This window comes from Cajanus cajan, chromosome 4, assembly GCF_000230855.2.
Source record: "Cajanus cajan strain Asha chromosome 4, NIPB_CcT2T_4, whole genome shotgun sequence".
Lineage (NCBI taxonomy): Eukaryota > Viridiplantae > Streptophyta > Magnoliopsida > Fabales > Fabaceae > Cajanus > Cajanus cajan.
In genome coordinates this window covers 22515715-22586749 of record NC_138520.1, presented here as the reverse complement: position 1 = coordinate 22586749, position 71035 = coordinate 22515715, and the positions used below count along the sequence as shown (strand labels likewise).

General features: G+C 30.5%; 3 protein-coding genes across 3 annotated transcripts; all 3 read right to left on the bottom strand.

Annotated features, from left to right (window-relative positions):
* Nucleotides 1-11731: 11731 nt before the first annotated feature.
* LOC109792557 (germin-like protein subfamily 1 member 7) lies at nucleotides 11732-12792 on the bottom strand. The gene is made up of 2 exons (XM_020351980.3): nucleotides 12551-12792; nucleotides 11732-12445 (listed from the first exon to the last, which is right to left on the bottom strand). The coding sequence occupies exons 1-2, from the start codon at nucleotides 12660-12662 to the stop codon at nucleotides 11895-11897; spliced, it is 663 nt and encodes a 220-aa protein (XP_020207569.1). The 5' UTR covers nucleotides 12663-12792; the 3' UTR covers nucleotides 11732-11894.
* A 21773-nt stretch (nucleotides 12793-34565) lies between these two features.
* LOC145956759 (germin-like protein subfamily 1 member 7) lies at nucleotides 34566-45292 on the bottom strand. The gene is made up of 2 exons (XM_083072403.1): nucleotides 44562-45292; nucleotides 34566-44443 (listed from the first exon to the last, which is right to left on the bottom strand). The coding sequence occupies exons 1-2, from the start codon at nucleotides 44674-44676 to the stop codon at nucleotides 43893-43895; spliced, it is 666 nt and encodes a 221-aa protein (XP_082928529.1). The 5' UTR covers nucleotides 44677-45292; the 3' UTR covers nucleotides 34566-43892.
* A 17329-nt stretch (nucleotides 45293-62621) lies between these two features.
* LOC145949356 (germin-like protein subfamily 1 member 7) lies at nucleotides 62622-63653 on the bottom strand. The gene is made up of 2 exons (XM_083072402.1): nucleotides 63394-63653; nucleotides 62622-63288 (listed from the first exon to the last, which is right to left on the bottom strand). Exons 1-2 carry the CDS (start codon nucleotides 63503-63505, stop codon nucleotides 62738-62740), a joined length of 663 nt encoding a protein of 220 aa, XP_082928528.1. The 5' UTR covers nucleotides 63506-63653; the 3' UTR covers nucleotides 62622-62737.
* Between the last annotated feature and the right edge of the window lie 7382 nt (nucleotides 63654-71035).

Below are 71035 nucleotides of genomic sequence, written 5' to 3'. Positions count from 1 at the left end.
ATGAAAAATAATGGGTTTAATGAGGGTTATATTTGGCCTTACCAGAGGTTTTAACCTCCATTAAGTGCATTACCTGTAGTTGAACTTTCCCTTAGTAAATTGTCTATGGTTAATGTATTACCTGAAGTTTTGAACAACCCTCAAAAATTTCTAAATTTACCCGTGATTTGGTATATGGAAATGTTTTGAGGGATTGGGTTTCAATTGGAACCATCACTAATAAATATATATCTTTTGACTTTGCACTTTGCACTTTGCACTTTGCACAGCGCCTGCTGCAATTGCTTCGGGTCTTAATTTAAATATATAACATTATAGGTTTTTTATTTTATTTTATTTTATTTTTATTTTATTTTATTTATTTATTTTTATTATATATATATATAGGATTACTTTGGTTTTGTTTCTCTTAAATATCTTTCTCGTTTTAGTTCATATATATTTTTTATTCAATTTTATATAATTTTTGTTCTTATTTATGATGATACTGTTGGGATTCATCTCAAGTCCCACATCTGTATAATGAAGGAATATTGGCTAGTTTATAAAGGTGTCCACCATTTCATATAGTATGAGGCCTTTTGGGAAGGAGCCCAAAAACAAAATCGTGCGGGCCTAGCCCAAAGCGGACAATATCATACTATGGTGGAGTAACAGGTGAACTATCGGGCCCTAAAAGTGGTATCAGAGCCAACAGTTCGGCTGGGTTTGATGCGGGAAGACCCTAAGTGTTGTGCCTCGCGATGGAGAAGAGATCCCGTAGAGACTAGCCCGCAAGCGGACAATATCATACTATGGTGGAAAACTATCTGGCCCTACAGATACATACTATGGTGGAGTAACAAGTGAACTATCGGGCCCTACAGATACAATAGAAATTAAAAAGACAAGTGTGATGTTTTAAGAATAATATTGATTTAAAATAAAAATCATCCAATACCATAGATATATATTAGAAGTTTATAATTTTATAGCGGTAAAAAAAATGGTAACATCATAGTTTGTGATTTTATATGACATTACATATTATGAATTTGGGTTCTGATATTGATTTAGAATGGAGGGATATGATGACATCCAAAGGATGGATTCTCAATTCCGCTATTATTTTGCAATTGTAAAATATAGGAACATAAGTCTATGGAGATTCTATGCATTTATATATATAGAATTATTTTGGTTTACTTGCTTTTAAATGCCTTTCTTGTTTTAGGTCATATATATATATATATATATATATATAATTTCATCTTATATAATATTAATTCTTATTATGATGACATAATTTTAATTAAAATTAGTTTAAAGGACAAGTATAGTGTTTTCCATGCCCAATAATATTGATTTAAATAAAAGTTTAAAATATATTTTTATTTTCTCTAATTTTATTAACTTTATCTTTTTATCTTTATAATTTAAAATAATTTTTTAATCTTTATATCTTTTTTAATCTTTTTAAGTCTCTATACTTTAAAATAGATTTTTCAATTTCTACATTTACAGTTTTTTTAATCCATTCACTAGTACAAATATATGTTTTTTACGTCACTGTATTCTCGTTGAAAAACGAAAAATTAGACGTAAAAAAAATGCGGTGACATTTTTGAAATTATATCCAAGTTTTTTATGTCAGACATCACGAGGTTCGACGTAAAAAGTCTAATCTACGTCGGACTACAAGGAGACTTGACGTAGATTTCAAATTTTACGTCAGACCTCATGGTGTTCAACGTAAAAACCTTGTTATATCCCCTTCCCCTAATTCATTTCGTCGCACGCGCGAGGGTTTTTTAAGTGCAGAAAGTTCAAGCGACATCCATTCGTCACAGTGAACGAAGAGTTTGTACGCAACCTGAGTGTTTCCGGTCACGATGAACGATGACGACGGTGGCAGCGATTGGATTGGGTTGGAGGATACATTGTTAGGGTTTTTCTCTAGCGATTTCCGAAAATGGTGGTATGAGACTTTTGGGTGCTTTTCGGTCACGGTGAGCGACGATAACAACAATGATAAAACCCATTTTTAATTTTGAACCTATCTCTCCGATTGTATTGAAGTATTTGGGTATTTTTTGGACGTGTTCACGGATTGAGATTTTTTTTTGTCTGTCAACTATTTTACGTCGGACGTGGAGAATGTCTAACGTAATTTTACGTCGGCTAAAACACTCGACGTAAATTTACGTCTCCCGCATTGACGTCAGACTTTTTTTTGACGTAAAATGTCTCTTTTGTACTAGTGATTTAGTCCATTTTGTTAAAAAAAATTGTAATATAGTATATTTTGTGTTAATGTTTTAGAAGTCTTTAATTTTGTGAGAGTATAAAAAATGTGACTTAATAATGAGTATAATAGGTGAGAGTATGAAAAGGACACAAAATGTCGAGAGACAACATTATAAAAAAAAATAATGATAGATACTAAAAAAATTTAATAAAATTACAAACATAAAGATTAAAAATACTTATCTTAAATTACAAGAACTAAAAATAATTATAAAAGATAAATTTAAAAACTAAAAATTCTATTTAAAATTATAAGAACTAAAAAAAAATAAGTAAAAGATAAGACTAAAAAAGAATATGAACTAAATAAAATCTCCCAATATATGAGATATTTATATTAAAAAATTATAATATTATAATTATTGAAATGGTAACATCATAAGCTAAAATGAAACGAATAAAAAAAATATAGGGATCGATCTATACAGGAAAAAATAATTCAGCGAATCAAAACAAAAAAAAAACTTTATATTTCAAACATTAAAGACATTGCATCTTTAAAACTCTTAATAGTTAGATGTTCTTTATATATATATATAGTGTGTGTGTGTGTGGTTTTTTGTTTTTTTATTTGAATTTATGATTTATGTTTTTGTTAAAATAAAATTGATCATGTATTATATAGGTAATATTTATTGATTTACGTTTGACCTAGCAATTAAGTGTTTGGCTAGATTTAGAGTTTGAGCTTTATTACCGTTGATGTCTTATTCAAAGAAAAAAAAAGGAAGTACACTTTTACTTTTAATATTGACCGAGTCTTGTTGAGGACTTGCATTGTATTTGTTAATGAAATTAATTTATAGCAAAATTAGTATTTTTTTTTATAATATTCTACATGATAAATATTATATATATATATATATAATTCAATTATATAATAAAAATATATAATTTTTATAGCATTCAATATTCATAATTTTTCTTACAAGTCTCCATTACACTTATGTTAAGTTAGGACTTGAACTCTAAGAAATTATTAACCTCTGGAAAGTGCTACTGCTACCCGTTATATGCAATTGTTAGCGACGCCACTCTATATGTTATATACATGATTCAATAAGCATTATTATCCACCGCCACCGCAAAAAACAACTGCAGAAAGAGTGAAAAGACAAAACATCATTATTTCTTCACTTCACGGATTAGGATCCCTCACTCATTCAATATCTTCTCACAAATACTAAGTTCACGCGGTACAGGTATGACTTTTCCCTTTTTTTCATGCTAATTAGTAAAACTATGCAATATTTATCTTCTTCTTTTATAAGTTTATGTTTGATAAAATATTGTTTCTGGATGTAACCTTCCTTTCATAAATGATTTTCCTTATTTTTCTTTAACATAATAATTTAAAGCTTGAAGCATATGTGGTTGTAGTAAGTTATTTTAAAACTGTTTCTTATATGTTTCTACACACAATCTTGCTTCAATGTATTATTACCTCCTAGAGTTCCTCATCTTTTCTTTTCCTTCTTATTAGATGTAGTAAGTGAAAATCACCCCTTGTCATACATTTAAATATTAACCGAGAGAAAGCGTGAGTCTCTAGTACATTACAACTTTTCATTTTGCCATTCTTCATATGCATGACCTCATTTAAATTATCTCTCTCCTTACATATGACATATTAAGATAATTAGGTAATAGTAATGACTAAAATACATTTATTTTGTATATTCATTAATTCAAGATACAAATTAATAATAATTAGTATTTAATTAATTGTTTTAACAAGATTTAATATATCAACAGATTAAAAATATCTAGTTTTCACCTTTATTAGGTTAATTATTTTCGATAAAAAGGAGGAGATTAATTAGACGTGACGTATTTTTGAACTCTAAAATTATTGAGACACACATTGTGACAACGTGATAGTCTTAAGATCCTCAAAAATAATATATGATATAAATTATGTTCTTTATTTTAAGTCAAATTTTATAATCCATTAAGAAAATAATTCAAAATTATAACATCGAATAAAAATTACTTGAATATAACATTCTTGTAATCCTAGAGTTTAAAGATATAAGTTGCGACAACTTATTAATTACCTTTCCCAAATTAACCAAAATACAATTTATAAGTGTTAAAAATATTGTCATAACATTATACTAAATACTAAAAGGCATTGTAACAAATTTATTAAGAATTGATAATTTGACGCCACGAGTAAATATAATAACAATAATTACAATCAAAATTAAATGTTGACTTTGGTGTACATTTTTGTCAATTTTATATTTTAAGATGTATGAGTTGAGATAACTCAGAAATCTTAAATTAAATTAAGAAATAATTTTTTTAAAATTATTATCAAAAACTTTTTTAAAAGAACTAAGTGATTCTGATTCTCTATTTTGCATGGAAATACATCGGAGTAGGACGTCTCTCCTGTCGAGCCAAAAAAAAAACATATATACATAATATTATCTTTCCTTTTTATAATAATAATAATTTTAATATTTTATAAAATAAACACACTAGTTAAATAAAATACATTTGATTGTTATAAATATTTTATAAGTTATACATAATTTGTTTAATTAATTAAAGGTTCGTCTTAGGACAAACGTTTATAAGGTACTAATACCTTCCTTACACGTAATCGATTCCTGAACTCAACATTTGATTTTCATAGACTATTTTCTATTTTGTAGTTTTTTTAATATTTTTTTTAAATATAAACATTGATGACGACTCCATATTTATTAAAAAAAATTATTTTGTTATCCCATGGCGAATGAGGTTGCTACATATATTATAGGATAATTTTGGTTTACTTGCTATTAGATTTCATTCTTGTTTTACTTCATTTTTTTTATTTCATTTTATATAAGTTTAGATCTTATTTTGATGACATAATTAATTAAAATTGGTTAAATGACAAATAAGCTATTTTTCAAATAATACTAATTTATATAAAATCTTCCAAAATGAGAGATTTATATTAAAAAAATTATGATTTTATCATGATTGAAATGGTAACATCATAGGCTAAAATGAAACAAAGATAAAAAATATAGAGATTTGAATAGGAAAAATAATTTAGCAAATTAAAACAATAATTACTTTATATTTCAAATATTAAAAAGAGATTTAATCTTTAAAACTTGTATATCAATAAATGTATGATAGTACAATATATGATAGTACAATAGTTATTAAAAAGAGATTCTAAGGCATGCCTAGCTCGTTCGGTTTGCAAGAATCCAATTAGTTTATCGGGAAAAAAACATTAGACATTTTCATCTTCTGAAACCAATACTTTTGGTGTTATTTGACACTATATAATTTCTATATGTCTATTATGGATCTATAAACTCCCTGGGATCTATAAACTTTTTAAATTTTATTAATCAAAGAAATACGACTTTATGCAAAATAAATTTCACATGTAAAACACATCCCATATATGAAAGAAGTACACCTTTCCACATGGCAAGTTTTGATTTTATTTTAGTAGCAATAGGTAATAAAAACTATTTTTTGGGTTTAGAAAATAGGCATCCCAAGATAAAAAAAAAAAGGATTAGGTCCATAATATTGGATAGATTTTGAAGTGAGCATTTACAAAGAATCATAATATCATCAACATATAAAGTATGAGTTGGAAAACGGACCTGATTAGCACCCTCAAACCTAGAAATTTACCAAAGTTAGTCATGGTAGACAAGGCCCTACTAAGTACCTCCTCTATAATACAAAAAAGAAAAAGGGATAAAGGGTGACCCTATACCTAACACCTCTACTACAAAGGAAAAATGAGGAATGAGGAATGATCCAACCATATTAAAAAACCCGAAGGACAAAATTATAGACATCCAATAAAATGGTGTCCCAAATTAAAATTTTGAAAAAAAAAAATCTTGGAAAACCATCTAGGCTAGGGGAGCTATTGGGAGAGAGATTAAAAACAACACTTTTAACCTCCACAATAGATGGGAGAGTATAGTAAGTCTAAAGTTATCAAATTGAGTAATGGATATAGGAATGACCTTTAAAAATTTTGAACAATCAACAACATGGACATTATTAGAAAAAAGATTGATTTAAAATTATCCAAAACATGAGTATGAATATCAGTTGGATTAGATAGTATTAAATCTCCTTTCCTTAAGAAGGAAATATGATTAATAACAACTCTCAACTTAACCTTCCTATGAAAGAATATTGTATTCCTGTCACCATCAGTCAACCATTTAACTTTAGGTTTCTGTTTCCAGAAGGATTCTTCACCAAAAAAGGCAAATTCTAGACCTACCATGGCTTGTTGTTCTTGTTTTGTCAAGGTGTCAAAATAACCAAAAGTGGAAATCAATGTTTGGATATTATCTAAGGTGGAGGTTGCAGCTTTAACAGCCTCATGTATATTTCCAAAGCTATTCCTATTCCATTACTTAATGTGATATTTAACATTTTTGAGCTTTGGATTTAAAATTTGCATAAGACTACGATGAGCATCTAAATTCCAAGTATTAACAACAACATCTTTACACCCAGGATGTTGTAACCACATAGACAAAAATTTAAAAGAGTGTGCATGGGTATCACCTGGTGATTAGATCTAAGCCTAGGCAATACATGACCAAAGACATGCTGCCATTGGGAGATGAATAGGTGATTACACATGAATCTATTTTATCACTTGTCAATCCTATCCGAGCCAATTCTATTGTTATTCCAAGTAAAAAGAGGACGGGTACAAGAGTGATTTGACAATTAACAATAATCATCTTATGCAGCAAAGTCATGCATAGATGACTGATAAGGCTGACCTTGTTAGATTTATGAGATTTTCCTTTATTTAAATTTTGAATTTTGAATAAATTTTAGATAAGATATTTGTTATTGTTACAGTTTTATTTATTATATTTTATTTTCAGTTATTCAATATAATCTCATCAAGTAGAGTTGTTAGTAGATGAGATTTGTTAGGAATTTTAAATTGATTGTAAGCCTATACATAGGCATCCTCTTCTATGAATTTTAATGTTAATTTAATGATAGTTTTTCATCTTCAATTTTAATTTTAATTTATCTGCAAGATCCAATTTTTCTATATTTTCACAAAATATTTCCAACAAGTGGTATCAGAGCTTGCTTCTTACGGGCTGTGAGGAAAAAATTTATTGAGCGCTAAACACATTGAGGTTGAGTGCAAACACTAAATTGAGTGATTTATTGTTCAAACAATTTTTGGTGCAAGGATGTCTACTTCCACCAATTCACCAGCAATTCCAATGTTTAATGGTGAAAATTATCATATTTGGGCCGTCAAGATGAAATTTGTTTTAAGATCTCAAGGTTTATGGAATGTTGTAATTTCTGAAGCTGATCCACCACCATTGAGAGAAAATCCAACCATTGCACAAATCAAAGCTTATGAGGAGGAGAAGCTGAAGAAAGATAAAGCCATCACTTGCCTACATGCAGGACTTGCAGATCATATTTTTACTAAAATCATGGACTTAGAAACACCTAAACAGGTGTGGGACAAGATTCAAGATGAATTTGAAGGCAGTAGCAGAGTTAAATCTGTTAGGCTTCTCATATTGAAGAGAGAATTTGAATTGATGAAGATGAAGGATAATGAATCTGTTAAAGATTATTCTGGCAGATTAATGGATGTTGTGAACCAAATGCGACTTCTTGGTGAAACATCATTTACAGATCAAAAGGTTGTCGAAAAAATCATGGTTTCGGTACCCGAAAGATTTGAAGCCAAGATTTCTACAATTGAAGAGTCTTGTGATTTGCAAACTCTCACAATTACTGAATTGACCAGCAAGCTTCACGCACAAGAGCAAAGAGTCTCCATTAGAAGTGATGAAGCTGTTGAAGGTGCCTTTCGAGCAAAGCACAATGGAAGGAATTTTGGAAAGTCAGGAACTTTCAATAAGAATAAAGGAAAAGATGAAGGTTCTTCAAAAAAAGGAAATTTTTTGCCTTGTTTTCATTGCCAAAGAACCAACCATTCTAAAGAAGATTGTTGGTTTAAAGATAAACCACTTTTTCACTGTAATTTTTGCAATAAAAATGGTCACAGTGACAAGTATTGCAGATTAAAGAAGAATCAGCCTGAACAACAACCAGAAAAACAGGCAAATGTGATTGAAGAAAAAAATGATGATGAAGATGAATATTTATTTATGGCATCTCAAGAATTCAATTCACATGAAGTGAATACTTGGCTCATTGACAGTGGTTGCACTAGTCACATGATTAAATATTTATCATTTTTTACCTCCATTGACAAATCAATTAAGCCAAAAGTCAAGATGGGAAATGGTGAAATTGTACAAGCCAATGGAAAAGGTACAATTTCTATTGCAACCAAGAAAGGTATGATAATTGTTAAAGATGTTCTCTACATACCAAAATTGGATCAAAATGTTCTTAGTGTTGCACAAATGCTAAGGAATGGTTATGGAGTCTCTTTTAAAGAGAATTATTGTTTTATTATGGATGAACATGGTTTAGAAATTGCAAAAATTGAGATGACCAAAAACAGTTTTTATTTGAAATTTGATTTGGTTGAAGATCATGATTTTATTGCTAAAATTGATGAGAGTAATGTTTGGCATGGAAGATTTGGTCACACTTTTATGCATGATGTATTTGATATGACAAATTCCAACAAATGGTATTCAAAGACAAGAGGAGGAGTTAGATTGAATGACTATGAAGACAATGATATGGGTCAAGAAATTGATGTGCAACAACTTGATGACATGGCATTTCAAAACTCAATTTTTGGAGTTCATGAAACTAAAATTTGTGATATTCATGGCAAATCTCAAGGAGGAGTGTTAGATTTATGAGATTTTCCTTTATTTAAATTTTGAATTTTGAATAAATTTTAGATAAGATATTTGTTATTGTTACAGTTTTATTTATTATATTTTATTTTCAGTTATTCAATATAATCTCATCAAGTAGAGTTGTTAGTAGATGAGATTTGTTAGGAATTTTAAATTGATTGTAAGCCTATACATAGGCATCCTCTTCTATGAATTTTAATGTTAATTTAATGATAGTTTTTCATCTACAATTTTAATTTTAATTTATCTGCAAGATCTAATTTTTCTATATTTTCACAAAATATTTCCAACAAGAGGCCTTATATTCACTAGAACTAATGATCTCATTAAAATCTCCTACACATATCCATTCACTCGGATAGGTAGCCTAAACAGAAGCCAAATCAGACCATAGAATTCTTTGTTTTTTTTATAAACAGAGCATAATAAACAATAAAATTAGTAGTGTGCATGCCGAGAGAAACTGATAAGGTAATAAATTGATCGGTAACTGAAATGATTAAAGGGTTGGCAGATTTAGAACAAAAGCACCATATGAAACTCTTAGGTCGACTATGGTTCTCCGTAAAAAATTGAGATTAAGATTTTGCCTTAAAGAAGAAGTATCAGCAAGCGTTGCCATAGGTGCAACAAAAAGAAATCTAGTTTGAGCTTAAAGCATAAAGATTTAAGAACAATTTGTGATTCTTTGGAGGCAATGCTCCTAATATTTCATAACAATGTTTTCATGTAGATTAGTTGGATGAGACTCTTTTGGGCTATTCCTAGTAGTTCTAGGTCAGACCCTAATTGAGGCCTTTTTCCTTTTGTTGCTTTTAGAAATAATAGGCTGAAACGGAAGGTCAGCTATAGGATCAGCAGCCTACTCAAAAACAGCCAGATCTTGTTGGACATACTCATCAAATATGTCTTCAAGTGGTGGCATTCCATCTAATGAACACAAGGAGAACCTTGTGTTTTATCCAGAACCAAACTAATTGGTTGCAAATCGGCTGTAGATCCTTAGCTAGATTAGCACCTGCTGCATTTAGATGTTGAACCTAGACTAAAGCATCATCTTCTGGCTGTAGTAGATCCTGATTTACATTTGCAGAAATAGCTATTGCAGCCACTGCATATTTATTAGGATGGGTAGAATCAATATATTTAAATTCAACGGTCCTTGAAATTTGATGTAAAATATGAGTTATCGAATAGAATAAGTCTAAATAAATTTATTCTTGAAATAAATGTATTCTTCTTATAACTTTTTTGTTTTAATTTATAATTTATGAAATTGATAAAGTATTATATAGTTAATCCTTGTCAAGGACTTGCAATGTATTTATTAATCAAATTAGTTTATAATAAAATTATAATTTTTTTTACTATATTAAACATGACAAATATTTTTTATATAATTAACATTTATAATAAATTAATATTTTGAATATATAATTTTATAAAATTTAATATTATTAATTTTAAGAAGGGTTGTCAAATTTCACGTGAAAAACAAGATAAATACTATCATCGTTTATAATGAGGAGATACATATCGGCAAAATGATCAAAACCATCCACATTAGCTAGGGTGGATCAATGACATAGATACCAAAAATGAAGGGAGCTTTGTTGAAGACACCAAAAAGTAGTTTAATTCAAATCCTAAAAAGGAGGCTCCGACCAACAAGGGTCATTAGGAAAATGAAATATAGACTTTGGGGACTATCGTAAAGTTGGGAGATAGAGGACATAAGGAGTTCTTTGATCAATAATTTACAAAGGCTCTAGATCAAACTTTTGGAAAGACCATAGAGGTGTCAAGATGTGATCAATCAAATTCGACTATGAATTAGTTAAATTTGGGTGAATTGAGTACTAGCCCTACAAACGCCTTGGAAGAAATTGAGTAGGGACCGAAACTCAAGAAATTGAGAATTCGTAGTTGGAGGATTGGCTGAATAGGGATGACCTTTGGTTTTGGTTTTGGTTTTGAAGATAGATGCTTTCGACTTGATATAAACTTGATTACATATTTTTATTTATAACATAGCATTAAATCTTGTTCAATTTTTCATGTTGTCTGTTTTTTAGGAAATCATAATATTAGTACGAAGTATCTACTATCAGAAGTGATGATTAATCTCGGTCAGAGATTATGACCATTCATAAAGTATTCTTTTTTTAATATAGTCTATTCCAAACCCAAAGTCAAGATTCGTACCCTAAACAATTTAATCAAGAGATATAAGTTGTTAACACTTGTGTCAACCAATTTTAATATTTTTCATGTTATTTTCTCATTCAATTAACTACCTTAATCGATTTTCATAAGCAACGCACAAACTCATGATCAAAATTATCAAAAATAAAAAGAAACTAATTTTTTTTATTTGAAATATTTGAAGGACTAAAAAATAAGGACTTAAGATCATAGAAGACATAGTGATTATTATTTTTTTCAAATCATGATAAGGAATCATCTTTCTACAAGACAAATTATTTGAAAAACCTTGAATCCTACCAAGCATATATCAAATTTGGCCATGGATTATTATCGCGATTTCTTTAGTAAATCAGCATAAATAAGAACTCCAACACCCTATAAAAGTTAAATTGAACAAGGAACTAAAAGAATTTCTTATGTTAAATCAATATATCGATCAATTTATTAAACAAATAGATCCAACAAAGAGGAAGAATATATCAATATAACCCGCTTATAACATATTTATTACAATGATAATTATTTGGAGATGATGAAAACACTTATCCAATCAAAATGATTGACAATCCCAAATTAGTTGTTGTTGTCATACCAAGACTGTTTTAGCAGATAATCAATTGTGTTCTTGTCGACTTGGAAAGCTTTGGTTAAAACCTCTGTAGAAATAGGTGGGTTAGCTTTAAATAAAGCATTTGCAATAGTGATAGTTCCTGGATTTTGACTGCTGAGACCAACAATGGCAACTGCATTTCCATACCCCACATTCAATTGGAAATGAATGAGACCAATTGGGAATACAAAGACATCACCCTTGTTTAGCACTTTAGTAAAGAGACGATTTCCATCTTGATTGGATGACACAAATCCAACATAGAGAGTTCCCTCAAGGACTATAAGGATTTCTGTGCCACGAGGGTGAGTGTGAGGAGGGTTTAAACCCTTTGGTGCAAAATCTATGCGAGCCAAAGATATGCCAAGTGTGTTTAGCCCTGGAAGTTGATCAACAAACACAGGAGTCACTTGTGAACCCAATGGATTGTCAGTTTTTCCAGGTTCGACGTGTTTGAAGAAATCTTCAGCTTTCACAAACTTGGGATCTTTGCAGAACTTTCCATTCACAAATACTACAAATTAACAAGAAAAAGTTTTAATTAAAAAAGCAATTATAATATGTATCATGAAATTAACAATCTGAGAATGAGTTGTGAGGAATGTTAATTCGTACATACCACCATCAGTTTCTTTTACTGCCACGCAAAAATCTTGCAGAGGACTTGGGTCATAGGCTGAGACAACGGATGTCAAAGCCAAGATGGCAACAATTAGGTAAGCAACTTTCATATTTTCCTCTTAGTCTTGAATGATTGATTGTGCTGTATATATGTAATCGCTTGTGAGAATTGAATTTTGATTCTTGTGAAGCTTGCTATTTATAATGACGAAGCATTGAATTGGTTTGCAGTTCATCTTTTCCCTGATGAATTCTTTATTTGATGAGATGAACCATTCCTTAACAACTAATGCGTACTTGATCAAAGAGTAGACTAATTAAGCAGATGTTCCGCAAGAAAAAGAAATGGCAAGTGTTTTGATATATTACCTTGACTTTGTACCCATTCCTAACATTATTTTATAACGTAAAGTTCGTACACTGAATCAAAGTTCAAATTAAGAGTTTCTATCAATTTTTTCAAACTTCTGTTGACGATGATAGTTTATAATTAAAATGTTACTTCTTATCCTAACTCATCTTCTATTGGCTTCCTATTATACTGTTGTAAGTTTAAACTTGGTCATCAAAAGTAGTTGATAGAATATGAAAATTTTTGTGTTGCTTGGTTTCTTAAAAGTTTTCGAGATATGAACAACGGAATTAACGGTTAAAATATATCCATTGACTTTAGGCAGTCTGCTGCAAATATTGCTTCAGGCCATAATTTAAATAATTCCCCGGAGCGATAACAGAAAGGAAAATGTAAATAGCCGTGTAGTACCTCTGAAATTAATTAAGACATCACATTTTATGATTTAATCCGAGTCCTACATGGAATTAATTACATGTATATTACTTATTTTTTTTATGTTTAAATTAACAAAATATTAAAAAATTAAATGCAATTGGTGATTAAAAAAACAAATTATCAAGATAAAGTCATATAGTGATACAATCTATACAATTGTATAATAAGTAAATATAACAAATAAATAAATAAATAACTAAACATAAATAAAGGATGGGAGAGCAAAACGGATCATAATATATGATCAAGAAATAATAAAAAAAATTTAAGATGAAATAAACAAAATTACATTAATAACATTTTTTTTACATGACATTGAGATCTCTAATAAATTACATTTTTTTTTTATTATTTCATGCTTGTATATTATCACTCATTGTGACATCTTTGACATTTTTCTTCTTCTTATTATTCTTTATTTGTTATATTTTCGATTTAATGCTTTTAGTTGATCACTAAAAATTAAGATTTTTAGTACTCTTTGTAAGTGCAAATTAATACTTTAAAACTTTAGCTTAATTATAAGTTTATTCCTTTTAAAATAAGATTATTTGTATTTTAATTATTTTAATTTTAGTTATTTTTGTTTTAACCCTTCTAAATTTTAATTGCTTTCATTTTAGTCCTTTTTTTTTATCTCTATAATTTTCTCATTTTTCTACTCAAGTCCCTACAATTTTTTAAAACTTTTTTCCACTAAATTTAACAGTCAATCTAATGGCAAGAAAAAAATAAAACAAAAAAAAAAATTATAGGGACGAAAGTAATTTTTTTGAAAGGACTAAAATAAAAAAAAAAATATTTTACATAGGTTAAAAAGTTATTTAAGCCAAATATTATTCCTTAAGTGGGTAATTTGCAAATCTTTAACATCTCCTCTATCGATTCTCGTATCGTATGAGATGGAAGCATTTTAATATAGATCAGGGATCATTAAGTAAGATCTAACATCCTTAACTTGCGTGATTGCTCTATTGTCATCATAATAAAGGTCTATTAAGTCTACAATGTCAAAAATGACACCAAAATAATGAACCAAAATAATGAACTTGTTGGTTTGGACAAAATCTCCTATTGTAACTAATGCAACTATATACTCAGCTTTTGTAACAATCCGAACATACTAAAATAAGAGGGATTTAGAGATTTGTATAGGTGTGAGAGTGTACATGTAAAATTAAGAATGATTTAAATAAATTAATTAGTACTACCTATATTAAAAAAATGCATATATTTTTCAATAGTTCATCACTTAAGTACTTCACAATTAAGCGTGCTTGACTTGGAATAATTTAGAGATGACAAAAATAACACGTTGAAAAGTCTTATGTTAATTTGTGAGGACAATTGTTGTTCCTAAAGGAAGTTAGACACTCAAAAAAAGCTACCCACAGAGTATTCTAATTGATGAAGGATTTTAACCAATAAGAAGTTAAGTAAAGTGTCATTGTGTGAAGTACCATGAAGTGCAATCGTTGAAACATCAAATCTTAAAAGGTGTTGCAACTTTATTAATAGAATTTTTGCAATTGTCTCTTGCTTAAACTATTTTGAGCTCATAGTTCCACCATACAAACGCAATTTATACCAAGAATATAACATTAGTGTAATCCTTTATGTAACGTAGTGGGTTTAAAAAAAATGTAGCTGATTTAGTAGCCCAGAACGGGTCGTTCCCAATCTGGAACGGGCCTTTCCAAGCTATTAAATTGAACTGAAAATCGTAGTTGAGAACGGGCCATTTTGGTTGGAGAACGGGCCGTTCTGGATGGAGAACGGGCCGTTCTGGAGGGAAGAACGGGCCGTTCTAGTTTCGGTACAGGCCGTTTTGGCCACTCCAAAATGTCTATAAATAGGGGTTGGGGGCAGTTGAGGAGAATGAGTTTTTAGAGAGAAGTTTTAGAGAGAACGACTCTGGGTCTGTGAGCTCCTTTCTCTCCCAAATTTCTCTGTATGATTCCTTTTCTCCTCTAGATCACTAACGCCTTTTGGCTTTTCTTGAAATTCAGACTAGGAAGCTTGTTTTGGGAGGATTGAAGTTCCGGGACCTAGTCATATCTATTGCGTAGCTTTCCTGGATTTTCTTTTAATGACAAGAAATACATATCTTACATAAACATTAGTAGATAGGGGAAATAATTGGAGACACTATGAAAAATAATGGGTTTAATGAGGGTTATATTTGGCCTTACCGGAGGTTTTAACCTCCATTAAGTGCATTACCTGTAGTTGGACTTTCCCTTAGTAAATTGTCTATGGTTAATGTATTACCTGAGGTTTTGAACAACCCTCAAAAATTGCTAAATTTACCCGTGATTTGGTATATGGAAATGTTTTGAGGGATTGGGTCTCAATTGGAACCATCACTAATAAATATATATCTTTTGACTTTGCACTTTGCACAGCGCCTGCTGCAATTGCTTCGGGTCTTAATTTAAATATATAACATTATAGTTTTTTTTATATTGGATTACTTTGGTTTTGTTTCCTTAAATATCTTTCTCGTTTTAGTTCATATATATTTTTTATTCAATTTTATATAATCTTTGTTTTTATTTATGATGATACAATTAACAGCAATTAAAAAGACAAGTCTGATGTTTTCAAAATAATATTGATTTAAAATAAAAATCATCCAGTATCATAGATATATATTAGAAGTTTATAATTTTATAGTGGTAAAAAAAATAGTAACATCATAGTTTGTCATTTTATATGACATTACATCTTATAAATTTGGGCGCTGATATTGATTTAGAAAGGAGGGATATGATGATATCCAAAGGATGGATTCTCAATTCCACTATTATTTTGCAATTGCAAAGTATAGGAACATAACTGTATGTAGATTCTATGCATTTATATATAGAATTATTTTGGTTTACTTGCTTTTTAATGTCTTTCTTGTTTTAGATCATATTTTTTTTATTTCATCTTATATAATATTAATTCTTATTATGATGACATAATTTTAATTAAAATTAGTTTAAATTGACAAGTATAGTTTTTTCCATGCCCAATAGTATTGATTTAAAGAAAAATTTAAAATTATTTTTATTCTCTATAATTTTATTAACTTTATCTTTTTATCTTTATAATTTAAAATAGATTTTTAATTTTTATATCTTTTTCAATCTTTTTAGTCCTTATACTTTGAAATAATTTTTTTAGTTTCTATATTTACAGTTTTTTTTTAAATTCTTTTAGTTTTTTTTGTTAATTTTTTTTTTATAATATAGTATATTTTGTGTTGATGTTTTAGAAGTTTTTAATTTTGTGAGAGTATAACAAATATATTTTAACAATATGTATCATAGGTGACAGTACCAAAGAGACACAAAGTGTCTAAAATAATGTTTTAAGAAAAATTAATGATAAATATTTAAAAAAATAATAAAATTACAAACCATAAAAATTAAAAAGACTTATCTTAAATTACAAGGATTAAATATAATTAAAAAAGGTCAGTTTAAAAATTAAAAATGTCTATTTAAAATTATAAAAGAAAAGATAAAATAAGTAAAATATAATGACTAAAAAAGTACGTGAACTTAAATAAAATCTTTCGATATGAGATATTTATACTAAAAATTTATAATATTATAATGATTGAAATGGTAACATCATAAGCTAAAATGAAACGAAAGAAGAAAAAAATAGGGGTCAGTAAAAATAATTCAGCGAATCAAAACTAAAAAACAACTTTATATTTCAAACATTAAAAAGAGATTATTAAATCTTTAAAACTCTTACATTAGTAAATATATGATAGTACAATAGTTAGATGTTTTTTTAAAATTATATATATATATATATATATGTGTGATTTTTTAATTTTAATTTATAATTTATGTTTTTGTTAAAATAAATCGATCAACTATTATATATGTAATTTTTATTGAGATACGTTTGGCTTAGTAATTAAGTGTTTGATTAGACTAATAAGAGTTAGAATTTGATCTATATTATTATCGTTGATATTTTATTTATAAAAAATAAAAATAAATAAATAAATAAAAAGATATGCTTTTACTTTGAATTTGACCAAGTTTTATTGAGGACTTGTGTCATATTTGTTAATCAAATAATTTTAGAAAAAATAGTATTTTATTTGTACAATATTGTACATAATAATTTTTTATACAATTAAATTATTTAATAAATAAACATTTTAACTATATAAATTTTATAATATTCAATATTCATAATTTTTCTTACAAACTCTTACCAGACCTAAGTTTAGACTTGAACTCTAAGGAATCATTAAACTTTAACCTGGGCCATTGTGGACTTTTTTATTGGTTTGTAGGAAGATTTTTTTTCCTTGGTTTGTAGGAAGATCATTTTTTTCCCTTCTTCTCTAGCTAATATATACAAGCAAAAGTAAAATCTAGCCTAATGTTAGGGATTTGACTAACATGACTCCAACTTTCTTGTTGAATTATGTACTATAATCCAGAAATTGAACTAGGCATGAATTTCTCCATGTTTCATTGGGATTATATTTTCTTACTTGATTGTGTAATTCCTTGTTTAGCATAAGGATCGACCCAGGGTGATTTGCAAAAGGACCGATCGAGGACCTAATCATATCTATTGTGTAGCTTTCCTGGATTTTTTTTTATGACAAGAAATACATATCTTACATAAGCATCAGAAGATAGGGGAAATAATTAGAGACACTATGAAAAATAATGGGTTTAATGAGGGTTATATTTGGCCTTACCAGAGGTTTTAACCTCCATTAAGTGCATTACCTGTAGTTGGACTTTCCCTTAGTAAATTGTCTGTGGTTAATGTATTACCTGAGGTTTTGAACAACCCTCCAAAATTGCTAAATTTACCCGTGATTTAGTAGCTCCTAATAAATATCGACAATTCACTCCAATTGGGCTACATCCAGTCAACTAAAAAAATTTATGAGATTTTCACTAATTACACCCGATTACTATTCAACAAACTCAGCCACATGCTGATACAAACCACTACTACAATCACATGTTGTTAGTAGCAAACACTCAACCACTTACTAAGATTTCTTCACTCAGCCACCTGTTATGAGGCTACACAACACCTATTGTGATTTCTTTCTACTTTCTTACACCATTGCACATTTAGTTCTGGGTAGGGAGTGTTTACAATAACAAGTTTTTTGTGTTCTTGCAAAATGCTAAGATCACTAATAACTTTATTATGATGGAGATTCCACTAAGAAATGTTTCACACTTCTTTTACTATTACAAAATTGATATATAAATATGAAGTGGAAATATCTAAAAAATCAAAGGATAAAGCTAGCAAGGATTATAGTTTGATTGCTTGTGTAATTGATTTCTCTCTTTAATCTTGCTTATTTCAAAATCAAACATTATCTTCTCTTTGTAACCACAGAAAATAGATCTGTTATGGCTTGCTTGATTTTTAAGTAGATGATGACATCCCTGTACTTTGTTTTTTTAGTCTTTGTCAACTTTTTTTATAAATAAGGTGCCTTCTAAGTTGGTCATTACTTCAAGCCTTTTAAATCAGGTCTTCAATACAAATCTTTTAAGAAGCTTGGTTTTAATTAAAGTCTTTTGATAATCAACTCAAAATGATAATCTTTTGAACAAAGTTTTCAAGACATTTCTCCTTAGAAGAAATGTTTAACTTCAATCTTTCAGATCAAAGACTTATAGGATACTTAACTTTTGTGCTTGGGACAAACAAGTATTTAGTGCTAATAGGCAATCCAACATAATTGAATTCTTATTTAAGGATGTCTTTGTAAGTTTTTTCTATTGTTCAAGAAATCATGAGCTCATATAGCATTCTAATCAAATTTGAATATTGTTGAAACACTTGAACAAACTTATTAACATACGAGTGAGAACTCTTCTTTTCTAAATTTTGAAACTAAGAATTAGTCATTATTAAAACTTTAATTTAGGCAGGATTCAATAATATCTCCCTTTTTGATAATGACAAAACTTAGATGTAAATTTTAAGAAGAGCATATACCTTTTAGTAATCTCAAAAGCTTTTCAAATTTATATTATTAAGTAATTATAGAGATTTTGAATTATTGGCCTATCGCAACTCAAAAATTTTCGATCTTGCGACCTATGATTTAGATATCCTTTTAAAAATCTCATTAATTAAGGAATGTTTGGGTACCAGACTAACCTTAATTAATGATTTTGAAAATAGGTTCATAGAGTCGCCACCAATGTTTTACTCAAAATATTGGGAAAAGAAAAGGTTTTTAAAGATCCAATAATGGCCTTGATAACCAGAATTGGGTTCGGGGGTCGATTGCGTGTAGGAAAGGTATTAAGTACCCCTACAACGCCCTTAATCGGTACCATTATGATGAAGTTAGCATAGTAAGAATTAATAATTTAAATATTTAATCCCCTTTATGAATCGTTATTTACATGCTTGAAATTTAAATTACACAGTTAATCCTAAAACGTCTACATGATTTCTTTTATTATAACAATATTTGAAATAAGGAAATAGAGAAAAGAAGAGAGAATCAACTTAAATACCTCTTAAACGAGCTTTATTGAATCTTCAAATATGGAGATCCTTAGGTGCTTTGTGGCAACCTTTCACACTACAAAATTTCCCGGCCTAGAGAATAGTGACCGAGTTGTCTATTTATAGACGTCAAAACTGACCAAAATGACCCGTTCTGGATTCGGAACGGCCCGTTCTGGGCCAGTTCATTATGGTTAAATATGAATCTGGAACAGCCCATTCCAAAATTAGAACGGCCCGTTCTGGGTTCGAATTTTACTCATAACAACCTGTTCTAGAACGACCCATTCCAAACTATGAATTTAGGCCTTTTTAGGAGCTTGGAACAGCCCGTTCCATATTAGGAACAGGTCGTTCCAAGTTGGGAACGACCCATTCCGGTTTTGGAACAGCCCGTTCTGGGCTGCTAAAACTAGCTTGTTTGGGCTTTAGGCCTTTTGATGTCGTGTCCTGTTGTTTCTATACTTGGGAGCTCCTTTTCTTTGATAATGGATGTCCATTTCATTGCTTTTATTGGTCTGGATGAAATTGGGTTTCTACAGTTGCCCCTATTTACTTGTCCTTTGGAATAACTATGTGTTGCTTTTCTAAAGCCAAGTAAAGACGTAAACATTTCGTTCGAGTCTTCTTCTCGTCTCTTTGGTGCTGGCGCTTCTGTGTTGTTTTCCTTGGATAGGTGTATTTGCTTGTATCCTCTCCCTTTAGAGCAGTTGAGTGTTGGTTATGTACTCTATTGGGTAACAAGACTAACAAAATGTACACCTGATCTTCGGTCTTCAAGTAGATGCTCCATTGTTTCTCTTGTGATAGTGCGTTCTTTTATTTGTAGCTTTTTGAAGAGGGAGTATTTTCGTAGCTCAGCTGCCCTCACAGCTTTGTTGTATACCGGATTGGGAGGTGACTACCGTCTCTCCAGACCTTTCTCTCACGATTCTATCGTATACCGGATTGGGAACTGAGTACCGTCTCTCCAGACCTTTCCCTCACGACTCTGTCCTATATGCTAGATTGGGAGGTGAGTACCGTCTCTCCAGACCTTTCCCTCATAGCTTTGTCGTATACCGGATTGGGATGTGAGTACCGTCTCTCTAGACCTTTCCCTCACGGCTTTGTCATATACCGAATTGGGAGGTGAGTACCGTCTATCCAGACCTTTCCCTCACGACTCTATCGTATACTAGATTGGGAGGTGAGTAACGTCTCTCCAGACCTTTCCCTCACGGCTTTGTCGTATACCGGATTGGGAGGTGAGTACCGTCTCTCCAGACCTTTCCTTCATGGCTCTGTCATATACCAGATTGGGAGATGAGTACCGTCTCTCTAGACCTTTCCCTCACGACTTTGTCATATACCGGATTAGGATGCAAGTACTATCTCTCCAGACCTTTTCCTCACAGCTTTGTTGTATATCGGATTGGGAGGTGAGTATCGTCTCTCCAGACCTTTCCCTCACGGCTATGTTGTATACCAGATTGGGAGGTGAGTATCGTCTCTCCAGACCTTTCCCTCATGGCTCTGTCATATACTAGATTGAGAGGTGAGTACAGTCTCTCTAGACATTTCCTTCACAGCTTTGTCGTATACCGGATTGGAAGGTGAGTATAGTCTCTCCAGACCTTTCCCTCACGGCTTTGTCGTATACCAGATTGGGAGGTGAGTACAGTCTCTCCAGACCTTTCCCTCACAGCTTTATCATATACCAGATTGGGAGGTGAGTACCAGCTCTCCAGACCTTTCCCTCACGGCTTTGTCGTATACTGGATTGGGATGTGAGTACCGTCTCTGCAGACCTTTCCCTCATTGCTTTGTCGTATACTAGATTGGGATGTGAGTACCGTCCCTCCTGACCTTTCCCTCACGGCTTTGTCGTATACCAGATTGGGATGTGAGTACCGTCTCTCCAGACCTTTGTTGTATTTGAGGAAACTGTTAGTGCCCTCGTTGATTTGCTTGATTTGTGGTAGATGTTGCCTCAAGGATGTTGGGCAGGAGGTGCTTGATGTGCCCCTGTGTTGATGAGTAGAGAAGTAGATGGCTAACATGAATTATGGTGTTGCCCCTACCATGTGAGTATTGTGATGACTGTCTTTTTTTGATGATCGAGTGTGAACTCAATCGGCCTTGTTGAAGTGTCTAAACTGATCTTTGTTATGAGGGGGTCCTGCCCCCCTTTTTTTGTGATGGATCCCCAGATTGGGGATTTTCTCTCATTCTCTATTATTTTTGTTAGCTAGGGCTATTGAGCTGCTTGCGAGTGTTTTAACCTCTATGACTCCCTCTGATCTATAGAGAGTATAACTCATGGATATATGGATGCAATGAAAATGCAATACAGGAATTATTATTTTTATTTATTCCCTTTTTTATGTAATGCCCTTCCATATGCCCCTACCTCATATGCATACGATGCAGTTTATGCTCATGTGTTTGTTCATAAACATGCAATTCAAATTTTTTTTTTGTCAGGAAATTAACATGTGCGCGTTAAGGTTAATGTTGACGATTCCTTTCTATCCATGTCGTTTGTGATTATTGCCGACATATGTTCTTTTGAATTCAAGGTTTTAGTGGCTCCTTAATTATCAGTGTGTAGTCAAACATCTCTAAACTCCGTTCGGGGACATCTCAACATTCCCTCTATGAGTATTCACTGTGCATTTTCCATGTATCTTTTTAGTACCATTTTAATGCCATAAGGGTCAAGAGAAAATAAGAAAGGGCATGTTTGTATTTTTTCAAAAGATTGTTAAAAGGGGTTTTTAGAAGAATGGTTGGCCAAGGTGGGCTTTAGTATTTATGGCTATTAAACAAAACATATTTTCTACAAGGAAGTTATCATTATGTTTTAATAGTTTTTGGAAAGTGGAGTGATGACCTAGGGTTGTGCTTTGCTTAGATGATCCCCTTGAGCCGCCTTTCCGTTTTCGACTTGGGTTGCTACTTTGACGCCTAACTTTTTCCTAGGTTACTTGAGGGGTGTTCTCTAGCGGACATTTTTTCTTTTGATCCTTACTTTTGCCTAGATTACCCCCTTTTTACTTGTGGGTTGCCCAACGGATCTTGCCCTAACTTTTACGCAGCCCCCTTAGTGGGTTTCCTACCGAGCCTTCATTTTTTGCAGCACTTGTGAGGTATGGGATGTCTTTATTTTGTCAAACTGTAGTCATGTATGGATTCATGTGATTACTTCTCTCCTACCCTTTCCATGCTATTGTCCAAATAATATTTCTATTGCAAATAAGCTTTGTTTATTTGGGGTTAGTGGATGAGGCCTAGAGTGAATATTTAGAGAGAAGAGAAATGAAAGAGTGATATGGAATTAAAAATAGTACTTCCAATTTACACTTCCCCTTTATCAAAGCTCGAAGGCCCGAGCATGCCCCGAGTTCGTGATTTGTACACGGAGAGATAGACGAAGGTTGCCCCCTAGAGAGTCATGGTTGATGATTAGTCGGACTACTTTAGGAACACATTCCCACTTACTTGAACGTCGGTGTTTTGAATTTGGAGTGAAACCCTTATGAATCCTTGCTTTCTAAAGGGAATACTTGAGCCGCCTTTCGGTTTTCAACTCAGACAAACATTTTTTATTTTTATATCCCTAACTTTTGCATAAGATGTATCCTATCGAGATTTTGATTCTTTTTTCTTTGCCTTAATTTTTCCCTAGAATGCCCCATGTGGTTTTTCATCCTAGCGGGTCCTCATCATGCAATGCATTTATTCTTCAGTTGGGTTTTGTCTTGTAATTCCCTATAAGCAAGGATTCGTCCATTCTTGATCATTCCTCCTATCCCGACAATTGTCGTTTCTGCATGCGAAAGTTTCGGTGTTTAAATCGTTGATTTGGGCGTGGGATGCCCCCAAGTACTGATAAGTGTTCCCCGATTTGATGTGTCGGGTTCGCATTTAATTACAGTAATTTCCATTATCTGGTTAACACACACAGATTAGGTTTCCCTTTTTATTCTTATTTATTATTTACAAGAAAGGCGTGATATCTATATGAAACGTAAAATAGGATGCAAAGACACTTGAGAATTTCAACGAATATCATTCTCATTGATTCTTGTTTAGAGAACATCTTTGCATACTATTATGTGTGCCTCCCATTTGTCATGAATGTATGCTAATGTACTATCCTATGAGATGCATGATTGTTTTCTACCTAAATTTTATCATTTATTTTTTTTACTAAAGGTTATGATGCATGATTTTTGCTATATATTTTTTGTTTTTTTTCCTAAACAAACTATCCTATATGATGCTTTAGAGCTACGGTATACAGAAGAGTGTTAGTTTTTTTTTATTGATATCTGTTTGTTTGTCTATAATTACTTTTTATTTGAAATGAACAAAAAGAGAACACAACAAATATAACACGTATATGCTCAAACAAATGTACACCCGCGAACAGTCACGTTCAAATCCTTGGTCTGTGGTCCCTGTAAGAAAATTGCATTGTATAGAACAGTTCTAATCTCACTAGTCTTAAGGTCCCCAAGTTGCCCCCATTATAAGGACCCAGTATCAATCTCTGTCATCGTCACCTGGTAAACTCTAAGGTCTGTCGTAGTATTTCGGGCTAGAGTAACTGGTTATCACCTTGAGTGTGACTTTCGACAAGGCTCGCAGGCTCCAAGGCCAAACTTGGGCCAGTCGTACGTCAACCACTCTCTATGTTTAATACCCTCATGGCCCCGGGTGTAGGGGGACTGTTGTGTGCAAAGGTTTGTATACAATTTTTATTCAAACAGGTGCAGAATTTAAATAGGCAAATAGATATTAAAGCCAAACAAATAAAACAAAGATAGTAAAGGGGAAAAATATTTAAATTATTATTCTTATTTTATCAACTTCATCATTTATATGGGCTTGGCCCTCTTTAAACTTTCCCAATGGAGTCACCATCTGTCGCAACCCGAAAATTTCCAATATTGCGGCCTATGGTTTAGACATCCTTTTAAAAATCTCATTAATTAAGGAATGTCCGGATACCAGTTTAATCCTTGATTAGTGGTTTTGAAAATAGGTTCATGGAGTCGCCACCAATGTTTTACTCAAAACATTGGGAAAAGAAAAGGTTTTTAAAGATCGAATAATGGCCTTGATAACCAGAATTGGGTTCGAGGATCGATTATATGAATGGAAGGTATTAAGCACCCCTACAACGTCCTTAATCGGTACCCTTATGATGAAGTTAGCATAGTAAGAATTAATAATTTAAATATTTAATCCCCTTTATGAATCGTTATTTATATGCTTGAAATTTAAATTACACGGTTAATCCTAAAACATCTACATGATTGCTTTTATTATAACAATATTTGAAATAAGGGAATAGAGAAAAGAAGAGAGAATCGACGAAAATACCTCTTAAACGAGCTCTATTGAATCTTCAAATATAGAGATCTTTTGGTGCTTTGTGGCAACCTTTCACACTACAATATGCCTCACAAATCTCAAGAAATACAATAGGAGGGAGAGAGAATTTTCGAGCTCAAAGGAGTCTTATACAAAATTTCTCGGCCTAGAGAACAGTGCCCTAGTTGTTTATTTATAGACATCAGAGTTGACCAGAATGGCTCGTTCTGGATTTAGAACGGGCCGTTCTAGGCCAGTTCGTTATGGGTAAAATATGAATCTGGAACGGCCCGTTCTAGGTTCAAATTTTACTCATAACAACCTGTTTTGGAACGGCCTGTTCTAAACTAGGGTTTTAGACTTTTTTAGGAACTTGGAATGGCCCGTTCCAGATTAGGAACAACCCATTCCAAGTTGGGAATGGCTGGGTTACTAAAACTAGTTTGTTTGGGCTTTAGGCCTTCTAATGTCATGTCCTGTTGTTTCTATACTTGGGAGCTCGTTTTCTTTGATAATGGACGTCCATTTCATTGCTTTTGTTGGTCCGAATGAAATTGGGTGTCTAGATGCCCCTCAATGGATTCATTTATCATACATTGTACAAATTTACTACCCTTAATTTGAGAATCATATATCATATAACTCCCCCTGAACACATGCATTAACTTGTCAAACATGCACACATAGTAGATATCATCTAGGTTAGAGATGCATCAAACAATAAAGCACAGTAGATATTACTCATATCAACGGTTCATTTATTCGTCATAATTTTATAAGAGATGGATAAATAATTTCCCATTCAAACAATAAAAAAAAATGAATAAGATATATGACATTCAAATCGAGCTTTAGAGAATAGAATTCTCAAATTACAACCTACAATAGAGTAGGCATCAAAATAATGTTGATGCAACAAATTGTCATATTATAGTCATCCATCAAAATATAATTTGCAATTCCTAAACTAAACTAGATTTCTAACTAGTTGTTAGAATAAAAAAAAAGGTTTTCAAATAGTCTTGGATAGAGAGGAATTCTCTAAAGATTTTGAGGAGTGATAATCCATCTCTCTAAATGGTGGTGGAGAAGTATGAGGTCGTGGAGGAACCTTAGGAATGACCTTGGGAATCAATTGAGTGGCCAACCATTCTTCTAGCAAAAGGAACAAGTTAAGGAAATCATTGTTGTTGTGCTACAATTTGGCTTGATTGGAGAAGATTAGTTGGTGTTCTTTTTCACAAGATAAACTTGCTTCTCCACGTTAGATGACCTCTTTTAAGCAGACTTGGAAAGGCCAGGTGCCTCTTTTGAAAGCTTTGAATGAGGTTCATACTAAGAAAAATTAAGTTAAGGCTCCTTATAAGAAACATAAGCATTTGAGAAGAGTAAACCACTAATAGGAATGGCAACACATTCATTAAGATGAAGCTAAAATGGACTAAATTCATCTACGACAAGAGGATGAAGTGGAGGAAAATGTATAGATGCACTAGTGGAAAAAACACTTTTAAAATCGGTCGTTTTTTACTTTTAAAATCGGTTCTGTGACCGATTTTAAAAGAGCCGATTTTGAAAACTAGCACTTTTAAAATCGGTCATGCCATGACCGATTTTAAAAGTTGTTAATTTTTTTTAAATATTTGACTTATTTTAAGAGGATCTCTGAACAAAACCTACAAATTAATAAAATACCAGACAATTCATATATTTTTAATATACCAAATTACATACAAATAACAAGAGTTGGTAAATGTCAACCATATATGTAATCAAAGTAACTTACAAATTATGTACATCCTAAACTACAAAATGAGTAAAACTATAATCATAACTCGTAGCTAGCCAATGTTTCAATGAAAAATGTAGCCCATTGCTCCCTAATGGTGTTTATATCTTCTAGCGACAATGGTGATCGATCTATAAATATCTGTTAAGAAAATTTAGAACAATTAGAAGTAACTCTTAAAACATGATAAAATGCAAACTTAAAATAAAAAATTTTAAAATTCTAAAACGTACTTCAGTCCACCCAGATACTATTTGTGAATCAACAATAGTATGCATTGCCTTCATTACATAGTATCCGCACTCATAGTTTCCTTTTTGCTTATGAGACTACAAAAAGAATATAAAAACCAATTTTAGTAGTAATGGTAATTCAAAAGAAAATACCTTAGAAAAAATATCATTACTAAAATAACTTACTTTAAGAGAGACCCAAAGCATTTTCTTCAACTTTGAACCTTTAAGCATATGGTATCCTTCCATAGCCCTAATAATAAAAGGACATCATTATTATATTTTAAAATAAAATGTAATGATAAATAAAATAAATTAGTTTTTTTAAAACAACTTACTTATCTAATAAATGTTTAAAATCTACAGGAGGAGGTTTGTGCATCGAACCAATGCATACAGATATATTGTCCATAGGACAAATAATCAGAAGTTGCCAATGAGCACTGCATTGAGAAACTATCAGTAATAAACAATACATTTTTTAACAATTTATAATCAATTATATACAAATATACTTACTTAGAAAAGTAAGGAACTAAGTAAACTTTTTTATTTGATTCAGACATCCAATTTTGGATGTAAGCTTGAATTTCTTCTGTCTTGTTCCCAATTTTTTGGATTAACTCGGGTTCCAAAAATCCATAAATGTGATCATTTCCTTTATCCACACTCAATTTATGGATAAATCTACAAGGTTAGAAATAAAGTTAGAAAAAAGCAACAAAACATAATTAAAATTAATTCAAATACTTACAATAACCACAATTGCAAAATTGATATGTTCAGCATGCAGTGCCCGTTTGTAATCTCTGATATGTCGCTCTGGCTTATATACAAGGGGACATTACTACAAAAGCCAAACACTTCAGGAGCCCAAGGGACCTGTTTGGGTCAATTGTCATCTTCCATATCTGCAACCAATCTCCATAGCTTTTTCATCGGAGTTAGATTTCTAGAATGGTTAAGCATAGCCTTTGGTGGGGCAACAACATCCTATTAAATAAAGTACACAAATAATGTTATACTACATTATAATAAAATAACACCAAGTTAAAATTAAATAGTTAAATAACTTACCTCCGTAGATATCACTTTTACTAACTTATAAGGCCATTGAAGGAAGGTATTTAGGGCTTGTTCCATCGTCTGAACCTCTTGTGTGGGCACAGGAACTCTAGCCTTTGGGTTTCTAACATCCAACACTGAAACCCTTACCATATCATTTCCCATGGTCTGATGGTGCATAACAAACCCCAACATGTGAATCCTCCCTATGCCCACAAGATCGAGTGATCCATCAACGAATAACTCACACTTATTAGATGTACCATGGTCAGTGGCAGAAGTAGAGGGATTTGTAGTTGCACATGAACCTTTTGTACTCACATGTGCAACAACTGGTTCAATTGCTGGAGTTTTCTGATGAAATTGTTGGCTAAGTGATTGCATATACTCTTGAAGTTGCCTTTGCATGTCATCTTTCAATTGCCTATTCTCATCTTGTCGTTGCCTTTGCATCTCCTCTTTCAATTGGCTTAATTTATCCTCATAAGTTACTACAACCTGAGAGACCTTCAATTCTAGCAACTGGTCCACCGACCCAGATGAATGTGAAGATGACTGTGGTCCAAAGTAAGTTTGCAAGGTATGACCTTTACCTGCTGCCCGAACTCGAAAATTTGGGCCTTTAACTTATTCCAGAACGGCCCGTTTCACTTTTGAAACGGCTCGTTCTGGGCAACGAATTGGGCCTACGGCCCAATGAAAATTGGGCTGTTACAATACTTCCCTCCTTTATGAAATTTCGTCCTCGAAATTTTTGTAATGGTAGACTCCTCGCTTCTTACTTTCTAATTATTATGCGACCTTACTACCTTAATGAGATACAACTTTATCAAAAGATATCTAAGGGCAAAACAAGTAAACTTGGCAAGTCTATCCACTAAAACACAAATAGAATCAACTTCTTAAGCATCTCAGACAAACCTACAATGAAGGCCTATCCACCCATCATCTCACTTCCACAATGGGACGTCTGAGAGCTACAAAATTCCTAAAGACTTCTAGCATACTAAACACAAGTATACAATTTCTCTACTCCTTTCTTCACCTTAGGGCACTTCACTTCCGCTGCGCTATTAAGATACATCCTCCTAAGGTCCCGATACATCTCATTAGCTCCTAAATATATATATTAAGAGTACTGTTATGTCCTTCCTCTAAAATCATCTTCCTTAATTCAAGGTTACTATGCACCCAAGTTTGTTCTTGCACCTCAAAATAATGTCGATTTCTACTCATAAATGGTTATCTATACTTCTACCAATCTTCTCCACTTGGTTATCTAAGAAAGGATCTGACTCCTAGGCTTCTCTAATCTCATCCATTAATTCACTAGTCACTTTTAACACAATCAATTCAATGCTCCTAAGGATAATCTCACACACAAAGCATAAGTCTCTAAATTCTTCAATCAAATTCAACCCTTAAATCATCATAAATGATATACTAGAGGTCATCATAATCAAGGCATCTGCCACAATATTGGTTTTACTTCTGTGATCATCTTTAAAGATTAAGCACCTAAGCGTAATTTCACTAGGTATACATATCAGATCTCTAATTTCACCAGTCCATCTACACCCAAGTCAAACTCTTATTCATCACCTTATCCTATAGTCTCATATCTTGTCACCAAAATTAATCAATTAATTATACGTCTCCAATTTCCTTCAACAATTTACTCGTTACTCAAGTATTACCTAGTTTCATACTACTCAGAGTAATCTCATAAGTCAAACTTAAGTCTTTAATTTCAGCCAAAAAGATCCATCTCTCTAATCATAAAAAAAAAATAATGTAGAGGGTTCCTACTCAAAGCATCAACCATCACATTGACTTTATGCAAATAACAACTAAGATTGAAATCCTAGTCCACAAAAATTCCAACTATCTCTTTTGTCCCATATTCAAGTCCTTCGGGTCAAACAAAATTTGAGGCTCTAATGATCACTAAATACCTCCAACTTAGAATCATATAGATAGTGTCTCCAAATCTTAGTGTAAATATCATGATTGCTTACTCAATGTCATGGGTAAGGTAATTCCTCTCATAAATTTTCAATTGCTTAGAAACATAAGTTATTACCCTTCCTCCTTGCATCTACACTACCTCCAAATTCATCTTAGAAGCATCACGGTATACCACATAAGACTTACTAAAATCCGGTAACATTATCCAATCTTTCCTTAAGAGTTTGAAACATACTCTCACATTTATTATCCCATACAAAGGCAAGTCTTTCCTAGTCAATCTAGTCAAATAGTAAGCAACCTAGAGAAGTAAGCGACGAAATGCTTTGGGGAGTTGAAAATAAGCATAGGTCCGGGGATCCTCGATATAGGTTAACCTTTTGAACTACTGTTGAATTCATCGGTAGGCAAAAGACAACTTAGTGAACTGAAACATCTTAGTAGCTAGAAGAAAAGAAAGCAAAAGCAATTCCTATAGTAGCGACGAGATAAACGAGAGCAGCCTAAACCGTGAACGGCTATCTTAAAAATTTACTCAATAAATTTCCTATAAACTATCTCAATAAAACTTCTAACCTCACAAATTGACTTTTGATATCTCCCACTTAAGCAAAACTTCTACCATAGGTAGATCTATGTTATATCCGCGCAAGAAATTACAAGGCCTAAATCTATCTTAGATATATCTTCAAAATTAACTCTAATATGATGATATCACATCTTAAGGTCAATCTCACTAAACACACAACCATTCACTAATTAATCCATAAGGTCATCCATCCTCATATCCACATACATGGATATCATATTAGAATACCTATTTAAACCTTCATATATACATCCTTCCCAATCATATATATAAATCTATCACTATTTCACACCATATAACATGTGCATGAACTTAACTTTACCACATAGCATCATAAAACCTTGAATAACCTTACAATCCACATGACAACACCTCAGAACATCATAACAAAATCATTTTTATCCTTGCATTGCCTAGTAACTCAAAAACATCATGATAGCATACATATCCCATCAATAACTGTCAAGGAAAATGATACCTAGAGAGTTACACTTGTCCAACGATCTCAATCCTATCTCAAAAGAAAGATAAAAGAATAAGTTATAACTCTTATGAAGACATGAGATTCTGAATAGATCCTCTTCTCAGCTAACAATTCAAAATCACAACAGATATATTTAACGCTTATAACTAGCCTCTAATTACCAAAACAACTATAACTGGAGTTCTAAACCTTCATTTTACCTCATTCCATTGCCATTGAAAAGATCACATCCAAGACTACAACTTCCATGAAGACCACAGAATCCAAATCTATCAATACGGTACTCCTACTAGCATAACAAAACTACAGTGAAAACATCTCCTACACTAGACAACAATAGTGCACTAACATCCCACAGAATACCTCAACCCTTCCAAACTTACTTCTTTCTACCTTAAACTCATATCCAAGCTTCCAACTACAATCCCTAAACGAAAATAATTCACCTATTCCATAAAAGACTTAGAGCTGAAATCAAATCCTCATGCAACCTAACCCCTAACAAGATTAATATGCAAGCATCAAAACTTAAGGAAATCACCAACACTTTGACCTTTCATCAAGAACACTCAAAGTTCTAATGCTCGACACATAACCTCTTGGATTCAATCATTACCACTATAACTTTCAGAAACGCCACCAATCGTAAACTCTTAATACATTCGATAAGTCAATTTTTTACCCACATCCAAGCTTCCACTAGTTCTAGTTGGTTAGCAAGATACTTCGTCTACTACCACTACTTGCACCTATGCTCGCAACACGAGCGATGCCACCCAACCACTACTTCTTACATAAGCAAGAAGTATCAAAATAATTAAGCAATCATGAGATTAAGAAAGAGCAATCAAAAATAGCATCATTAAGTTATATCATGTCTAAAAGACAAATCCTGAGAACATAATGCACATAAATAAATAACAACAACTTAATCAATCATCACATTAGCACATCAATAAGCTTCACACTCAATGCATTCCATCATTCATCTATCGAACAAGCCTAGTAGACTCACAACTCACGGCCGATTGGATCGACCTGCTCTGATACCACTAAATGTGACACCCTTACTACCCCAACACATATATTGTAATAATGAAAACTTAACAAAAACAATTTTCAATTTCGGTAAAAGGGTTCACATGAGAATCTTCAAAATTATTCTTCAATAACCACAACGATAAAAATGAAACGTGAGAGTTTACAAATGATTTTCAAAAATAATATTTACAATTCTAATTTCATATAACAATCTATGTCCTAAAGAAAATCCTCTGCCCCGATGTCACAATATCAGAGCATAACCACAACTCAACCGTTAGCATTCTAGATGTCACTCGTAGCCGGATCTTCCTCACCTAAAATATCCACAAATCTCACGGTGAGAAAAGAAAACATCTATATATATAGCACATAAGAAAACACAACATATTATCTCATTATAACTAAATATTCATAAATATTTCAACATATCGTATTTCAATCAATCATACATCGTCATCACGTCATAATTCTCAATCACACCAATCATCACAAATCTTGCACTTCACACTATGCCAAGGTCACGCTACCCATTTAACAATCTCAGGTCGAGCTCACCCTTGATATAACACTGTGCCAAGGTCACGTTATCCCTATCCCAGGGCCGTGCTCACCCTTGACATGTTAACCAAGGTCACGATACCCACGTAACAATCCAAAGCCGTGCTCACCCCTGATATAACACTGTGCCAAGGTCACGTTATCCCTATTCCAGGGCCGTGCTCACCCCTGACATGTTAACCAAGGTCACGATACTCATGTAACAATCCAGAGCCGTGTTCACCCCTGATATAACACTGTGCCAAGGTCACGTTATCCCTAACCTAGGGTCGTGCTCACCCCTGACATGTTAACCAAGGTCACGATACTCATGTAACAATCTCGGGTCGTGCTCACCCCTGGTCATAGGTGTGAAGAACCACAATCACATCTCATTCACATTCACATTCACATTCACATTCACATCCACATCCACATCCACATCCACATCCACATCTCAATTCCACAATATATACACAATCCATCCACATCTCAATTCCACAATATATACACAATCCACACAAAATGGTGATTCACATACCCCTCAAGTAATTCATCATCTAGATCATCAAATAATATAACAATAACATTCATAAACTAATATAACAAACAACAGAATTATCAATTTAATATAATTTTAACGTAAACAGTAAAATCCTCAATTGTTCCAAAACCTAACTCACAGACACTTTTCTACAATTTCGTTCTCCCTCTCAGATCACCATTCTTACAAATTATTAGCATATCTATAATCCTCAACACATACAGAATCTAATGGGATCCTCAATTTCTCAAACAGAAATAATCCAATTTTTCACAACCTAACTTACAGGAACTTTTCTATAATTTCGTTCTCTCTCCCAGAACATCATTTTTACAAGTTAAACATATATTCGTAATCCTAAATATATATAGAATCACATAAGATAATTAATTCTCCAAACATAAATAATTATAAAATTATTCATAACCCTAAAGGCTCTTCCTCTACCCAATTTCCTCATGTAACTCTACATATAAATAATCTCCTTTTCCCTCGTACCTGGATAAATAGGAACTCGGCCAGAACCTCCTTTTTTTCCTTAAACAAGGATCGGAACTAAATCTGGGACAAAACCTCATCCTGTGAGTTCCTCTTGGTCTTCAGAGAGAGGAAGAGGAACGAAAGAGAGAACAGAAGAGAAGAGAGAGTGAGAATGAGAGGTGTGTAGAAATGAGAGGATTTGAGGCCTATTTATAGGATTTTTCGCCCACCTACCACTACGGCCCGTTCCAAAATCGGAACGGCCCGTTCTAGGCCCTTCAAACCTACGCAAATTTTTGAACTGGAACGGCCCGTTCCAAAACCAGAACGGCCCGTTCCAAAACCAGAACGGCCCGTTCCCAATCCCAGCAGAACGGCCCGTTCTCCCTCCGGAACGACCCGTTCTCCAAACCAGAACGGCCCGTTCTCCCTCTGGAACGGCCCGTTCTCCAAACTTGAATGGCCCGTTCTCCCTCCAGAACGGCCCGTTCTGATTCTCAAAATTTGGGCCTTTAACTTATTCCAGAACGACCCATTTCACTTTTGAAACGGCCCATTCTGGGCAACGAATTGGGCCTACGGCCCAATGAAAATTGGGCTGTTACAGTTCACACTCAAGCTTAGAAGCTTGAAGCACAAGCTTCTCCTTAGCTTGCTTACCAAGCAAGCTAAGTGAGTAGCTTGCTCTCCAAGCCTCTAGACCATGGATGGTTAGCTAGACCTTACCATGGTTCCTAGTGAACCATGGTTAAGGCTAGCTTGTTCTCCAAGCTTCTTACTCCTATATTTTCGTTTTTCCTTCATTGTAAAACACTTTTTGAGATATTGAAAATTATTTTCTGAAGAATTGTTCAGATTTCTCTCTTCTAAAAGTCCCTAAATCTCTTTGATATTCATCCAATTCTCTTATCCCTTCACTAGAAGAGTGTGGTGAGAATTGAAGAGACTTATCTCTTCATCAAGGAGTGGCGTCTCTTGGGAGAGTTCTCCACCAAATCGTGGTGGTTCTAAGGTCTCTACCTCCATTAGAGACCTTAGCAAAGCTTAAGAAGAATCAAGGAGCCAAAGATCTAGGGAGGAACTTGAAGAGGATTCACATCAATCCGGATTCTCCAACAAGTTTTCCATCACCAATCCTATGTTTGTTGTTATTTAAAAATAAATGTATAATTTTAATATCTCTATGGGTTCCTATGGAAAATCCTAAGGGAATGCATTTGTAATTGTAAGAGACAATTATATGATAAGATGCTTATTGTATGAATTAGAGTGCTCTGTGAGTTCTTGAGAGAACCCTATGAGAAATAGGCATATTTTCAATAATTTATATTTTACCTTCTTATTGTTCTGTTGTATTCCTTATTGTATAAGATGTATAAATATGTAGTTAATTTTGCAAATAGATGATTTTTAATACGGAATAAAGTGCTTTGTGAAAATTGTGAATGAAATGTGATAATGAAATACGATGATGAAATGTGATAATGTGATATGACCATGAGAAATGATAATGTGAATATAAGACATGATGATAATGAGACATGATAATGTGATATGAGAATGCATAGAGTCTTGATTGACATGCATCATTTGCATAAATGTTTTATGGGTACGATATGGAATACACCGCCAGAGAAGGCCCTCTAGTGTAAAAGCTTTGGGGATCAATCCTTGGGGATAGCTTGGTTTATAAGTCCCAGTCTTGCCCATTGTGTGCATGGGATGTATCTTGCGCGACTTAGCTATCCTGACGAGACTCTGGTAGTATGTCCTTCTAGTGAGAGTGCGTAGAAGGTGTGACCCGACAAGTACTCCTAGACTACTCTTCGTGTATTGATAGCGGTAATATGTCATGTGATATGTTACTGGTGCCACATGCATGATAATATGTAGTTTGTGTCCATACTTATGTATTTTAATGTTATATGATAAAGTGATGTTTTATGTCTTGGATGAGTGAGAGATGATATTACTATCAATTTATCTATGTTATATCTTTTTTGTTTGTGTTTGGTTATCTAGTATATATTTCTACACTATGAGCCAGAGTGAGATGTTTCTCACTCCCTTTTTTGTGTTGTTTTTTTTTATTGTCTTACATGTGATTACTAGCATGAGGCTGAGAATGTTGGTGATGAAGTTTAGGCTTCACTGTTGAGACTTGCCCTGATAGGACATGTGACATCGGGGTATAGATAGGATAGATTAGGATGTTTTATTAAATTATTCAGCGAGACCTTATATTATTCCTTTGTAATTCTACTGAGTAAAATATTGGTTAAGTTTATGAATGTAGTACCTTCTATTTAAACATGTTTGGTATTTCAATTTTGAAATAATTATGCTATTCAATTTCTGTTATTTGTATTATGGTATGTAGGGTAGAGGGTGTCACAAACAACACACAAAATCACGAACAAGATTATCAACAATAAAAAAAAATTGATTATTTTTTATCAAAAATATTTGAAAGATTAAAAATCAAAGACTTAAGATCACAAAAGAATTAGTGATTATTATTTGTTTCAAATCATGATGATAAGGAATCATCTTTTTGCAAGACAAAAATTATTTGAAAAACCTTGAATCCTACTAAGTAGATATTGAATTTGGCCATGGAGTATTATCGTGGTTTCTTTAGTGATTATTATTTGTTTCATTAATGAAGGATTTTTTAAAGAGACAAAATTTAGCTTGATTAAACTCAATAATCATCATAAAACATTCAAATCATAGAAAATAAATACATTAGAATGATTATCATGTGTCCTGATTTGTTCATATGTTGGACAAACACATTTTGTACTATATGATGAATGAATGATTTATTTGTCTATTGGACAATAAGTTCTAATGACACATATGTTGAAATTTCACATTTCTTTATAAAGTCCAAGCAAAGGCCAACATTGGAATTAACACATGGACTACCCTCCAAATATTGAACACCTTTACAATAATCAATTAAGGATTTTAGCCCTCGACTTCACACATTACTTAATTGTTCACTTCATTAGCAGTATGGCTTAACCTTGCTCCCATACTACATAATCTAAGGATCTAGAGGATACTCAACACTCCACTTCAAGAGGAAACTTACTCAAGAAAGGTGTTTTAGCATTAGATTTTTTAGAGCATCACAACACATCCACATAATGAAATATTTTAACTTTGAAAAAATAATACTTTCTTCTCTAGTCCTAAGTATAACAATACAACTCAACAACATTCATCATGCAACATTTTAGCACAACTCAGCTTAACACAACATCTTTACTTATTCAACAAAAATTATACAATGCTCGGAAAGTTATCCAATTCATCATAAATCATCTTAACATACTTTATTTCAACTTTCTACAATAAGATTCATTAATCATAGCAACATAGTACACCATAGCATTATTATGGCTATGACGATTGGTTGTGAAACGGTCGAGAACATATACGACCATGATTAGGCCTCTAACTATGATGGTTAGGACACGATCTATGAAGCCTTGATGGGTGCCAATTCTAAGAGGGAGCTAACGTATGCCAAACTCACCAAGGAAGCTAAGATCTACTAGTAGGTTATAAACAAGCTATGCTTCACACAGTTGGATCAAAAGACAACATCTCTGAGTACCAAAAGTTTGGGTTGCTTCATTAGGTTATATGGAAACCTTTAAACTTGCCAAATTTGATTTTGCCTAATTGGTTTCATAGCATGAAACTGTTGGGATTTCAAGGTAATTTTCAAAATAAAATTTAATTAAAAGAAGAAACCATGAGTGAAAAACCTCCTTTCCATGGATCACACATTGCCTAGAATCATGCTAATGGTTAAAATTTTATCTTTGTAGCATGATTTATATCGATTTTGAAGATTCCTCTATGTGGTTGAAGGAAAAATGCCATCACTAAGCACCAAAGGGTATGGACACTCTACGAAAATCACATGAGAAACATAGAGGGCATGACTTTGGTGCTAGCCATGGGTGGATAGAGTTAGGGTTTTGTGCCTCCCACAAAAAACCCTTAGAGACCTCTTTTTGATTCTCTCTTAGAAATATGTGTATAATATGAATAATTTAACCTATCTATTTATAAAGTGTCATTGACCTAATCTACCTCACTACAAAAAATATGCAATTTAGCGACTACCAAAATCAGTCGCTAAATTGCAAAAATCAGTCGCTATTTACTTTAGCGACCGAATTAGGGACCGAATTTAATCAGTCGCTAAAACCCTGGTCGCTAAGCTATTTAGCGACTGAAAAATTTTCGGTCGCTATTTAGCGACCAAAAATTTCGGTCGCTAAATGGTTGAAATGATTGAAGTGTATGAGACCAAATTAGTGACTGAATAAATCAGTCGCTAAATCGGTCGCTAAATATTTATTTTTTATTTTATTAAATTTTATAGACGTCGCAAATTTGGTCGCTATGAACCACTCATATTTGGCCTCTTAAGGATTTTATTTCACAATACTTAAGTTTTTAGCATGTTTTGTCCTTAATTACACAATTTTTGAAAACTTCTCAGAAGGTCACCCATCCCTACATTATTCCAAGTCAAGCACGCTTAACTGTGAAGTTCTTATGAGATAAGCTACCGAAAACCAAATGCATGTTGTTAGTATAAGTAGTACAAATTAATTCATTTAAGTCATCCTCAACTATCCAATCTCATATTTATATTATTTTTGGATCCTTATCATTTTGGTATATTTGGACCGTTATAAATATATAATAATATATATAATAATTATATTACTAATAATAATAATTATATTATACTTAGTTAATCTTTATTTATATATATACTTACTTTTATAATTAACAATCTACTTATTTCTATTTAAAATTAATTTTATGATACAATTTAAATTATTTATTATAAATTTAAAAGTTTAAGTAATAATTTATATATTTTAAAATGAGAATGGTTATAATAACACTGGTATAACTTTTATACTAAGTATTACACCGCTCAATAAATTTATATTAAATGTGAATTTTGTAAATCCAACTGATAGATTGAAAGTTCATATCACTTTATATGTTTATATTAATTTTTTTTAAAATTAAACAACAACTTAAAAGTAATCAAAGTGCTCATATTTTATTTGAAATGAATATATTACGTCAATTTTGTTTTACAAGAATGAAGTATCAAATCATCTTGAATTCATATAAGATTTTGTATATATGATCTAAGAGTAAAAAACTTTCAATCTAACGGATAAATTTATAAAATTCACATTTAATATAAAGTTATTGAGCGATGTAATACTTAGTAAAAGTTACACCAATGTTATTATAACCCTTCTCTTTTAAAATATCATTTTTATAAATTAAATTTTAATATTTTAAATAAATTATTAATTAACTTAATATATTTATTTATCTTAAATCTAAGATATAAAATCAAAAAAATGTATTTATCCTTGTTTTATTTTCTAATTATCAACCATTAATAAAATACTAATTTAAAATTTAAATATAAAAATTTATTTAAAAATAACGTTATCATAAGTTAGAAATATATATTATAAATATGGATCAAAATAAATAAGAAATTTTAAAATTCATATACTCTAATTAAAAAACTGCCTAAAAATCCAATCGTAAAAAAAAACCTCTAAATATTTTTTCACATAAATAACTATTGGTATTAATTATGTAGGAGTGCATATAAATATTTTGTTTAATATAAATTAATGTCTTGCTCTTACAAAAAAAAAAGAAAATGGGATCGATACTCAACAAAAATATTATCATCACTTTTAAGCAATTTATACTTTTTTTAAGTTTTACATAGTGACCGAATAGAATTTTGTCGCTAACTTTAACTAATATTTAGGTACCAAATAGAATTCCGTTGCTAATTTTAACTAATATTTAGCAACCGAATAAAACTACATCGCTAATTGTAACTAATATTTAGCGATTGAATTTAATTATGTCGCTAAAAAAATCAAAATTTCTTATTTAGAGACCGAATTCAATTTCGTCGCTAATTTTAACTAATATTTAGCAACCGAATTTAATTTCGTCGCTAAAAAAATCAAAATTTCGGATTTAGGGACCGAATTAAATTTCGTCGCTAAAAAATCAAAATTTCTAATTTAGCGACCGAAATAGCGACCGAATTGAATTCGGTTGCTAATTTTAAATAATACTTAGCGACCGAATTCAATTCCATTACTAAATTTAACTACTATTTAGCGACTGAATTCAATTCCGTCGCTAATTTTAACTATTATTTAGCAACCAAATTCAATTTCGTCGCTAAAAAAAATCAAAATTTATAATTTAGCGACCGAAATAACGACCAAATTTAATTCCGTCGCTAAATTTAACTACGTTTTAGCGACGAAATTCAACTTCGTCGCTAATTTTAACTATTATTTAGCAACCGAATTAAATTTGGTCGCTAAAAAAATAAAAATTTATACTTTAGCGATCGAAATAGCGACCGAAATTCAATTCTGTCGCTAAATTCAACTACTATTTAGCGACCGAATTCAATTTCGTCGCTAATTTTAACTAATATTTAGCGACCGAATTAAATTCCGTCGCTAAAAAAAATCAAAATTTATAATTTAGCGACTGAAATAGAGACCGAATTTAATTTCGTTGCTAAAAAAAATCAAAATTTATAATTTAGCGACCGAATTTAATTCCATCGCTAAAAAATCAAAAAAATTTATTTAGTGACCGAAATAGTGACCGATTTTCTAGTGACGACTTATTTTGGTCGCTAAACCGGTCGCTATTTTGATTTTTCATAATCGGTCGCTAAATCAGTCGCTAAATAACGACTGATAAATTTTGGTCGCTAATTTCGGTCGCTATTTTGCAATTTTCTAGTAGTGCTCTTTGATTGGTTTGTATAAGTCAAAAGAAAATCGCATATTTATTGATATCAAGATCATAGCCGAACCAATGCTTTTGAAAATAATGGTTTGCCTCCTTATCAAAAAGTTGAAAGAGGTTACAAAAAAAAAATGGGGAAGGGATCTATAATGAGTTATGTGTTGGACAAAGTACAATAGGCTAATTTGGCTATCCACCTACAAAGGTGATGTCAACATCTTTTATTGATATCAAGATCATAGCCGAAACTGTGAGGAAATGATTTAGTTCGAACTCAAACCTTTAGAGAGGATGATGTACAAGAAACTGTACCTAAAGTGGGTGGATAGGATAATATGGCTTGCAAAAGAATTCAATACCTTAGGTTTTGCCACCTTTTTAGGAGAGGATGGCAAGTCCACTATAGAAAGTGTAGGCCATTGCATTGAACAATGTAAAGAAGCTAGCCAAAAATAAACTCCAACTATTTCCTTTGTTACTTATAGGAGTAACTTTTACATGATACCTGAATCTACCCCCAATTTAGTGTAAAATCTTTCCAATATGTGAATATTGTGTTCATGATTGATTTTATCAGCCACAATTAAAAGTCATGACTGTCGACTTAATGAGCACCATACAAATGGTGGATGAATTGGTTGGGAATTTCATTTTGAGATTTTGAAAAATGGGAAGTCATCCCTCAATACAACTACTAGAAATGAATGTGTTTTAATGATAATCGATAACATGTATCCCTAACTTAAATAAGGGCTAGTGGCACAGAGTGGCACAGGAGTATCAACTGATAAAAAAGCCAAATACGATTTCGACATTATGAAGGTTGAACAAATATTTGATCATTTGTTAAAAGATCACCAAAATTTGGATAAAGAAAAACCATTAAATGCCATCAACAAAAGAATTGATGGGTAAAAATTATTGTAAGTGGCACAACATATAGCCATCTTACAACAAATTGCATACTATTTTGAAAAGCTATACATAAGGATTTGAAACAAGGTTGCTTCAAGCTAGTTGAAAAAGGTACTATTGGCATGGCTGTGGATAATGATCCTTTCCCCAAATTGGACATTAACATGGTTTTGATCACCTCTAAAGACAAAGCGAAATATGTGTGAAGAGAAAAGGTGGTAAAATCGAAAATTCCTTAAAATAGTCAAAAAAAACATTAGTATTTACCAAATACAAATGCTGGATAAAAGGGGGATTTGGGTTCCACACAATGCTTCCATCGACCACAAGATTTATACCACAAAAAATTTGTCATATAGTAATACAAACTGTAATGATATAATACTTCTCACTAAAAATTACTTTTACCTATTATAGATACAATATATGTTGATATATTATTAAAAAGTGTAGGTATAAACTATAGTGCCACATAATATATGTTGTTAAATCTCATTCAAAATTAATACTAAAATTCTGTGAAGTTATATGTCAAATAAATTTATGCTTATATATTTTGTATCTATAGTGACACTTTTTTATATTTTATTATATGTAACATTTATTGATGTGATACCTAAACCAAAAAGAATCATTGGCCAAGAGTTAATCGCCATGCGGCAAGCTAAGACAAACATGGAGGACTACTAATAATTTGAGGACTTAAGACAACATATTCAAGTAGCAAAAGTCGGCTTGAAGGTCACCTATGATCTCTTACCTTAACAAAAGAAACGGGTTGTTAAATTCCACGTGGAAAACATGATAAATACTATTTGTATCACCGTTCATAATGAGGAAGTTCATATTAGCAAAACGATCAAAACCATCCACATATGCTAAGGTGGATCATATAAGCCATAAAAGAAATGAACTATTATCGAAGACTCCAAGAAGTGGTCTAATTTGAACCTTGAAGAGGAGGCTTCGACAAACAAGGTCATCAAGAAAATGAAACAAACTTTGGAGACTATCACCATGTTGGTAGACAGAGGACATGGGGAGTTCTTTAATCCAAAGGTTATATAGGATCTAGATCAATCTTTTCGAAAGACCCTAGAGGTTTTAAAATGTGATCAATCGAACTCGACAATAATGAATCAGTTAAACTTGGGTGCAGTACTGATCACTAGCCCTATAAATGCCTTGGAAGAAAATGCGATATATTAGGACACCCAGCCGTTGGAAGAATCGAGTAAGGACCACAACTTAAAAAAATTGAGAATTCTTAGTTGGAGGATTGATAAAATGGGGATGACCTTTTGGTTTTGGAGATAGATGTTATTGACTTGATATAAACTTGGTTATATATTTTAATTAATTAATAACATAACACTAAATCTTGTTCAATGCTCCATGTTATTTTCTTTTTGTGTTTTTAACCATGATATTGGTACAAAGTATCCGCTATCAGAAGTAGTGATCTAAATCGAGATTCATGATTATACACAAAATGAGTATTCCCTTTCCAATATACTCTATTCAAAACCCAAGGTGGGGATTCAAACTTAGGACAATTTGATCAAGGGATAGGGATATAAGTTGTTATCACTTGTATCAACCAATTCCAATATTTTTCATGTCATTTTCTCATTAAATTACTCGTTTCTATCAATTTTCAAAAACAACGCACAAACTCACGATCAAGATTATCAACAACAAAAAAAATATTGATTATTTTTAATCTAAAATATTTGAAGGATTAAAAATCAAAGACTTAAAAATCACAAAAGAATTAGTGATTATTATTTGTTTCAAATCATGATGATAAGGAATCATCTTTTTGCAAGAATAGAATTTGTTGAAAAACCTTGAATCCTACCAAATAGATATCGAATTTGGCCATGGAGTATTATCGTGGTTTTTTTAGTAAATCAAGGTAAATAAGAACACCCACAACCTAGAAAAGTTAAATTGAACAAGTACCTCAAAGAATTTCTTATGTTAAATCAATATATCGATCAATTTATTTAAACCAAAATATCCACTAGAGAGGAAGAATATATCAATATAACTCATATATAACAACATACTTATTACAATAATAATTAGTTGGAGATGGTAAAAACACACTGAAGACACTTATCCAATCAAAATAATTGACACTTCGAAATTAGTTGTTGTTGTCATACCAAGATTGCTTTAGAAGATACTCAATTGTCTTCTTGTCCACCTGGAAAGCTTTGGTTAAAACCTCTGTAGAAATAGGTGGAGTAGCTTTAAACAAAGCATTTGCGATAGTGATAGTTCCTGGATTTTGACTGCTAAGAGCAGCAATGGCAACTGCATTTCCATACCCCACATTCAATTGAAAATGAACGAGACCAATTGGGAACACAAACACATCGCCCTTATTTAGCACTTTAGTAAAGAGACGATTTCCATCTTGATTGGATGACACAAATCCAACGTAGAGAGTTCCCTCAAGGACTATAAGAATTTCTGTGCCACGAGGGTGAGTGTGAGGAGGGTTTAAACCCTTTGGTGCAAAATCTATGCGAGCCAAAGATATGCCAAGTGTGTTTAGCCCTGGAAGTTGATCAACAAATACAGGAGTCACGTGTGAACCCAATGGATTGTCAGTTTTTCCAGGTTCGACGTGTTGGAAGAAATCTTCAGCTTTCACAAGTTTGGGATCTTTGCAGAACTTTCCATTCACAAACACTGCATATTAACAAGCAAGAGTTTTAATTAAAAAAGTAAATTATAATATATATATATATATCATGAAATTAACAAGCTCTTAGAATTTGAGTTGTAAGGAATGTTAATTTGTACATACCACCGTCAGTTTCTTTCACTGCCACGCAAAAATCTTGCAGAGGACTTGGGTCATAGGCTGAGACAACGGAGGATGTCAAAGCCAAGATAGCAACAATGAAGTAAGCAACCTTCATATTTTCCTAATAGTCTTGAATGATTGATTGTGCTGTATATATGTAATCGCTTGTGAGAATTGAATTTTGATTCTTGTGAAGCTTGCTATTTATAATGACGAAGCATTGAATTGGTTTGCAGTTCATCTTTTCCCTCATGAATTCTTTATTTGATGATGAACCATTCCTTAACGACTAATGCCTACTTGATCAAAGAGTAGACTAATTAAGCAGATGTTCCGCAAGAAAATGAAAAGGCAAGTGTTTTGATATATTACCTTGACTTTGTACCCATTCCTAACATTATTTTATAATGGGAAGCTCCTTAACTGAGTCAAAGTTCAATTAAGACTTTGTCCCAATTTTTCAGACTTGATTTGACAATAATAGTTTAATGTTTTTAAATTGTTTATTGTTTTCGTAACTCATCTTCTATTGGCTTCTTGTTACTGTTGTAAGATTAAACATGGTCATCCAAAGCCCTTGGTATATGGAAATGTTTTGAGGGATTGGGTCTCAATTGGAACCATCACTAATAAATATATATCTTTTGACTTTGCACTTTGCACAGCGCCCTGCTGCAATTGCTTCAGGTCATAATTTAAATATATAACATTATAGTTTTATTTATTTATTTATTTATTTATTTTTATTTTTATTTTTATTTTTATTTTTATTTTTTTTTTATATATATAGGATTACTTTGGTTTTGTTTCTCTTAAATATCTTTCTCGTTTTAGTTCATATATATTTTTTATTCAATTTTATATAATCTTTGTTCTTATTTATGATGATACAATAGAAATTAAAAAGACAAGTCTGATGTTTTAAGAATAATATTGATTTAAAATAAAAATCATCCAATATCATAGATATATATTAGAAGTTTATAATTTTATAGCGGTAAAAAAAAATGGTAACATCATAGTTTGTCATTTTATATGACATTACATCTTATAAATTTGGGCGCTGATATTGATTTAGAAAGGAGGGATATGATGATATTCAAAGGATGGATTCTCAATTCCACTATTATTTTGCAATTGCAAAGTATAGGAACATAACTCTATGTAGATTCTATGCATTTATATATAGAATTATTTTGGTTTACTTGCTTTTTAATATCTTTCTTGTTTTAGGTCATATTTTTTTTTATTTCATCTTATATAATATTAGTTCTTATTATGATGACATAATTTTAATTAAAATTAGTTTAAATTGACAAGTATAGTTTTTTCCATGCCCAATAGTATTGATTTAAAGAAAAATTTAAAACATATTTTTATTTTCTATAATTTTATTAACTTTATCTTTTTGTCTTTATAATTTAAAATAGATTTTTTTAATTTTTATATCTTTTTCAATCTTTTTAGTCCCTGTACTTTGAAATAATTTTTTTAGTTTCCATATTTACAGTTTTTTTTTAATTCTTTTAGTTCTTTTTGTTAATATTTTTTTATAATATAATATATTTTGGGTTGATGTTTTAGAAGTTTTTAATTTTCTAAGAGTATAAAAAATGTATCTTAGCAATATGTATCATAGGTGAGAGTAGGAAAGAGACACAAAGTGTCTAAAACAATGTTTTAAAAAAAAATAATGATAAATATTAAAAAAAAAAATTACAAACTATAAAAATTAAAAAGGCTTATCTTAAATTACAAGGATTAAATATAATTAAAAAGATCAGTTTAAAAATTAAAAATGTCTATTTAAAATTATAAGAAAAGATTAAATAAGTAAAATATAATGACTAATTAAAAAATATGTGAACTTAAATAAAATATTTCGATATGAGATATTTATATTAAAAATTTATAATATTATAATGATTGAAATGGTAACATCAGCTAAAATGAAACGAAAGAAGAAAAAATAGGGGTCTGTAAAAATAATTCAGCGAATCAAAACAAAAAAACAACTTTATATTTCAAACATTAAAAAGATATTAAATCTTTAAAACTCTTACATCAGTAAATATATGATAGTACAATATATATATATATATATGTGTGTGATTTTTTTTATTGTAATTTATAATTTATGTTTTTGTTAAAATAAATCGATCAACTATTATATATGTAATTTTTGTTGAGATACGTTTTGCTTAGTAATTAAGTGTTTGATTAGACTAACGAGAGTTAGAATTTGATCTATATTATTATCGTTGATATCTTATTCATAAATAAATAAAAAGATATATGCTTTTATTTTGAATTTGACCAAGTTTTATTGAGGACTTGTGTCATAGTTAATCAAATAATTTTATAAAAAAAATAGTATTTTATTTGTACAATATTGTACATAATAAATATTTTTTATACAATTAAATTATTTAATAAATAAACATTTTAAATATATAATTTTTATAATATTCAATATATATAATTTTTCTTACAAACTCCCACCAGACGTAAGTTTAGACTTGAATTCTAAAGAATCATTAAACTTTAACCTGGGTCATTGTGGACTTTTTTATTGATTTGTAGTAAAGATGTTCATGGATCAGTTTTTTTGAAAAATCCGAATTAAATCAAACTAAATCGTTTTATAAAAGTGGATTGGTTAACCGATCCATTTTTTATAAAGTGGATCAGTTTGATTTTTTTAAAATATGGATCGGTTTTTTTGAAATTAGATCGGTTCGGTGTGGTGCGGTTATCCATTTTTTACTCATATATGGATCGGTTTTTTAAAAAAATCGAGCCGAACCAAACCAATCTATTTTGTAAAAATGGATCGTATATTTGAACCAGTTTTATAAAGTGGATCAGTTTGGATTTTTTTTTTAAAATGGATCGGATTTTTCAATGTGGATCGGATCAGTTGTGGATCAGTTCGGATCAATTTGGATTTTTTGCAAACCCTTAATTTGTAGGAAGGTTTTTTTTTTCCTTGGTTTGTAGGAAGATCATTTTTTTCCCTTCTTCTCTAGCTAATATATACAAGTAAAAGTAAAATCTAGCCTAATGTTAGGGATTTGACTAACATGACTCCAACTTTCTTGTTGAATTATGTACTATAATCCAGAAATTGAACTAGGCATGAATTTTTCCATGTTTCATTGGGATTATATTTTCTTACTTGATTGTGTAATTCCTTGTTTAGCATAAAGATCGACCCAGGGTGATTTGCAAAAGGATCGATCGAGGACCTAGTCATATCTATTGTGTAGCTTTCCTGGATTTTTTTTTAATGACATGGATTTTTTTTAATGACAAGAAATACATATCTTACATAAGGATAGGGGAAATAATTGGAGACACTATGAAAAATAATAGGTTTAATGAGGTTTATATTTGGCCTTACCAGAGGTTTTAACCTCCATTAAGTGCATTACCTGTAGTTGGACTTTCCCTTAGTAAATTGTCTATGGTTAATGTATTACCTGAGGTTTTGAACAACTCTCAAAAATTGCTAAATTTACCCGTGATTTGGTATATGGAAATGTTTTGAGGGATTGGGTCTCAATTGGAACCATCACTAATAAATATATATCTTTTGACTTTGCACTTTGCACAGCGCCTCTGCAATTGCTTCAGGTCATAATTTAAATATATAACATTATAGTTTTTTTTTATTGAATTACTTTGGTTTTGTTTCACTTAATATCTTTCTCGTTTTAGTTCATATATATCTTTTATTCAATTTTATATAATCTTTGTTCTTATTTATGATGATACAATTAACAGCAATTAAAAAGACAAGTCTGATGTTTTCAAAATAATATTGATTTAAAATAAAAATCATCCAATATCATATATATATATATATTAGAAGTTTATAATTTTATAGCGGTAAAAAAAATGGTAACATCATAGTTTGTCATTTTATATGACATTACATCTTATAAATTTGGGCGCTGATATTGATTTAGAAAGGAGAGATATGATGATATTTAAAAGGATGGATTCTCAATTCCACTATTATTTTGCAATTGCAAAGTATAGGAACATAACTCTAGGTAGATTCTATGCATTTATATATAGAATTATTTTGGTTTACTTGCTTTTAAATGTCTTTCTTCTTTTAGGTCATATTTTTTTATTTATTTCATCTTATATAATATTAATTCTTATTATGATGACATAATTTTAATTAAAATTAGTTTAAATTGACCAGTATAGTTTTTTCCATGCCCAATAGTATTGATTTAAAGAAAAATTTAAAATATATTTTTATTTTCTATAATTTTATTAACTTTATCTTTTTTTCTTTATAATTTAAAATAGATTTTTTTAATTTTTATATCTTTTTCAATCTTTTTAGTCCCTATACTTTGAAATAATTTTTTTAGTTTCTATATTTACAGTTTTTTTTTTAATTCTTTTAGTTCTTTTTGTTAATATTTTTTTATAATATAATATATTTTGGGTTGATGTTTTAGAAGTTTCTAATTTTCTGAGAATATAAAAAATGTATCTTAGCAATATGTATCATAGGTGACACAAAGTGTCTAAAACAATGTTTTAAAAAAAATTAATGATAAATATTAAAAAATAATAAAATTACAAACCATAAAAATTAAAAAGGCTTATCTTAAATTACAAGGATTAAATATAATTAAAAAAGATCAGTTTAAAAATTAAAAATGTCTATTTAAAATTATAAGAAAAGATAAAATAAGTAAAATATAATGACTAAAATAGTATGTGAACTTAAATAAAATCTTTCGATATGAGATATTTATATTAAAAATTTATAATATTATAATGATTGAAATGGTAACATCAACTAAAATGAAACGAAAGAAGAAAAAAATAGGGGTCAGTAAAAATAATTCAGCGAATCAAAATAAAAAAAACAACTTTATATTTCAAACATTAAAAAGAGATTAAATCTTTAAAACTCTTACATTAGTAAATATATGATAGTACAATAGTTATATATATATATATATATATATATATATATATATATATATATGTGTGTGATTTTTTTTATTTTAATTTATAATTTATGTTTTTGTTAAAATAAATCGATCAACTATTATATATGTAATTTTTGTTGAGATACGTTTTGCTTAGTAATTAAGTGTTTGATTAGACTAATGAGAGTTAGAATTTGATCTATATTATTATCGTTGATATCTTATTCATAAATAAATAAATAAAAAGATATATGCTTTTATTTTGAATTTGACCAAGTTTTATTGAGGACTTGTGTCATATTTGTTAATCAAATAATTTTATAAAAAAAATAGTATTTTATTTGTACAATATTGTACATAATAAATATTTTTTATACAATTAAATTATTTAATAAATAAACATTTTAAATATATAATTTTTATAATATTCAATATACATAATTTTTCTTACAAACTCCCACCAGAGGTAAGTTTAGACTTGAACTCTAAGGAATCATTAAACTTTAACCTCGGTCATTGTGAACTTTTTTATTGATTTGTAGTAAAGGTGTTCATGGATCAGTTTTTTTGAAAAATCCGAACTAAATCAAACCAAATCGTTTTATAAAAGTGGATTGGTTAACCGATCCATTTTTTATAAAGTGGATCAGTTTGATTTTTTTAAAATATGGATCGATTTTTTTGAAATTAGATCGGTTCGGTGCGGTGCGGTTATCCATTTTTTACTCATATATGGATCGGTTTTTTAAAAAAATCGAGCCGAACCAAACCAATCTATTTTGTAAAAATGGATCGGATATTTGAACCGATTTTATAAAGTGGATCGGTTTGGATTTTTTTTTAAAATGGATCGGATTTTTCAATGTGGATCGGATCAGTTGTGGATCAGTTTGGATCAATTTGGATTTTTTGCACACCCTTAATTTGTAGGAAGGTTTTTTTTTTTCCTTGGTTTGTAGGAAGATCATTTTTTTCCCTTCTTCTCTAGCTAATATATACAAGTAAAAGTAAAATCTAGCCTAATGTTAGGGATTTGACTAACATGACTCCAACTTTCTTGTTGAATTATGTACTATAATCCAGAAATTGAACTAGGCATGAATTTCTCCATGTTTCATTGGGATTATATTTTCTTACTTGATTGTGTAATTCCCTTTTTAGCATAAGGATCGACCCAGGGTGATTTGCAAAAGGATCGATCGAGGACCTAGTCATATCTATTGTGTAGCTTTCCTGGATTTTTTTTTTAATGACATGGATTTTTTTTAATGACAAGAAATACATATCTTACATAAGGATAGGGGAAATAATTGGAGACACTATGAAAAATAATGGGTTTAATGAGGGTTATATTTGGCCTTACCAGAGGTTTTAACCTCCATTAAGTGCATTACCTGTAGTTGAACTTTCCCTTAGTAAATTGTCTATGGTTAATGTATTACCTGAAGTTTTGAACAACCCTCAAAAATTTCTAAATTTACCCGTGATTTGGTATATGGAAATGTTTTGAGGGATTGGGTTTCAATTGGAACCATCACTAATAAATATATATCTTTTGACTTTGCACTTTGCACTTTGCACTTTGCACAGCGCCTGCTGCAATTGCTTCGGGTCTTAATTTAAATATATAACATTATAGGTTTTTTATTTTATTTTATTTTATTTTTATTTTATTTTATTTATTTATTTTTATTATATATATATATAGGATTACTTTGGTTTTGTTTCTCTTAAATATCTTTCTCGTTTTAGTTCATATATATTTTTTATTCAATTTTATATAATTTTTGTTCTTATTTATGATGATACTGTTGGGATTCATCTCAAGTCCCACATCTGTATAATGAAGGAATATTGGCTAGTTTATAAAGGTGTCCACCATTTCATATAGTATGAGGCCTTTTGGGAAGGAGCCCAAAAACAAAATCGTGCGGGCCTAGCCCAAAGCGGACAATATCATACTATGGTGGAGTAACAGGTGAACTATCGGGCCCTAAAAGTGGTATCAGAGCCAACAGTTCGGCTGGGTTTGATGCGGGAAGACCCTAAGTGTTGTGCCTCGCGATGGAGAAGAGATCCCGTAGAGACTAGCCCGCAAGCGGACAATATCATACTATGGTGGAAAACTATCTGGCCCTACAGATACATACTATGGTGGAGTAACAAGTGAACTATCGGGCCCTACAGATACAATAGAAATTAAAAAGACAAGTGTGATGTTTTAAGAATAATATTGATTTAAAATAAAAATCATCCAATACCATAGATATATATTAGAAGTTTATAATTTTATAGCGGTAAAAAAAATGGTAACATCATAGTTTGTGATTTTATATGACATTACATATTATGAATTTGGGTTCTGATATTGATTTAGAATGGAGGGATATGATGACATCCAAAGGATGGATTCTCAATTCCGCTATTATTTTGCAATTGTAAAATATAGGAACATAAGTCTATGGAGATTCTATGCATTTATATATATAGAATTATTTTGGTTTACTTGCTTTTAAATGCCTTTCTTGTTTTAGGTCATATATATATATATATATATATATATAATTTCATCTTATATAATATTAATTCTTATTATGATGACATAATTTTAATTAAAATTAGTTTAAAGGACAAGTATAGTGTTTTCCATGCCCAATAATATTGATTTAAATAAAAGTTTAAAATATATTTTTATTTTCTCTAATTTTATTAACTTTATCTTTTTATCTTTATAATTTAAAATAATTTTTTAATCTTTATATCTTTTTTAATCTTTTTAAGTCTCTATACTTTAAAATAGATTTTTCAATTTCTACATTTACAGTTTTTTTAATCCATTCACTAGTACAAATATATGTTTTTTACGTCACTGTATTCTCGTTGAAAAACGAAAAATTAGACGTAAAAAAAATGCGGTGACATTTTTGAAATTATATCCAAGTTTTTTATGTCAGACATCACGAGGTTCGACGTAAAAAGTCTAATCTACGTCGGACTACAAGGAGACTTGACGTAGATTTCAAATTTTACGTCAGACCTCATGGTGTTCAACGTAAAAACCTTGTTATATCCCCTTCCCCTAATTCATTTCGTCGCACGCGCGAGGGTTTTTTAAGTGCAGAAAGTTCAAGCGACATCCATTCGTCACAGTGAACGAAGAGTTTGTACGCAACCTGAGTGTTTCCGGTCACGATGAACGATGACGACGGTGGCAGCGATTGGATTGGGTTGGAGGATACATTGTTAGGGTTTTTCTCTAGCGATTTCCGAAAATGGTGGTATGAGACTTTTGGGTGCTTTTCGGTCACGGTGAGCGACGATAACAACAATGATAAAACCCATTTTTAATTTTGAACCTATCTCTCCGATTGTATTGAAGTATTTGGGTATTTTTTGGACGTGTTCACGGATTGAGATTTTTTTTTGTCTGTCAACTATTTTACGTCGGACGTGGAGAATGTCTAACGTAATTTTACGTCGGCTAAAACACTCGACGTAAATTTACGTCTCCCGCATTGACGTCAGACTTTTTTTTGACGTAAAATGTCTCTTTTGTACTAGTGATTTAGTCCATTTTGTTAAAAAAAATTGTAATATAGTATATTTTGTGTTAATGTTTTAGAAGTCTTTAATTTTGTGAGAGTATAAAAAATGTGACTTAATAATGAGTATAATAGGTGAGAGTATGAAAAGGACACAAAATGTCGAGAGACAACATTATAAAAAAAAATAATGATAGATACTAAAAAAATTTAATAAAATTACAAACATAAAGATTAAAAATACTTATCTTAAATTACAAGAACTAAAAATAATTATAAAAGATAAATTTAAAAACTAAAAATTCTATTTAAAATTATAAGAACTAAAAAAAAATAAGTAAAAGATAAGACTAAAAAAGAATATGAACTAAATAAAATCTCCCAATATATGAGATATTTATATTAAAAAATTATAATATTATAATTATTGAAATGGTAACATCATAAGCTAAAATGAAACGAATAAAAAAAATATAGGGATCGATCTATACAGGAAAAAATAATTCAGCGAATCAAAACAAAAAAAAAACTTTATATTTCAAACATTAAAGACATTGCATCTTTAAAACTCTTAATAGTTAGATGTTCTTTATATATATATATAGTGTGTGTGTGTGTGGTTTTTTGTTTTTTTATTTGAATTTATGATTTATGTTTTTGTTAAAATAAAATTGATCATGTATTATATAGGTAATATTTATTGATTTACGTTTGACCTAGCAATTAAGTGTTTGGCTAGATTTAGAGTTTGAGCTTTATTACCGTTGATGTCTTATTCAAAGAAAAAAAAAGGAAGTACACTTTTACTTTTAATATTGACCGAGTCTTGTTGAGGACTTGCATTGTATTTGTTAATGAAATTAATTTATAGCAAAATTAGTATTTTTTTTTATAATATTCTACATGATAAATATTATATATATATATATATAATTCAATTATATAATAAAAATATATAATTTTTATAGCATTCAATATTCATAATTTTTCTTACAAGTCTCCATTACACTTATGTTAAGTTAGGACTTGAACTCTAAGAAATTATTAACCTCTGGAAAGTGCTACTGCTACCCGTTATATGCAATTGTTAGCGACGCCACTCTATATGTTATATACATGATTCAATAAGCATTATTATCCACCGCCACCGCAAAAAACAACTGCAGAAAGAGTGAAAAGACAAAACATCATTATTTCTTCACTTCACGGATTAGGATCCCTCACTCATTCAATATCTTCTCACAAATACTAAGTTCACGCGGTACAGGTATGACTTTTCCCTTTTTTTCATGCTAATTAGTAAAACTATGCAATATTTATCTTCTTCTTTTATAAGTTTATGTTTGATAAAATATTGTTTCTGGATGTAACCTTCCTTTCATAAATGATTTTCCTTATTTTTCTTTAACATAATAATTTAAAGCTTGAAGCATATGTGGTTGTAGTAAGTTATTTTAAAACTGTTTCTTATATGTTTCTACACACAATCTTGCTTCAATGTATTATTACCTCCTAGAGTTCCTCATCTTTTCTTTTCCTTCTTATTAGATGTAGTAAGTGAAAATCACCCCTTGTCATACATTTAAATATTAACCGAGAGAAAGCGTGAGTCTCTAGTACATTACAACTTTTCATTTTGCCATTCTTCATATGCATGACCTCATTTAAATTATCTCTCTCCTTACATATGACATATTAAGATAATTAGGTAATAGTAATGACTAAAATACATTTATTTTGTATATTCATTAATTCAAGATACAAATTAATAATAATTAGTATTTAATTAATTGTTTTAACAAGATTTAATATATCAACAGATTAAAAATATCTAGTTTTCACCTTTATTAGGTTAATTATTTTCGATAAAAAGGAGGAGATTAATTAGACGTGACGTATTTTTGAACTCTAAAATTATTGAGACACACATTGTGACAACGTGATAGTCTTAAGATCCTCAAAAATAATATATGATATAAATTATGTTCTTTATTTTAAGTCAAATTTTATAATCCATTAAGAAAATAATTCAAAATTATAACATCGAATAAAAATTACTTGAATATAACATTCTTGTAATCCTAGAGTTTAAAGATATAAGTTGCGACAACTTATTAATTACCTTTCCCAAATTAACCAAAATACAATTTATAAGTGTTAAAAATATTGTCATAACATTATACTAAATACTAAAAGGCATTGTAACAAATTTATTAAGAATTGATAATTTGACGCCACGAGTAAATATAATAACAATAATTACAATCAAAATTAAATGTTGACTTTGGTGTACATTTTTGTCAATTTTATATTTTAAGATGTATGAGTTGAGATAACTCAGAAATCTTAAATTAAATTAAGAAATAATTTTTTTAAAATTATTATCAAAAACTTTTTTAAAAGAACTAAGTGATTCTGATTCTCTATTTTGCATGGAAATACATCGGAGTAGGACGTCTCTCCTGTCGAGCCAAAAAAAAAACATATATACATAATATTATCTTTCCTTTTTATAATAATAATAATTTTAATTTTATAAAATAAACACACTAGTTAAATAAAATACATTTGATTGTTATAAATATTTTATAAGTTATACATAATTTGTTTAATTAATTAAAGGTTCGTCTTAGGACAAACGTTTATAAGGTACTAATACCTTCCTTACACGTAATCGATTCCTGAACTCAACATTTGATTTTCATAGACTATTTTCTATTTTGTAGTTTTTTTAATATTTTTTTTAAATATAAACATTGATGACGACTCCATATTTATTAAAAAAAATTATTTTGTTATCCCATGGCGAATGAGGTTGCTACATATATTATAGGATAATTTTGGTTTACTTGCTATTAGATTTCATTCTTGTTTTACTTCATTTTTTTTTATTTCATTTTATATAAGTTTAGATCTTATTTTGATGACATAATTAATTAAAATTGGTTAAATGACAAATAAGCTATTTTTCAAATAATACTAATTTATATAAAATCTTCCAAAATGAGAGATTTATATTAAAAAAATTATGATTTTATCATGATTGAAATGGTAACATCATAGGCTAAAATGAAACAAAGATAAAAAATATAGAGATTTGAATAGGAAAAATAATTTAGCAAATTAAAACAATAATTACTTTATATTTCAAATATTAAAAAGAGATTTAATCTTTAAAACTTGTATATCAATAAATGTATGATAGTACAATATATGATAGTACAATAGTTATTAAAAAGAGATTCTAAGGCATGCCTAGCTCGTTCGGTTTGCAAGAATCCAATTAGTTTATCGGGAAAAAAACATTAGACATTTTCATCTTCTGAAACCAATACTTTTGGTGTTATTTGACACTATATAATTTCTATATGTCTATTATGGATCTATAAACTCCCTGGGATCTATAAACTTTTTAAATTTTATTAATCAAAGAAATACGACTTTATGCAAAATAAATTTCACATGTAAAACACATCCCATATATGAAAGAAGTACACCTTTCCACATGGCAAGTTTTGATTTTATTTTAGTAGCAATAGGTAATAAAAACTATTTTTTGGGTTTAGAAAATAGGCATCCCAAGATAAAAAAAAAAAGGATTAGGTCCATAATATTGGATAGATTTTGAAGTGAGCATTTACAAAGAATCATAATATCATCAACATATAAAGTATGAGTTGGAAAACGGACCTGATTAGCACCCTCAAACCTAGAAATTTACCAAAGTTAGTCATGGTAGACAAGGCCCTACTAAGTACCTCCTCTATAATACAAAAAAGAAAAAGGGATAAAGGGTGACCCTATACCTAACACCTCTACTACAAAGGAAAAATGAGGAATGAGGAATGATCCAACCATATTAAAAAACCCGAAGGACAAAATTATAGACATCCAATAAAATGGTGTCCCAAATTAAAATTTTGAAAAAAAAAAATCTTGGAAAACCATCTAGGCTAGGGGAGCTATTGGGAGAGAGATTAAAAACAACACTTTTAACCTCCACAATAGATGGGAGAGTATAGTAAGTCTAAAGTTATCAAATTGAGTAATGGATATAGGAATGACCTTTAAAAATTTTGAACAATCAACAACATGGACATTATTAGAAAAAAGATTGATTTAAAATTATCCAAAACATGAGTATGAATATCAGTTGGATTAGATAGTATTAAATCTCCTTTCCTTAAGAAGGAAATATGATTAATAACAACTCTCAACTTAACCTTCCTATGAAAGAATATTGTATTCCTGTCACCATCAGTCAACCATTTAACTTTAGGTTTCTGTTTCCAGAAGGATTCTTCACCAAAAAAGGCAAATTCTAGACCTACCATGGCTTGTTGTTCTTGTTTTGTCAAGGTGTCAAAATAACCAAAAGTGGAAATCAATGTTTGGATATTATCTAAGGTGGAGGTTGCAGCTTTAACAGCCTCATGTATATTTCCAAAGCTATTCCTATTCCATTACTTAATGTGATATTTAACATTTTTGAGCTTTGGATTTAAAATTTGCATAAGACTACGATGAGCATCTAAATTCCAAGTATTAACAACAACATCTTTACACCCAGGATGTTGTAACCACATAGACAAAAATTTAAAAGAGTGTGCATGGGTATCACCTGGTGATTAGATCTAAGCCTAGGCAATACATGACCAAAGACATGCTGCCATTGGGAGATGAATAGGTGATTACACATGAATCTATTTTATCACTTGTCAATCCTATCCGAGCCAATTCTATTGTTATTCCAAGTAAAAAGAGGACGGGTACAAGAGTGATTTGACAATTAACAATAATCATCTTATGCAGCAAAGTCATGCATAGATGACTGATAAGGCTGACCTTGTTAGATTTATGAGATTTTCCTTTATTTAAATTTTGAATTTTGAATAAATTTTAGATAAGATATTTGTTATTGTTACAGTTTTATTTATTATATTTTATTTTCAGTTATTCAATATAATCTCATCAAGTAGAGTTGTTAGTAGATGAGATTTGTTAGGAATTTTAAATTGATTGTAAGCCTATACATAGGCATCCTCTTCTATGAATTTTAATGTTAATTTAATGATAGTTTTTCATCTTCAATTTTAATTTTAATTTATCTGCAAGATCCAATTTTTCTATATTTTCACAAAATATTTCCAACAAGTGGTATCAGAGCTTGCTTCTTACGGGCTGTGAGGAAAAAATTTATTGAGCGCTAAACACATTGAGGTTGAGTGCAAACACTAAATTGAGTGATTTATTGTTCAAACAATTTTTGGTGCAAGGATGTCTACTTCCACCAATTCACCAGCAATTCCAATGTTTAATGGTGAAAATTATCATATTTGGGCCGTCAAGATGAAATTTGTTTTAAGATCTCAAGGTTTATGGAATGTTGTAATTTCTGAAGCTGATCCACCACCATTGAGAGAAAATCCAACCATTGCACAAATCAAAGCTTATGAGGAGGAGAAGCTGAAGAAAGATAAAGCCATCACTTGCCTACATGCAGGACTTGCAGATCATATTTTTACTAAAATCATGGACTTAGAAACACCTAAACAGGTGTGGGACAAGATTCAAGATGAATTTGAAGGCAGTAGCAGAGTTAAATCTGTTAGGCTTCTCATATTGAAGAGAGAATTTGAATTGATGAAGATGAAGGATAATGAATCTGTTAAAGATTATTCTGGCAGATTAATGGATGTTGTGAACCAAATGCGACTTCTTGGTGAAACATCATTTACAGATCAAAAGGTTGTCGAAAAAATCATGGTTTCGGTACCCGAAAGATTTGAAGCCAAGATTTCTACAATTGAAGAGTCTTGTGATTTGCAAACTCTCACAATTACTGAATTGACCAGCAAGCTTCACGCACAAGAGCAAAGAGTCTCCATTAGAAGTGATGAAGCTGTTGAAGGTGCCTTTCGAGCAAAGCACAATGGAAGGAATTTTGGAAAGTCAGGAACTTTCAATAAGAATAAAGGAAAAGATGAAGGTTCTTCAAAAAAAGGAAATTTTTTGCCTTGTTTTCATTGCCAAAGAACCAACCATTCTAAAGAAGATTGTTGGTTTAAAGATAAACCACTTTTTCACTGTAATTTTTGCAATAAAAATGGTCACAGTGACAAGTATTGCAGATTAAAGAAGAATCAGCCTGAACAACAACCAGAAAAACAGGCAAATGTGATTGAAGAAAAAAATGATGATGAAGATGAATATTTATTTATGGCATCTCAAGAATTCAATTCACATGAAGTGAATACTTGGCTCATTGACAGTGGTTGCACTAGTCACATGATTAAATATTTATCATTTTTTACCTCCATTGACAAATCAATTAAGCCAAAAGTCAAGATGGGAAATGGTGAAATTGTACAAGCCAATGGAAAAGGTACAATTTCTATTGCAACCAAGAAAGGTATGATAATTGTTAAAGATGTTCTCTACATACCAAAATTGGATCAAAATGTTCTTAGTGTTGCACAAATGCTAAGGAATGGTTATGAAGTCTCTTTTAAAGAGAATTATTGTTTTATTATGGATGAACATGGTTTAGAAATTGCAAAAATTGAGATGACCAAAAACAGTTTTTATTTGAAATTTGATTTGGTTGAAGATCATGATTTTATTGCTAAAATTGATGAGAGTAATGTTTGGCATGGAAGATTTGGTCACACTTTTATGCATGATGTATTTGATATGACAAATTCCAACAAATGGTATTCAAAGACAAGAGGAGGAGTTAGATTGAATGACTATGAAGACAATGATATGGGTCAAGAAATTGATGTGCAACAACTTGATGACATGGCATTTCAAAACTCAATTTTTGGAGTTCATGAAACTAAAATTTGTGATATTCATGGCAAATCTCAAGGAGGAGTGTTAGATTTATGAGATTTTCCTTTATTTAAATTTTGAATTTTGAATAAATTTTAGATAAGATATTTGTTATTGTTACAGTTTTATTTATTATATTTTATTTTCAGTTATTCAATATAATCTCATCAAGTAGAGTTGTTAGTAGATGAGATTTGTTAGGAATTTTAAATTGATTGTAAGCCTATACATAGGCATCCTCTTCTATGAATTTTAATGTTAATTTAATGATAGTTTTTCATCTACAATTTTAATTTTAATTTATCTGCAAGATCTAATTTTTCTATATTTTCACAAAATATTTCCAACAAGAGGCCTTATATTCACTAGAACTAATGATCTCATTAAAATCTCCTACACATATCCATTCACTCGGATAGGTAGCCTAAACAGAAGCCAAATCAGACCATAGAATTCTTTGTTTTTTTTATAAACAGAGCATAATAAACAATAAAATTAGTAGTGTGCATGCCGAGAGAAACTGATAAGGTAATAAATTGATCGGTAACTGAAATGATTAAAGGGTTGGCAGATTTAGAACAAAAGCACCATATGAAACTCTTAGGTCGACTATGGTTCTCCGTAAAAAATTGAGATTAAGATTTTGCCTTAAAGAAGAAGTATCAGCAAGCGTTGCCATAGGTGCAACAAAAAGAAATCTAGTTTGAGCTTAAAGCATAAAGATTTAAGAACAATTTGTGATTCTTTGGAGGCAATGCTCCTAATATTTCATAACAATGTTTTCATGTAGATTAGTTGGATGAGACTCTTTTGGGCTATTCCTAGTAGTTCTAGGTCAGACCCTAATTGAGGCCTTTTTCCTTTTGTTGCTTTTAGAAATAATAGGCTGAAACGGAAGGTCAGCTATAGGATCAGCAGCCTACTCAAAAACAGCCAGATCTTGTTGGACATACTCATCAAATATGTCTTCAAGTGGTGGCATTCCATCTAATGAACACAAGGAGAACCTTGTGTTTTATCCAGAACCAAACTAATTGGTTGCAAATCGGCTGTAGATCCTTAGCTAGATTAGCACCTGCTGCATTTAGATGTTGAACCTAGACTAAAGCATCATCTTCTGGCTGTAGTAGATCCTGATTTACATTTGCAGAAATAGCTATTGCAGCCACTGCATATTTATTAGGATGGGTAGAATCAATATATTTAAATTCAACGGTCCTTGAAATTTGATGTAAAATATGAGTTATCGAATAGAATAAGTCTAAATAAATTTATTCTTGAAATAAATGTATTCTTCTTATAACTTTTTTGTTTTAATTTATAATTTATGAAATTGATAAAGTATTATATAGTTAATCCTTGTCAAGGACTTGCAATGTATTTATTAATCAAATTAGTTTATAATAAAATTATAATTTTTTTTACTATATTAAACATGACAAATATTTTTTATATAATTAACATTTATAATAAATTAATATTTTGAATATATAATTTTATAAAATTTAATATTATTAATTTTAAGAAGGGTTGTCAAATTTCACGTGAAAAACAAGATAAATACTATCATCGTTTATAATGAGGAGATACATATCGGCAAAATGATCAAAACCATCCACATTAGCTAGGGTGGATCAATGACATAGATACCAAAAATGAAGGGAGCTTTGTTGAAGACACCAAAAAGTAGTTTAATTCAAATCCTAAAAAGGAGGCTCCGACCAACAAGGGTCATTAGGAAAATGAAATATAGACTTTGGGGACTATCGTAAAGTTGGGAGATAGAGGACATAAGGAGTTCTTTGATCAATAATTTACAAAGGCTCTAGATCAAACTTTTGGAAAGACCATAGAGGTGTCAAGATGTGATCAATCAAATTCGACTATGAATTAGTTAAATTTGGGTGAATTGAGTACTAGCCCTACAAACGCCTTGGAAGAAATTGAGTAGGGACCGAAACTCAAGAAATTGAGAATTCGTAGTTGGAGGATTGGCTGAATAGGGATGACCTTTGGTTTTGGTTTTGGTTTTGAAGATAGATGCTTTCGACTTGATATAAACTTGATTACATATTTTTATTTATAACATAGCATTAAATCTTGTTCAATTTTTCATGTTGTCTGTTTTTTAGGAAATCATAATATTAGTACGAAGTATCTACTATCAGAAGTGATGATTAATCTCGGTCAGAGATTATGACCATTCATAAAGTATTCTTTTTTTAATATAGTCTATTCCAAACCCAAAGTCAAGATTCGTACCCTAAACAATTTAATCAAGAGATATAAGTTGTTAACACTTGTGTCAACCAATTTTAATATTTTTCATGTTATTTTCTCATTCAATTAACTACCTTAATCGATTTTCATAAGCAACGCACAAACTCATGATCAAAATTATCAAAAATAAAAAGAAACTAATTTTTTTTATTTGAAATATTTGAAGGACTAAAAAATAAGGACTTAAGATCATAGAAGACATAGTGATTATTATTTTTTTCAAATCATGATAAGGAATCATCTTTCTACAAGACAAATTATTTGAAAAACCTTGAATCCTACCAAGCATATATCAAATTTGGCCATGGATTATTATCGCGATTTCTTTAGTGTCAGCATAAATAAGAACTCCAACACCCTATAAAAGTTAAATTGAACAAGGAACTAAAAGAATTTCTTATGTTAAATCAATATATCGATCAATTTATTAAACAAATAGATCCAACAAAGAGGAAGAATATATCAATATAACCCGCTTATAACATATTTATTACAATGATAATTATTTGGAGATGATGAAAACACTTATCCAATCAAAATGATTGACAATCCCAAATTAGTTGTTGTTGTCATACCAAGACTGTTTTAGCAGATAATCAATTGTGTTCTTGTCGACTTGGAAAGCTTTGGTTAAAACCTCTGTAGAAATAGGTGGGTTAGCTTTAAATAAAGCATTTGCAATAGTGATAGTTCCTGGATTTTGACTGCTGAGACCAGCAATGGCAACTGCATTTCCATACCCCACATTCAATTGGAAATGAATGAGACCAATTGGGAATACAAAGACATCACCCTTGTTTAGCACTTTAGTAAAGAGACGATTTCCATCTTGATTGGATGACACAAATCCAACATAGAGAGTTCCCTCAAGGACTATAAGGATTTCTGTGCCACGAGGGTGAGTGTGAGGAGGGTTTAAACCCTTTGGTGCAAAATCTATGCGAGCCAAAGATATGCCAAGTGTGTTTAGCCCTGGAAGTTGATCAACAAACACAGGAGTCACTTGTGAACCCAATGGATTGTCAGTTTTTCCAGGTTCGACGTGTTTGAAGAAATCTTCAGCTTTCACAAACTTGGGATCTTTGCAGAACTTTCCATTCACAAATACTACAAATTAACAAGAAAAAGTTTTAATTAAAAAAGCAATTATAATATGTATCATGAAATTAACAATCTGAGAATGAGTTGTGAGGAATGTTAATTCGTACATACCACCATCAGTTTCTTTTACTGCCACGCAAAAATCTTGCAGAGGACTTGGGTCATAGGCTGAGACAACGGATGTCAAAGCCAAGATGGCAACAATTAGGTAAGCAACTTTCATATTTTCCTCTTAGTCTTGAATGATTGATTGTGCTGTATATATGTAATCGCTTGTGAGAATTGAATTTTGATTCTTGTGAAGCTTGCTATTTATAATGACGAAGCATTGAATTGGTTTGCAGTTCATCTTTTCCCTGATGAATTCTTTATTTGATGAGATGAACCATTCCTTAACAACTAATGCGTACTTGATCAAAGAGTAGACTAATTAAGCAGATGTTCCGCAAGAAAAAGAAATGGCAAGTGTTTTGATATATTACCTTGACTTTGTACCCATTCCTAACATTATTTTATAACGTAAAGTTCGTACACTGAATCAAAGTTCAAATTAAGAGTTTCTATCAATTTTTTCAAACTTCTGTTGACGATGATAGTTTATAATTAAAATGTTACTTCTTATCCTAACTCATCTTCTATTGGCTTCCTATTATACTGTTGTAAGTTTAAACTTGGTCATCAAAAGTAGTTGATAGAATATGAAAATTTTTGTGTTGCTTGGTTTCTTAAAAGTTTTCGAGATATGAACAACGGAATTAACGGTTAAAATATATCCATTGACTTTAGGCAGTCTGCTGCAAATATTGCTTCAGGCCATAATTTAAATAATTCCCCGGAGCGATAACAGAAAGGAAAATGTAAATAGCCGTGTAGTACCTCTGAAATTAATTAAGACATCACATTTTATGATTTAATCCGAGTCCTACATGGAATTAATTACATGTATATTACTTATTTTTTTTATGTTTAAATTAACAAAATATTAAAAAATTAAATGCAATTGGTGATTAAAAAAACAAATTATCAAGATAAAGTCATATAGTGATACAATCTATACAATTGTATAATAAGTAAATATAACAAATAAATAAATAAATAACTAAACATAAATAAAGGATGGGAGAGCAAAACGGATCATAATATATGATCAAGAAATAATAAAAAAAATTTAAGATGAAATAAACAAAATTACATTAATAACATTTTTTTTACATGACATTGAGATCTCTAATAAATTACATTTTTTTTTTATTATTTCATGCTTGTATATTATCACTCATTGTGACATCTTTGACATTTTTCTTCTTCTTATTATTCTTTATTTGTTATATTTTCGATTTAATGCTTTTAGTTGATCACTAAAAATTAAGATTTTTAGTACTCTTTGTAAGTGCAAATTAATACTTTAAAACTTTAGCTTAATTATAAGTTTATTCCTTTTAAAATAAGATTATTTGTATTTTAATTATTTTAATTTTAGTTATTTTTGTTTTAACCCTTCTAAATTTTAATTGCTTTCATTTTAGTCCTTTTTTTTTATCTCTATAATTTTCTCATTTTTCTACTCAAGTCCCTACAATTTTTTAAAACTTTTTTCCACTAAATTTAACAGTCAATCTAATGGCAAGAAAAAAATAAAACAAAAAAAAAAATTATAGGGACGAAAGTAATTTTTTTGAAAGGACTAAAATAAAAAAATAATATTTTACATAGGTTAAAAAGTTATTTAAGCCAAATATTATTCCTTAAGTGGGTAATTTGCAAATCTTTAACATCTCCTCTATCGATTCTCGTATCGTATGAGATGGAAGCATTTTAATATAGATCAGGGATCATTAAGTAAGATCTAACATCCTTAACTTGCGTGATTGCTCTATTGTCATCATAATAAAGGTCTATTAAGTCTACAATGTCAAAAATGACACCAAAATAATGAACCAAAATAATGAACTTGTTGGTTTGGACAAAATCTCCTATTGTAACTAATGCAACTATATACTCAGCTTTTGTAACAATCCGAACATACTAAAATAAGAGGGATTTAGAGATTTGTATAGGTGTGAGAGTGTACATGTAAAATTAAGAATGATTTAAATAAATTAATTAGTACTACCTATATTAAAAAAATGCATATATTTTTCAATAGTTCATCACTTAAGTACTTCACAATTAAGCGTGCTTGACTTGGAATAATTTAGAGATGACAAAAATAACACGTTGAAAAGTCTTATGTTAATTTGTGAGGACAATTGTTGTTCCTAAAGGAAGTTAGACACTCAAAAAAAGCTACCCACAGAGTATTCTAATTGATGAAGGATTTTAACCAATAAGAAGTTAAGTAAAGTGTCATTGTGTGAAGTACCATGAAGTGCAATCGTTGAAACATCAAATCTTAAAAGGTGTTGCAACTTTATTAATAGAATTTTTGCAATTGTCTCTTGCTTAAACTATTTTGAGCTCATAGTTCCACCATACAAACGCAATTTATACCAAGAATATAACATTAGTGTAATCCTTTATGTAACGTAGTGGGTTTAAAAAAAATGTAGCTGATTTAGTAGCCCAGAACGGGTCGTTCCCAATCTGGAACGGGCCTTTCCAAGCTATTAAATTGAACTGAAAATCGTAGTTGAGAACGGGCCATTTTGGTTGGAGAACGGGCCGTTCTGGATAGAGAACGGGCCGTTCTGGAGGGAAGAACGGGCCGTTCTAGAGGGAAGAACGGGCCGTTCTGGATGAGTTCCATAACGGCCCGTTCTGATTTCAGAACGGGCCGTTCTGATTTCAGAACGGGCCGTTCTGCATGTGGTTTTTGTACGTGTTGAGGGAGTGCAGAACGGGCCGTTCTAGTTTCGGTACAGGCCGTTTTGGCCACTCCAAAATGTCTATAAATAGGGGTTGGGGGCAGTTGAGGAGAATGAGTTTTTAGAGAGAAGTTTTAGAGAGAACGACTCTGGGTCTGTGAGCTCCTTTCTCTCCCAAATTTCTCTGTATGATTCCTTTTCTCCTCTAGATCACTAACGCCTTTTGGCTTTTCTTGAAATTCAGACTAGGAAGCTTGTTTTGGGAGGATTGAAGTTCCGGGACCTAGTCATATCTATTGCGTAGCTTTCCTGGATTTTCTTTTAATGACAAGAAATACATATCTTACATAAACATTAGTAGATAGGGGAAATAATTGGAGACACTATGAAAAATAATGGGTTTAATGAGGGTTATATTTGGCCTTACCGGAGGTTTTAACCTCCATTAAGTGCATTACCTGTAGTTGGACTTTCCCTTAGTAAATTGTCTATGGTTAATGTATTACCTGAGGTTTTGAACAACCCTCAAAAATTGCTAAATTTACCCGTGATTTGGTATATGGAAATGTTTTGAGGGATTGGGTCTCAATTGGAACCATCACTAATAAATATATATCTTTTGACTTTGCACTTTGCACAGCGCCTGCTGCAATTGCTTCGGGTCTTAATTTAAATATATAACATTATAGTTTTTTTTATATTGGATTACTTTGGTTTTGTTTCCTTAAATATCTTTCTCGTTTTAGTTCATATATATTTTTTATTCAATTTTATATAATCTTTGTTTTTATTTATGATGATACAATTAACAGCAATTAAAAAGACAAGTCTGATGTTTTCAAAATAATATTGATTTAAAATAAAAATCATCCAGTATCATAGATATATATTAGAAGTTTATAATTTTATAGTGGTAAAAAAAATAGTAACATCATAGTTTGTCATTTTATATGACATTACATCTTATAGATTTGGGCGCTGATATTGATTTAGAAAGGAGGGATATGATGATATCCAAAGGATGGATTCTCAATTCCACTATTATTTTGCAATTGCAAAGTATAGGAACATAACTGTATGTAGATTCTATGCATTTATATATAGAATTATTTTGGTTTACTTGCTTTTTAATGTCTTTCTTGTTTTAGATCATATTTTTTTTATTTCATCTTATATAATATTAATTCTTATTATGATGACATAATTTTAATTAAAATTAGTTTAAATTGACAAGTATAGTTTTTTCCATGCCCAATAGTATTGATTTAAAGAAAAATTTAAAATTATTTTTATTCTCTATAATTTTATTAACTTTATCTTTTTATCTTTATAATTTAAAATAGATTTTTAATTTTTATATCTTTTTCAATCTTTTTAGTCCTTATACTTTGAAATAATTTTTTTAGTTTCTATATTTACAGTTTTTTTTTAAATTCTTTTAGTTCTTTTTGTTAATTTTTTTTTATAATATAGTATATTTTGTGTTGATGTTTTAGAAGTTTTTAATTTTGTGAGAGTATAACAAATATATTTTAACAATATGTATCATAGGTGACAGTACGAAAGAGACACAAAGTGTCTAAAATAATGTTTTAAGAAAAATTAATGATAAATATTTAAAAAAATAATAAAATTACAAACCATAAAAATTAAAAAGACTTATCTTAAATTACAAGGATTAAATATAATTAAAAAAGGTCAGTTTAAAAATTAAAAATGTCTATTTAAAATTATAAAAGAAAAGATAAAATAAGTAAAATATAATGACTAAAAAAGTATGTGAACTTAAATAAAATCTTTCGATATGAGATATTTATACTAAAAATTTATAATATTATAATGATTGAAATGGTAACATCATAAGCTAAAATGAAACGAAAGAAGAAAAAAATAGGGGTCAGTAAAAATAATTCAGCGAATCAAAACTAAAAAACAACTTTATATTTCAAACATTAAAAAGAGATTATTAAATCTTTAAAACTCTTACATTAGTAAATATATGATAGTACAATAGTTAGATGTTTTTTTAAAATTATATATATATATATATATATATATATATATATATATATATATATATATATGTGTGTGTGATTTTTTGATTTTAATTTATAATTTATGTTTTTGTTAAAATAAATCGATCAACTATTATATATGTAATTTTTATTGAGATACGTTTGGCTTAGTAATTAAGTGTTTGATTAGACTAATAAGAGTTAGAATTTGATCTATATTATTATCGTTGATATTTTATTTATAAAAAATAAAAATAAATAAATAAATAAAAAGATATGCTTTTACTTTGAATTTGACCAAGTTTTATTGAGGACTTGTGTCATATTTGTTAATCAAATAATTTTAGAAAAAATAGTATTTTATTTGTACAATATTGTACATAATAATTTTTTATACAATTAAATTATTTAATAAATAAACATTTTAACTATATAAATTTTATAATATTCAATATTCATAATTTTTCTTACAAACTCTCACCAGACCTAAGTTTAGACTTGAACTCTAAGGAATCATTAAACTTTAACCTGGGCCATTGTGGACTTTTTTATTGGTTTGTAGGAAGATTTTTTTTCCTTGGTTTGTAGGAAGATCATTTTTTTCCCTTCTTCTCTAGCTAATATATACAAGCAAAAGTAAAATCTAGCCTAATGTTAGGGATTTGACTAACATGACTCCAACTTTCTTGTTGAATTATGTACTATAATCCAGAAATTGAACTAGGCATGAATTTCTCCATGTTTCATTGGGATTATATTTTCTTACTTGATTGTGTAATTCCTTGTTTAGCATAAGGATCGACCCAGGGTGATTTGCAAAAGGACCGATCGAGGACCTAATCATATCTATTGTGTAGCTTTCCTGGATTTTTTTTTATGACAAGAAATACATATCTTACATAAGCATTAGAAGATAGGGGAAATAATTAGAGACACTATGAAAAATAATGGGTTTAATGAGGGTTATATTTGGCCTTACCAGAGGTTTTAACCTCCATTAAGTGCATTACCTGTAGTTGGACTTTCCCTTAGTAAATTGTCTGTGGTTAATGTATTACCTGAGGTTTTGAACAACCCTCCAAAATTGCTAAATTTACCCGTGATTTAGTAGCTCCTAATAAATATCGACAATTCACTCCAATTGGGCTACATCCAGTCAACTAAAAAAATTTATGAGATTTTCACTAATTACACCCGATTACTATTCAACAAACTCAGCCACATGCTGATACAAACCACTACTACAATCACATGTTGTTAGTAGCAAACACTCAACCACTTACTAAGATTTCTTCACTCAGCCACCTGTTATGAGGCTACACAACACCTATTGTGATTTCTTTCTACTTTCTTACACCATTGCACATTTAGTTCTGGGTAGGGAGTGTTTACAATAACAAGTTTTTTGTGTTCTTGCAAAATGCTAAGATCACTAATAACTTTATTATGATGGAGATTCCACTAAGAAATGTTTCACACTTCTTTTACTATTACAAAATTGATATATAAATATGAAGTGGAAATATCTAAAAAATCAAAGGATAAAGCTAGCAAGGATTATAGTTTGATTGCTTGTGTAATTGATTTCTCTCTTTAATCTTGCTTATTTCAAAATCAAACATTATCTTCTCTTTGTAACCACAGAAAATAGATCTGTTATGGCTTGCTTGATTTTTAAGTAGATGATGACATCCCTGTACTTTGTTTTTTTAGTCTTTGTCAACTTTTTTTATAAATAAGGTGCCTTCTAAGTTGGTCATTACTTCAAGCCTTTTAAATCAGGTCTTCAATACAAATCTTTTAAGAAGCTTGGTTTTAATTAAAGTCTTTTGATAATCAACTCAAAATGATAATCTTTTGAACAAAGTTTTCAAGACATTTCTCCTTAGAAGAAATGTTTAACTTCAATCTTTCAGATCAAAGACTTATAGGATACTTAACTTTTGTGCTTGGGACAAACAAGTATTTAGTGCTAATAGGCAATCCAACATAATTGAATTCTTATTTAAGGATGTCTTTGTAAGTTTTTTCTATTGTTCAAGAAATCATGAGCTCATATAGCATTCTAATCAAATTTGAATATTGTTGAAACACTTGAACAAACTTATTAACATACGAGTGAGAACTCTTCTTTTCTAAATTTTGAAACTAAGAATTAGTCATTATTAAAACTTTAATTTAGGCAGGATTCAATAATATCTCCCTTTTTGATAATGACAAAACTTAGATGTAAATTTTAAGAAGAGCATATACCTTTTAGTAATCTCAAAAGCTTTTCAAATTTATATTATTAAGTAATTATAGAGATTTTGAATTATTGGCCTATCGCAACTCAAAAATTTTCGATCTTGCGACCTATGATTTAGATATCCTTTTAAAAATCTCATTAATTAAGGAATGTTTGGGTACCAGACTAACCTTAATTAATGATTTTGAAAATAGGTTCATAGAGTCGCCACCAATGTTTTACTCAAAATATTGGGAAAAGAAAAGGTTTTTAAAGATCCAATAATGGCCTTGATAACCAGAATTGGGTTCGGGGGTCGATTGCGTGTAGGAAAGGTATTAAGTACCCCTACAACGCCCTTAATCGGTACCATTATGATGAAGTTAGCATAGTAAGAATTAATAATTTAAATATTTAATCCCCTTTATGAATCGTTATTTACATGCTTGAAATTTAAATTACACAGTTAATCCTAAAACGTCTACATGATTTCTTTTATTATAACAATATTTGAAATAAGGAAATAGAGAAAAGAAGAGAGAATCAACTTAAATACCTCTTAAACGAGCTTTATTGAATCTTCAAATATGGAGATCCTTAGGTGCTTTGTGGCAACCTTTCACACTACAAAATTTCCCGGCCTAGAGAATAGTGACCGAGTTGTCTATTTATAGACGTCAAAACTGACCAAAATGACCCGTTCTGGA

Excerpts from the sequence above, each read along its gene's own strand:
- LOC109792557 (XM_020351980.3), bottom strand. The coding sequence starts at position 12,662 with ATGAAAGTTGCTTACCTAATTGTTGCCATCTTGGCTTTGACATCCGTT. Across the intron at positions 12,446-12,550 it reads AGTAAAAGAAACTGATGGTG|TATTTGTGAATGGAAAGTTC; the intron begins GTATGTACGAAT and ends GTTAATTTGTAG.
- LOC145949356 (XM_083072402.1), bottom strand. The coding sequence starts at position 63,505 with ATGAAAGTTGCTTACCTAATTGTTGCCATCTTGGCTTTGACATCCGTT. Across the intron at positions 63,289-63,393 it reads AGTAAAAGAAACTGATGGTG|TATTTGTGAATGGAAAGTTC; the intron begins GTATGTACGAAT and ends GTTAATTTGTAG.
- LOC145956759 (XM_083072403.1), bottom strand. The coding sequence starts at position 44,676 with ATGAAGGTTGCTTACTTCATTGTTGCTATCTTGGCTTTGACATCCTCC. Across the intron at positions 44,444-44,561 it reads AGTGAAAGAAACTGACGGTG|TGTTTGTGAATGGAAAGTTC; the intron begins GTATGTACAAAT and ends GTTAATATGCAG.